We start from the raw sequence: 69,462 nt of genomic DNA on the forward strand, positions 1-69,462 counted from the left end.
ATCGAAATCTAAACATTTATCCATCCATCTATAAAGGGAGATCGATGGCTGCTGCTTCTCCGATGCGAAAGTAATTTTACGCTCGATCAAAGAAAAAGAAAAAGTCATGGAGCTAGCTCGAACAATATAGAGACAGAATCAGCCATATCAGAAGGTACTTAGTAGAGTAGTTTGGTCGGACAATAAACTTAAGCCGGTAGAAAAAGGTGAAAAATTCAAGACTGTTTAGATCTTATTTTCATATTCATAGTGAGAATCTTGATTCTAAATAGTGTAAATGTATAATAAAAAAACAAAGAGGTATTTGGATGTTATCCTTATAGTGATTATTGTTTTTACATAGTAAAAATCTCCATAATACTCCCTCCATACTAAAAAATGAAGTTGTTTTGACAGTGACACGGTCTTCAAAGCATAACTTTGACTACTTATTTTTTATAAAGATATTTATCAAAAAGTGATATATGTAATTTTTTGTGAAAGTGTTTTTCAAGACAAATCTATACATATGGTTTTCATAGTTTCAAACTCAACGACTTAAAAGTTATTCATGGTTTATATTTCCAATGTTTGACTCAAGCCTTATCCAAAACAACTTCATTTTTTTTTTAGTACGGAGGGACTAGTAGGTTTGGCATAGATAGTTGGATTCTAATAGAATCTCATTTTTCGAATCTACGTGTTTAGATCTCATTCTCATTTTTCTATTTTTGATCTTCTTTTGCTATACTCATATCTACTTCAGTCCACTCTAACATACGTGGATTAAAGCGAATATGACTGCAGCTATACAAGCCTTGATTCTTATTTTTCTTAGGAGATCAAACAACGCCTCAGTAATACCTTAGGGCTTACTACTATTAATAGAAGACCTATGGGACAACAGTGCACAAACTTCGCCTAGTGGCTAGTGCATACATGATTTGGAAATAGGTGTACACGTTGCTGTTGTGTTTACCTGTCGCTCGATCAATTCATTCATTCCGTATTTCCATTCCAGTCGAGCATGGCCAATTCCAAGTTCCAACGTTTTCAGTCCATTAACATGTTCGTTGGTTGGTTTCTGGGCTGATAAATCCGACTGGTGCTAGTTTGTTGTGAGAGAAAAATACTGTTAACTGACTGATAAGTTCTGGCTAAAACCAACAAGCGAACAGGTTGCGTATCTTTTTGTGCCACAGGCATGGGTGGCGCTAGGGGTATGCCCCTGTATTCCATGGAATACCCATGATTTTTGTGACAAACACCAATATACGTATACATATGTAATGATACAGTATGTTAGTTTGTTGAATGTTTCAAATATGTAGCCCAAAAGCCCAGTAGAACAATTAGTAGCAGCAGCCCACGAACTCAGAAAGACAGAAACCCATCGACTGTATTCATATCCCTGTCTCTTACTCCGGTCCGTCGCTCGCATCAACCGAAGGGCGGCAGCTGCACAGGAGGGCGGCGGCACAATGACACGGCAGGTCGGCTCTCCCCCTTGGCCCTTCGGCCCTCGCCCGGTCGCCCCTCAGCCCTCCGGCAATCTGGCCTCGACAACCAACACGGCAGTGCCTTGCGCCCGACACTCCTCTGACGGCGGCGGCGGTCAGGGGTCTTTGCAGGCTCCACCTCGGCTCCGGCGTCCGGGCGTCCGGCCCTCTCCCCCGGCACCTTTCTCATCTCTGGCTTGATGCAATAGCATGGCGAACACAAAAGACCCTAGATCCATTCTTGATTCTTCAGAGTAAGAATTGAAGGTTTTGTTTTCTATTTTTTATTGCATTGTGTTTTTTAAAGAAATATTGCATTGGTTCTTGTAACATTGATTATTACCAAGGCGACACTAGGTTCACTTTGCCTAGTGCCTTGCTACCAAGGTAAAAATATATTGGGAAAATTAGTTTCATAGCATTGAAAGATCACGAAATTCAGAAAATACCACTGAAAGAACTCCGTTACGTAAAATACCACCAAAAGATAGAACCGTTATCCGAAACTAGCATTTTGTCCGGTTTGAAGGTAATAGTGTCAGCACCGTTGATTCCCATCCATCTAATAAAGGCAAAATAAATCCAACTCCCAGCTACTCGAGCCGAACATGGAAGATGCAAGGCGGCACTGGCAGCAGCTGGCGTGCGCAGGACGGTGGTGTCTGCATCGAGGAGGGCATCTTGGCAGCTCGAGTAGTGCATTTGCGGCGGCGCTTCATGTGCATGGTCGGCCGGCGGCGTCTCGCTTGTGGGCGTGCAGTGGCTCGAGTAGCGTGGCCCGGCGGAGGTTCGCGCACAGGCGCGCGGCAACTCGAGCAGGGCGGTCGGGCGGCTACTCGTGCTCCGACGCGCGGCGGCTCGAGCAGGGTGGCCCGGCGGACTGCTCGCGCATAGGCACGCGGCAGCTCGAGCAGGTTGGGCACAAGCAGCGGCGGCCGAGTGTGAGCAAAATCTCCAGCGAAGATTAGGCCTCCTGAATCCGCAGTTGAATCTGCGCAACATGGACTCGAAGAAGACGCTATGGAAACGAGACAAAGAAACAGCCTTGGGCAGATGTCCTGCTGGCCTGTTGACCCAGCGGGGTACCCACCCTAGAATTTATGGTGTGGATTGGCTCGGCGGCTGCTCGTGTAAGTGGTTTTTTCAGCGTGACCTACGCCGGAGGTGAGGAAGACGAAAGGGATAGGATTTTCACTAGTGCTCACGTGGGAAGAAGGGAGGAGCAGTGGATTCACGTTGTTAGCTCAAATCGTGACAGAATTGTAGTTTCAGGTAATAGATTGTTTTTTCGGTGGTATTTCACGTGGCCGTGATATTTGAGTGGTATTTTTTGAATCTCGTCATCTTTGATGCTATGAAACTAATTTTCCCAAATATATTTTACCTAACATATATTCTAAAAATTATACTGATTTTGCCCCTTATTACTATTGCATATATGCATTGAAAATTTTTCATACACCCCGCCGTGAAATCCTGACTCCGCCGCTGGCCACAGGGCGGCCACATCTGATGATGGGTGTCGACCGCTGACTGCTGATTCTGACTCTCTTGATTGTCGCGACTCGCGATCGACCCATCTTGGGATCTGCCCATCTGAACAGGCCAGTGAGATGTGGTAGGTGGTGGCGGGGCGGCGGCGGCAAGCTTTGCTTGCGGTTGGTGAGAAAGTGACCCGTTTGAAACTTTCAAGTTTGATTTGAATCACCCGCGCTTGCGTACAGATACAGCCATACGCATAAGTCAACCGCTGCTATAGTCCGTACAAGTCGACATCCGGAATTAATATGTTTGCAAAATATAAAAAAAATAGCAGCAGGGTTGAGGATTTGGGCTGGACAGGGAAGCATGATGGGTCAATTCAACCGTGGGCTGAGTATAGCGCAAAGATAAGTCTGGGCATCAGGTGCTCTCGGCCAGCGCCTCTCCAATAAGCCCACTGCATCTGGGCATCCCACCCCGTCCCACAACCCAACCCAACCGCACGTCTCGGTCCGTACCGACCCAAACGCACTGCACCGTGGCCGTGGCGCCCGCGCCAGCCGGCGGGCGAGCAGAGCCGCGACCGCGAAGGTTCCTGTGATCGATCGATTGATCGATCAGCGATCGACGCCCAGCCTCGCCTCCTCCTCGCCGAACCGAGCCACCAGTCAGTCACTCACGCACCCCCGGCCCCGGCCCCCGCCCCCGCGTACGTCCTCCCTCCCACCGCACACGCGCCGGCCGGCGATCAGGCCGGTGGCAACCAGGCTGTGCTGCGACGATGGCTACGTCGTCGACGCTGGGCCAGACGCAGCGGTACGCGGCGGGGGCGCTCCTGGCGCTCGCGCTCCGCCAGGCGCAGACGCACCAGACCGTCCTCCTTGGCTCCCACGGCCTCGACGACGAGCCCCACCCCGACGCGGCCACCGCCGTCGAACCCGACGCCCGCGACCTCTGGACCCACGAGTCCCGCGGCCTCCTCCGCCCCGTCCTCAGGTGACGACGATCGATCATGCATTGCATGGTCTCTCCATTCCACCGGCCCAAATAATGCAGGCATTCTTCTCCATCAAATGCGCGCATGACGATACGTGACACCGTTTCTTGTAGGTTTCTTGAGATCGACCCCAAGGCCTGGGTCGGGGTGGAGAAGACGGCCGCGTCCTCTGATCCCAAGCACCACATTGGCGCCGTACGCACCATAGATTTCGTCTTCAGTTCACCTCGATCGTCTTAGTGGCATGCAAAACAATTCATCCTGAACCGTGCGTCCTCTTGCCGTGGATCGGATGCAGTTCCTTCGCAAAGTCTTCGAGGACGAGGACGACGACGAGAAGGCCCGGTCCGAGCGATCCGATCAGGAGCTGGCGCTTGCCAAGGCCGTGGAGGCGATGGCGATGGGCCTGGAGAGCGGCGGCGTCGGATCGGTGGCCGAGGCGCTCAGACCGGAGAGCCGCCACGGCTCCGACGACGACGACGACCAGGCATTGGCGGCGTCGACGCGCACCAAGGACTACCGGAAGATGGCGGTGCTGTACATGCTCCTCTCCGCGTGCGTCGCGGACGTGAACATGGCCGAGGAGGGCATGGGGTCCCCGCGCGTCACCAAGGGCTACGACGCCCGCCACCGCGTCGCGCTCCGGCTGCTCGCCACCTGGCTCGACGTCACCTGGAACAAGATGGTTCGTCGTCCATCGCGCCATGCATCCAGCATCGCTAGCTACGAGATTGCATACGCTACATATATTCTTGCATTGCATCCAGTACAGTTTTGTGATTGGGTATCTTGGCATTGTAGGAAGCTGTCGAGATAATGGTTGCTTGCTCTGCTATGGCTGCAGCAAAGGAGGAGGAACAGTCACGTGAGAATTCGTCACCGAATAGCAGATGGGAGAACTGGAAGCGTGGTGGGATCATCGGCGCAGCCGCGCTGACAGGAGGAACATTGATGGCTATATCTGGGGGTATGGATTATAGCAGGGTTCATTTGAAATGTCAGATCAATCTTGATAAGTTTGGACACTATATTTGTGGTCAACTTTGCTGAATTTTTGCACTAATCCGACAGGCTTAGCAGCCCCTGCAATTGCTGCTGGGTTCACTGCTCTAGTTCCAACATTGCATACACTTGTGCCTATTATAGGTGCTAGTGGTTTTGCTGCCATAGCTACTGCTGCTGGACACACTGCTGGCTCTGTAGCAGTTGCAGCATCGTTTGGAGGTGAGCCTAACAAAATGTTGCCTGACTAATTACTACTCTGGTGACACTTTTTTCATTTCACATCATTTTTTTGTTGATTTTTATTCCTATATTTTGTACCACTTACCGATTGTTGGTGAAAATATAGTAGTCGCCGTCATCATCATCGTAGTAGTAATAATAGTAGTGAACCGGTTGAATTTGGGAATGAGTGAAGAAACAGGAAACGTGTTACTGATTTTTATGCATCTATGAACTGGCACTAAATTCAGAAGTCTCTGATCATGAGTCCATAGAGACTAAATCATTATCTTTTGAAATCAGCTGCTGGAGCTGGTTTGACTGGGACGAAAATGGCCACAAGAATCGGAAATGTGAAAGAATTTGAGTTCAAGACCATTGGCCAGAACCATAGCCAGGGTGTGAGTCTTTTGTTCTCCTCCTATGTGCAGTGTGACTTGCTTGATGCCAAATGGTCTAAAAGGGCACAAAGCAAGTTCTTGTCTTTCAGGAATCAGGAAAAACATACGAACGAAATTTATTGATCAGATATTCGTTACTTTTTTCCCCTTTCAGCGCCTAGCAGTTGGCATCTTTGTTTCTGGATTTGCTTTTTCCGAGGACGATTATTCAAAGCCTTGGGAAGGATGGAAAACTAACTTAGAGAGGTACCTGTTCTTTAGCAGTTAAATGGTGAACATTGCATTTCTTATGCAGTTCCATATTACAGAAATAAAAAAAATGTATCTTGAATAAAGAATTCAGATAGCATGGATAGAAGTGAGTTTCTCAAGGTCATTATATGTCTGGAAAACAGTTTGCAGTGCATTATTGTTTTGAAGACTGCCTTGTATAACTAGAGCATTGCTGAAATTTTTACTGATATGATATTGACAGGTACATTCTGCAGTGGGAGTCTAAGCATGTAATTGGCGTCAGCACAGCAATACAGGATTGGCTAGCCTCAAGTAATTTTCACCTGAACTCATAATTTGCATTGCATCATTCCATCATTAATTGAAACAATCTGGTTATGACTGTAGGACTAGCAATTGAGTTGATGAGGGAAGGTGCAATGCAGACTGTGTTAAATGGTATTATTTCAGCATTTGCATGGCCTGCTACCTTGGTGTCTGCTGCAGACTTTATAGACAGCAAATGGTCTGTTGCTATTGACAGGTAGCACTACAAACTCTAGTTTGCTAGCATTTTCTGGTTATTATTTTGTGTTCTTCTTTTGTACACGATGTAAATTGTTTTGAGCTGTGTAAAACTGAATGTCACTATTGAAACTTAGCTCTACTATGAGCAGCTAAGCACTATGAAATTTTGGTTCCTTCTTAAATTTAGCCTCGTCTAATGAAATGGCTGATCTGTTCACTAGATAGATCTAGTGCCTGCTTCGGCTTGATTAACCTGGTAGATGCATCCAGGTCAGATAAAGCTGGGAAAATGCTTGCTGACGTTCTGCTCAAGGGATTGCAAGGAAGCAGGTCCTTCTGCGTACAATGTACAGTACTTTCTTCAGTAAACTTCCTTTCTCTATGGAGCTAATATTTGCCCGGGCACCAAAATGATTCCAGGCCTGTCACTCTGGTCGGGTTTTCGCTAGGAGCTCGTGTTGTTTTCAAGTGCTTGCAGGAGTTAGCGCAATTGGGAAATAACGGTACATGTAAACTGTCTGCACATGGGGAAGATCATTTGTACTAGTTGTTTATTCTGCTGACATGTTTGTGACTGACAGTGGGAATCGTTGAGAGGGCCGTGCTCATAGGTGCGCCGGTTTCAGTTCAAGGTGAGATGTGGGAGCCTGCGAGGAAGGTATGATGAATCTTAGCTTCTTTTCCGAACCAGTTGTGGCAAACTTCCTTCTCATGAAAATTCTGTACACAGTACACTTGTGCGCTCCAAACAAGACACTGATGCATGGTTGCTCCCTGAAGAAACCACAGCTTTTTCTGCTATTCTTAAATCTCTCCAGACGACAGCCTCAGTTGTTAGCATAATCAAATGGCATTGCCTCATTGCAGATGGTCGCTGGAAGGTTTGTGAACGTTTACTCCACGAACGACTGGATTCTCGGCGTCACTTTCCGCGCTAGGTACACCCCCGTCCATTCTTCCAGTATGCAGGCCACTTCGGCAGTTTGTGCTGTCTCTGTGACTGACAAAATGTATACGCTGACTCAGCCTGTTCACACAAGGTTTGGCCGGCATCCAGGACGTACATGTCCCTGGAGTAGAAAACGTAAGTGCTCTTGGCATCCAACCTGTTCACTAACATCAACAAGCTTGTCTCTAACTACACCCGTTTTACTTGAATCACTGCTGGACGAACAGGTTGATGTTACCGAGCTCGTTGTCGGGCACTCTTCCTACTTGTCGCTTCTCGAGAAAATTCTCGACCATCTTGAGCTAAACACCTACTACCCCGTGTTCCATCCCTGCACCAAATAAAGAGCGCCGTGCTGTGTTTCAGAGTTTCCACAGCCGGCAGCTACAGCTAGCCTGAATTTAGCGATAGACTAGTAAATAAAGGGATGTTCTGCTGAAGTGCCTCTGGAATTTGCTGTGGTGTAAATGTGTGTGTGTGTGTGTGTGTGTGTGTGTGTGTGTGTGTGTGTGTGTGTTACGAATTGTAGAAACAAACCTTATTCGCCTGTTACGGTTTAGTCGAGAAAACTTGCCGGTCAGAGTCTGCCTCGGCCTTTCGCAGGAGGCGGATCGACGTTCATCGCCGGGGCGGCAGCTCCTTCCACAGGAATGGTCGAATGGCCAGTGGTCCGTGGCTGCCGTGGAGGTCAAGGTGACCGGGCGGCGCCGCGGCACATCGTGACCGGGCATGACCGTGCCGGCACGCGCGGTGCCGTGACTTGCAGCCGAGCGATGGCGCACGTGGCGACGCGACGCCGCACATGGAGCGTAGCAGGCTGCGGCCCGTAACCAAACAGTCAAGTCTCCCTACGTACCTACCTAGGTGGAGGTCCAGTGGCACACCACGACACGACGAGGTAGCATCCGTATAAAGAGCCGTGCAGGCTCTGCCAGGAGTGCTTGGCTGCCGGTGCCGCGTCAGTACGGGTACAGGTTCACATGTCTGCCGCCGGCCGGTGGCCGCTCTTCCGTAGTCATTCGGACATGCAGCTCTTCCGTAGGCATTCGTACGATTGCACAGCACCCTGACCTAGGGAGAAAATTCATGTTTGTAGATGCCCACAGCTCCGTTTAACTTAACAAAAGTGGTGCATTCCTGCACCAAAAGCGGAGAATCTTCATCCCAGGCCATCAGTACCTGTGATAAACTTGAAATCCTAGTTTAGCCATGCTCCTCCTCTGAAGGATATGTACTACTACCAGCTTAGTGGTGCCGACACGGTTAATAAGCGTTCTCCTATACTCACTAGGACGAAACAATATGCTGCCATACAAAAATGTGAGAGCGACCAGGCAATCGGGCGTTCCGCTTCCACGGCAATGGCAATCACCGGTGCAGGTACTGGCATTTCGAACCCTTCCAGCAGTGGCCATTCTCGTGGTATTTACATACCCCCCTCTGCGACTGCCCTCTTGACGAGGGTCTTGACGAACCACCACTGCCATGGTCATGACGATGGTCAGACCTCCTAGGGTAGTTTGAGCTACCCCGCCGTGAATCACTGCTGTGAAAATGCCTGTCATGTTGGTGATTCCCCTGGCTGCCCCGACTCGGGTTACCAGACAATGGATGCCAGCTCCTGTTGCTTCCGAAAGCCTCTCCCCAGCCTGCATTCTTGCCGCTGTTTCCCTGTTGTCTCTTGGATGCTTCCAAAGAGTTTCCTGGAGCCTCTTCCCAACCAGCAGCACCCTTGTCACTGCTTCCCTGTTTCTTTGCCAAAGAGTGCCTCCCTGTTGGTGTCGTCGCTTGGTGACTAGAAGACAATTTATGGTTTTCGCTGGCACCAGATGTGACCTTTGAGCTCTCACGACCTGATGAATGCCAACCTGAAGCTTTTCTGCTTCCCTCTGGAGACGAACTTGTTGGTTGCCAGCCATCAACTTTTGCACTCCGATCTATGGAAGAACCAGAGGGTTGCCAACCTGCAGATTTTGTACCCCCCTGGGTAAAAGAACCTGATCGTTGCCAGCCATGAGCTTTTCCGCTCCCCTCTGGTGATGTACTTGACCGTTGCCAACCTGAGGCTTTTCTGCTCCCATCCGGGGATGAACTTCGCTGCCAACCTGAAGATTTTGTGCTCCCTTGCGTAGAGGGACACGATGCTTGTGAACCTGCAGCATTACCAATCCCTGCAAGTGATAAGGCTGGTGGTTTCCAACCCAAAGCTTTTGCACTCCCCTCTAGAGATGAGCCTGGCAGTTGCCAACCCAAAGCTTTTGTGCTCCCATCTAGAGATGGGCCTGATGCAGTGCTTGCTTTTGGTTTTACCTAAAAGTTTCAGAAGCAATATATTAGCTAGAACATTGTGTTACTAAGTTTTTTCCTCTAGTCAAGAGACGAATCAAGTTGGAATCTTACACCAGTTAGATATATGATTAACATTACCTGTTCTGGCACTAAAGAACCTGAGGCACTTGAGTTTGCATGTTCCATCTTTTTCTCCCCTTGTGTTGGTAATGTTTCGACAAAAGCACTAACTCCTTGGTCCGCTCTCGCCTCCTCTATGATGCATGAAGCGTCTTTTCCATCAGCTCCAAGACCTGTAGAAGAATTTTGTAAGACTAAAAGTTGTGTAAGGAAGCAAAGACAGAAAAAGATAGGCATCTTAACCTGATGAAGTCTGGATACCAGGTGTTGGTGAAGGCATTGACCACATGTCATTACCAGGGTCATCTTGGACGCCCCATAGAGCAGAATCAACAGCTTCACCCTGATAGTAACTTGGTTCACCCCAAGGGGACAATGCAATAGGACTAGAGCACTGTGGTTGTTCATCCTCAGCTGAAGCTGGCACTAAATTTTGTAAAGCACAATCTTGTTCTGTTAACGATTCCAACACATCTGATACAGCAATGCCTTCAGCATCAGATACAGGATTGACCACTTTGTTATTTCTCTTTATCACGTTCTCTTCAAACAGATGCTCTAATTGATTGATTGAGTCCCTATCTGCTGGACATGATCTTTCCTTAAGTGGTTGCAAGCTATCAATTTTACTAGTAGGTGCGCGGACACATGTCTTTGTAGCTAAATTCTCATGTGCTACTGATGTTGATCCTGACTGGTTCACGGAAGTCTCCTTTCCCTCCAGTTTTGGTATAGGACTAGGGTACTCGGACTCAAGATGTTGAGTTTTCAAGGGAATGAGTGAGCCACTTTTAGGTTCAGGAAGCTGATCAAATGATTCACTTGATGTGTCAGGTTGGCATGTTTTACGCTGATCCATGCTTGCCTCGATCTTCCTTGAATTAGATGTAGATGTTGGATCTGGTTGGGGAATGCAGGCAGGAGCCCCTGACTGACAAGACACAGCAGAAGCAGAACTCGAATCTCTGTCTTCAACAGGATTTGTTGGAGAACAAGTCTCTGGCTTTGCTAAAGCAATAGATAACTGAAGGTCATGAGTTCCAGCATTTGTAGCTGAACTCCATGAAGAACCTTCCTGCTGGCACATGGCTTTGAACTCCGGACGACTTGTAGTACTAAGGGAAGTGGCAGGGTCTCTCTCAGATTGTTGTGGAGTAAGAACTGACACATGTGAACTACATTTAGATTCAGTTAGCACTTGGTGCTTCCCAGTGCAACCATCAGGATGCTGCTGCGCATTACTCTTCCGACTATGATTGGTGGTTGGACTCCAAATACCACCATTGTCCTGACTACTGTTCCATTCCCCAACCCTGTCTCTTGAGACCCTTTCATCATGAGAACCGGGTGGTACATATGGACCAGCTGAAGATAGAATTGTGGATGAATAGTTAACCTGATTCTGGACCTCATGCAAAGCATGAGCATCTTTCGGAGATCTTGATGGCAAAGTTCCACCCAGAGGCTTTAGATCTTTTGTTGGATCATAACACTCAGCAGACGAGCTAGATAATGCAGAAGAACAGACCATGTTATAACCCATAGGGGAGGAAGAGTTATTTGCATTTGAGTTAATTCTATCTTGACCAGAGCCTGCCCATATTGATTTATCACAGGTAGTAACTGCTGAAGGCTGAATAAAATCTTTCTGCTGCTTTGGGAGCACTTCAGTCAACAGTAGTGAGTTCTCCTCACTCTCAAATGTAAGCCATATTCTCAGGTCACGTGGGAAAAAACTTGCCCACCTGGATAACTGCAAAAGAGTAAATGGGCCCTGAACATTTCCATTAGGGTCCTTGTAGTGCCAAACTTTTTCTGGCTCGGTGTCATTTGATAAAACTCCAAGTAATGCAGGCTCAGGTGCCATGTTGTTTAAATTAATGTTACTTCCTGCACCTGATCTATGGTCCATATCCTCTGTAGGTAGACTGCTAATGTGACCGCTTGCATCCAGACTCTTTTGTGTATGATTCTCCACAGAATTCAGTTCTGTCCCTTTTCTTCCTGGAAATAATTGATCTGGTCCATTCCGATGCATGGTCCAATCAACTGCATACAAATCAGAAAGCAAGTTCGCAGAAGTTCAATATAACTGAACACGTCATTATAGAATAATAACAGTTCAGGTAAATTTAGTACCAGCTTTCTTATAATCAGGTTCTTCAGCGGATTCATAACTTGGATCCATCCGGGGATCAACATGTACTTCTGGAACTTCATTAATCATGCGTTCTTTTTCTTCAGGAGTGTTCAGAAGCTGCAACTTTTCTACACACTCTCTCAATGTATGATATAGTTAAGGATCATAAATATTGATTTTCATTATTGACGTAGGCAAAGTGGGACCTTTAAGACACCTGAGGCTATTCAATAAATTTGAAGATAAACAAAGAAAGGAACCCCTGTTGATAATAATTTTCTCTAGAAAGATTCAGACCGCAAAATTATGGTAATAAAAAAGAAGGCCATAGCATAAATCTTTAAGCTTTCACAGATGTGTCACATCAAATGCAACAAAATACGAATCATATTTGTCAAAAGCTGCTTTGATAGAGAATCTTCTCTAACACTAGGTAAAAAAAAAGGTGCAAAAGTTCATTTCTCAACACTCAGAATTCGAGGATGACAAGATTTCTATGCTCTTCAAAAAATTACAAATCAATAAGGCCAATCCAAAGGCACAAAAGTGAACAAAAGAATAAAGACAACTTATATGAAACCTAAGGTACCTTGAAAACCTATAAAGCATTTCTAGCACAGGTTTCGCTGAAACTTTAAAACCTCTAATAGGGACAATTGAAGATTCCTATGTCAACTTTGCTTGAATAGTATCCTTATCGATTAATTCTTTACCAAAATACCAAATAACAGTTTTAATGATGATATTAAAATGTTCTCTCCATCGAGCACACACAACTAGGCATGGTGTAAGAAAAAGCCAAGTGATAATGTATCCAAATAAATGGTCCACATGGGCAGAGGCAGACGCAGCGTGATTCCTGGGTATTCCCAGGAATACCCAACTTATTTTGCAAAAGGCCATGTATATGTAAAATATATGCATGTATATACATAGTTTTGTGTTTGACCAAAATGATTTTTGAGTTCCTGAGCAGCCCATCAAACTCTAGCTACTCTCTTTCTAGTCCCGCACTCCTGCATTAGTATGTTGGCCATCCTCCTGCTTATGAGGTAACCTATGTCAATAGCCTTGTCATAATATAATACATGACTCTAGGCGTGTTTGGAAGCTATTGTCCACTTACCCAACATGTTGGCAGGCCAAGCATTGGCGAAGGACTCGGTCGTCTAAGTTTAGCTGTGTGCCAATGTTTCCTTCTTTTTTTTTTTGTCTTGTGTGGGCGCACTTGGTGCCAATACAAACAACCACGCTGCCACCAGTAAATAGACGCAAATTGGTTGTGCAAGCTGGCGGCAACATCCAAACGTGTCCTCAATCTCTTTCTATCTCTCGAGTCTTGCCACCCATCACCATTTTTAGCCCCTATCTCCTTAACTCTTTGTCTGAATCAAAACCCTAGGTTAGGCCTGCAAACGGCACAGCACCCAAGCGACAGCCAAGAGTATAAGAATAACCGAATCAAAGCCCTAGGTTAGGCCTGCTACCGGCACAGCGCCTAAGCGACAACCAAAAGTATAAGAATAACCGATTCGTGAACAATGGAGTGGTCTACCGGCAAGTAGTGCTAGCACCCAACACGCTGTAAGGCAACACACGGCCTATAATGTTTAGTCAACCATGCAGCACACGAATGTTTAGTTTCATGTAGATCCTACTAGAGTTTTAAAAAAATGAATAACAAACCAATTGGCATGAATTATCTCTATGGTGGCACCTAGAATGTGAATCATTTGCGCTCATATTTATCTTATCACATATAATTTTGTGTTTAAGTCTTTTATGTTGGAAATACCCGACTTTGAAAATCCTAGCTCTGCCACTGATGGTCCAGTGTAAGCAATAGAGATTTGGGGGGCAAGACACCTCCCTGGAGGCAATTATATAACTACCAAATATACTCTAACACACAGGACCAAGGAAACTGTAAGAGCAGCGCATTATTAAGAGAAAAAGGATATTCCTTTCGACGTCCAGTTTCACTAGCACGATCACGAAGATGGCTCAGCCTCTGTTTCTCATTTTCCAACCACTGGAAAAGAATTTAGCAAAGTATGTCAGGTTATAAGTAAAGCTAGAGGAATTCTAAAGTAATCATGGCTCAGCAAGCGGCAAATGTTCCTTTAAAAGATTTTGCTTACATCTTTAAATCGCAGAGATTGGAAGATTTTAGCTTTCTCATAGACATCTCCCTGATTGATTAAAAAGGAAAGAGGAGATATCAGACTATGTAAATTCGATAGACTTGGGAATCAGATCTGTCATCATATATTGAATCATAGCAGTACCACTTTTAACCGGGCAGTTAGACCAAACTTCATACTCTGACGTAAGCGCTTGCATTCCTCCTACACGATGCATGCAAATGAACAGTGTAAATAGCTAGTTATATTAAAATGACGAAAAAACAGTCCAACATGTATATAATAGATTCAATATGGGCAATAATGAGAACTAAGCATTTAAATAGCTAGCTAAACTAAAATGGTGAAAAAACAGTCCAACATGTATACTCCCTCTGTCTCTTTTTATTTGTCGCTATGGTATTCCTGCTGGTCAAACTTTCCTAAGTTTGACTAGGTTTGTAGAAAACATTGGCAACGTTTGTATCTCCAAATAAGTTTATTATGAAAATATATTCAATGATCTATCTAATGATACAGAGAGACGGGGATATTGATGAAGATGTTAGCCATAGAATCAAAGGTGGATAAAGTGGCAGCAAGCATCTGGTGTCCTATGTGACAAAAGGGTACCACAGAAGCTAAAAGGCAAGTTTTATAGGACGGTGATTAGACCTGCTATGTTGTATGGTGCAGAATGTTAGCCTACGAAAAGATAAGTGTCGTGGAAATGCGTATGTTGCGTTGGATTTGCGGTCATACAAGAAGGGATCGAGTTCGGAACGATGATATACGTGAAAGATTAGGGGTAGCACCAATTGAAGAAAAGCTTGTCCAACACCGGTTGAGATGGTTTGGACATGTCCAACGGAGACCTCCAGAGGCACCGGTGCGTAGTGGAATCCTAAGCCAGGATAGTAACGTGAAGAGAGGTAGAGGAAGACCGAAGTTGACTTGGGTAGAGGCAATAAAAGAAGACTTGAAAGGATGGAATATACCCAAAGACTTAGCCTTAGATAGGAGTGCTTGGAAGACAGCTATTCACGTGCCTGAACCTTGATTGTTTCTGCTGGGTTTCAACTCTAGCCTACCCCAACTTGTTTGGGACTTAAAGGCTTTGTTGTTGTTATTGTTGTTGTTGTTGTTGTTGTTGATCTATCTAATGATACTAATTATATACCATAAATGGGAACAATATCGGAGTACCCCCGGAGGGCCAAGCCAAAACCTGTATGTTAGATATCTACCAATATTAATATTTTCTTGTATATATTTGGTCAAAGTTGAATACGTTTGACTTCTCGTGAAGTGAGAACGACAGATAAAAAAGGACGGAGGGAGTACAATATATCTATCATGGGACGATACTATGGGACGATTTATACATTATCAGCAACTTCCAAGAATGTAAACAGTATACCGCATCATAAAGGTATTTAGCCAAAAACAAGAACAAATTAAGAGGCCAAGGAAACAAGCAACATACTGCATTTTATCAGATTGAATGGAATAATTGAGACCAGATTTCGTACAACTGTGTTTGAAAAACATATGAACTGTATACAATGACATTCAACACCAATCTCTCACTGAACTCTTGTGGTTTTAATTGTATTAAGATTTAAGATCCAAATTGACTTTACCGTAATTTTAGCGAAGAAAACAAGGTATATTCTATGTTGGGAGTAATGATTTTCATTGCTGAAGTGAACTTTAAAATAAAGATAAGTGCTAAAAAAACATTACCAACAGAAAACCCAAGTATGGTATTTTTGGTGTTATAAAAAAATCACAAACTGAATTGTAAAACAATCTATAATATTTTTGTAATAATGCTGATTTGTGCTAAAGGTATATAGTGAGTTAATTAAACAACAAAAGGGAACCGATATATAATATATATCACAATCAGGAAGGTTCATTCTACAGTACTAGCCTACTAGGTCTCGAAAATTAAATGTCTGCACTACATATCCTTGGATGCATCATCATAGAATTGTTGTCTTATATTTAATTACCTCTGTGAAATCCTGATTTGAGATCGTATCCATTGTGATAATCTCTTTTTTTTCTAAATTAGATATCTCAAGAGCATAATCTGTTGTCTTCTTACCGACAGTGTATCGCTCTGCAACTTTATGTGTACCTACATATAGAATTAAACCCAGGTAGTATAAGTATTTAGCATCACAGGTCTATACTCTGTAGTATTAGTAATCTTACCAAGAACTTTCACCAGTCGGTACATATCTTGCTTGTTGCCAAGACCAGAAATTCTTATCCTCACAAAAGCGCCAGCAATTTTGTCAGAGAATGCAGCAACCTCATCAATAAGATCCTCCATCACGCTGCGACGCAAGTAAATTAGATTGATATTGTGCATGTCAATGGCTGCATAATCCTCTGGATTAATTGTCAGTTCTCTTTCAATCTTCTTATGAGCCTTCCTCCTCTTATCAGAACCTAATTTATCAGTCAACTCATTATATCCTCCATTGTTTACTTGAGCCGAATCTGAATCAATTGCTCTCTGACTATCTGCATTCAATGTTGGAGCCTGTTTCACAAGATAATGCATTTCCAAAAGCTTTAGCATCTCAATATGACCGACACATGGTTTTCTAAACAAACTGCTAAGCCTTGCATCACAGATAATCTGACTTTTTCTGCGAGGATCACGGAGGTTATTTTGCTTTATATATTCAAGCAAAAGAACCTGGACATCAAACTGGGAAATATAAGAACTATCACCATTTCTCATGTGTCCAATGAATTCCAATAGCTCAGATGATGCCCATTTTGTGTCACCTGGCAAGGACATCCCTTCACCTGTTGATCCATTTGGTAAGCTTCCAGCACTGTTAATTGAGATTCCACACTTCCTTGAAGTAATGCCACCGTCTATTTTACGTTTTCGTCCTCTTTTTCCTGAAGAGTTATTCTGTCTCCGTTTCTTTGAGGAAATGTCAAAAGTAGCATCTTGGTCATTGCTTGCATCATATAGTTCATCTGATGACTCCTCTTTCTCTCTCCTACCAGCAGTAGTAGGAACAGTCCAATGGGTCTTGGCACTTTTTAGCTCTTCAATCGTTAGTGAATGCTTCCCTTTCAGATCCAACCAATATAACTTGAAAAGATACTCCCAGCTATTTTGATCATCAAAATCAACACCAACCTGAAAGGGCAAAACAGGATCACCAACAGACCTAGGATGGAACCATTACTTGCTCAAGGTATTTGTACGTCAACAAAGTAGTACTGCTTGTTTCAGGCAGGTGTTTGCAAAAAGCAAAAGCTTACAAGATTGACCAGTCAATACAGGCATGAGTTACTAAAAATATTATGACATTTTGAGTTTTAAAGGTGATGCCAGTTTTTTACTCCACGTACATTATCCAACATTCCTTCAATCTAAAACTATTCTTTGAACATTAAATTGATGGCGAGGCAACCCGTACCAAAAACTTAGAGCTAATACACTGGATAAAAGGGCGTACCCAGTGCAGAGAGCTCCCGCTCTATGCGGGGTCTGGGGAAGGGTGTCAGTGGCAAGCCTTACCCTCGCTTGTGCAATGCGAGGAGACCGCGACTCGAACCCGGGACCTTCCGGTCACAGGCGGTAAGACTCTACCGCTTGCACCAGGCCCGCCCTTCAGCTAATACACTAGATAAATCAACTAAAAAAAGGTACCAACAGTATACGCACAATATGTCGTAGCAAACTTTGAAACACTAATGTAAAAAACCTCAGGAAAGGCATGGCATTTTATATGACAATTGAAAATAGCGTAAAAGATGCAATAACAAGGGATCTTAACACAAAACCATGGCTCAGTAGCAAGATGAGAATTTCGTTGTGGAAAAATATCAATAAGAAATTAAACCAGTGTATGCCAAATTATCCCTTATCAATTATCAAGACTTGTCTTCCGACATTAGCACAACTTATGGACTGGCTGTCTCATGCCTTGTGGTGCCAATTTATGACTTCTTGATGCCATGTCAGCCTGCTGTCTGAAAGTATTTATTTAATCATATCCTGAAGGTTGAAGGCTCAATCGGAAATTTTAAAAGTATAGGTATCCAAATGAAGCTTAAGTAAAGCTTGGGACCAATAGCGATATTCTATGTTACACGGATACGTCCCTGAAGCCGCGTATCGCGTATCCGATACGTATCGGATACGGATACGTGTCCGATACGCCCAGGATACGTATCCTCCGAGTATCCTTTTTTTTATTATTTTCGTGAAAATCGGATACGCCGTCGGACACGTATCCTGCGTGCTGATACGGCCCAGTCCAGTGGAAGCCCAGGAAGACTGACCTTATCCTCTGCCCTGACGCCCTAGCGTCCGTTGTCCGCTGTCCGCGTCGCGCCGCATCCCCGCGCAGCGCCGCAACCCCGCTCGCCGGCCGTCGGCCACCGGCGACAAGCCTCCGCCTCCGCTCGCCGGCGACGAGCCTCCGTCCCTACTCGCCGACCGCCAGCAACGAGCCTCCGCCTCCGCCCGCCGGCCGCCAGCGACGTGGATCCACCCCCACTCGCCTCCGTCCCTACTCGCCTCCACCCTGCGACGTGGATCCCGTGAGGTAATCCCCTTCCCTCTTCTTCTCCATCTACTTGCTGCTTGATTTCTTTGCTCCCCACGCCGCATCCCCACTGGGCGACGTGGAAACAGATCGCGATGGGCGCCGCACGTGGGCTGCTGTACCTGCACGAGCAGTGCGACCCCAAGATCATCCACCGCGACGTCAAGTCGGCCAACGTGCTGCTGGACGAGCACCACGAGGCCGTGGTGGGGGACTTCGGCCTGGCCAAGCTGCTGGACCACGGCGACTCGCACGTCACCACGGCGGTGCGCGGCACCGTGGGCCACATCGCGCCCGAGTACCTCTCCATGGGGCAGTCGTCGGAGAAGACGGACGTGTTCGGCTTCGGGATCCTGCTGCTGGAGCTCGTCACGGGGCAGCGCGGCTCGAGCTCGGCAAGGCCTCCGGTGCCTTGCACAGCCACAAGGGCGTCGTCATGCTGGATTGGGTACGTACTCCTATCCGAAATAAAGCTTTTGAAATCTATATATGTCGCTTAGGAAAAGATTCATTTTAATATGCACTATTATCTATTTTTATTTAAAAAATAGTAAAACGTATCCGTGTATCGGGTTTTTCAGGAAATTGCCGTATCTGCGTATCCGTATCCTTCCGATACCGATATGTGTATCTGTATCCGTGCTGCATAGGCGATATTTATTCAATTACTTTTACTTCTTCACTGAGAGCAGCACCTAACTTTCTTTCTATACATATCTGTGTGTAAAAGACGCTTCTCTAGCTGAAGAAGTGGAAAGCACAAATAAGAGTTAAAAGTTTGGTACCTTTGCACCATCGTCTTTGGATTCTATCAATAATATAGTACCATAACATGTGTCACAGAAGCCCTTGTTCCCTCTAACGCCAAAGAATTTGCCTTGTTTGACACATCCTTTGCAGACAGAGTACGTACAAGTATAACACATGTACTGTACTGCCTTTTCGCAGCTGCTGCAGATGTGCCAACCTGATATGTGTGGCATCAAGAAATAAGTGCATATGAAACCATCACATTTGAATTGTAACAACGACTCGTACATGCACATATTCAACATTGTACTTCTATAAATCATCACAACAAGATAATTTTGTCCTATCCAGATACCATATAATGCCAAAGGACACATTCTTCTCTCCTATGTCAATCCAAGTACAATAAATACCTTTTGGCTCAGTCTTTAAACATAAATCTCCAACAAAGAATCACATTGCAAGAGCTATACTGCTAATTTTGTCCTCTTCTACCAATTCAACATATATGCAGTAACATTGATTGAATCAGCTCCCATTTGCATGCTGGAGTAAAATGAGATGGCAAGATTACCATAACTGACTAACTCATTTACTATGGGAGTATATGCATTAATTACCATCTGTTTCTGCTTGAATGTATACTTATTTATTTCAAACATTTCCTATTTCTTCAACAGCTCTTGGCTTGCATTCTCAATGTCAAAGTGCTATAATAACATCTACTTAAGCATTAATATTTGTAGTACTACTCAGTATCTATTCAAGAAATGAGTAGACATTAAACACTGAGAAGGCGCAGTCCAGAAGAGAATAGCTCACCACAATCCCACTTGCCCCGACACCGAAAGAAGGATTCGTCTCGCTTGATGCATGCAGGATGGTACACCTTCGGGCAACCCCTAAATGCAAAGTGAAGTTTATCAGCACGCGCAATCAAGTGGAAGCTGCATTACTGTTCCGTACGTAATACAACAGCAAATCTCGCGCGCGCGCGCGCACCTCCGGTCGCAAACCACGAGGTTGCCCCCGTCGAAGCAGATGAAGCAAACCACCTCCTCGTCCTTCTTGTTCACCGGCTTCACCGGCGCAGGCACGGGCGCCGCACCGTCCCTGTTCTTCGGCGGCCTCCCTCTCTTCCTCTTCACCGGTGCCGCGGCGGCGGGCGGCGGCGGCGGCTGCTGCTGCTGCTGCTGCTGGGGCGGGGCCGCAGGCCCCATGATCGATCCGAGGAACTGCTGGTCATCAAAGCCCTCCGCGTGGCGAGGCGGAGACGGGTCCTTCTTCGTCGCCGCCGCGGGAGGAGGCTGCGGCTGCAGGTGCAGATGGGGGGCGGCCCTTCGCGCGGGCGGAGGCGGCGGCTCCGGCACGGGAGGCAGCGGCGGGAGGCGGAGCTCTGGGGGCCACTCGGCCTCGCCCGGGGAGAGCACCTCGGCGCCGGGGCCCGTCCCCCCGTCCATGGATCAGCAGCCCCACCCAAGGCTTAGCCCAAAAACCCTAACCCTAGCTCGTCCTCCACCCTCGGTCGAGGCCTGCCTCGTCGTCGCCGCGCGGCCTCTCCTCACGGCCCCGAAAATGAGGTGGTTGGTGTACGACTGCGAGCGGTGGGCAGGCAGGGAGAGAGATGAGAGCGAGGGCGAGGCGGAAGCTCGAAATGGGAAGGCTGGGGCCAAACGGGCCAGCTGGCGGGCTAGCGTAAACAGGGGAAGCGCCTTTCCAGTAAAAAATCGCGGCGGTCTGGGTGGTTTTTGGGTCCGGCCGGGCCGGGAGCGGGGCGCACCGCACCGGCACGGCAGGGCAGGCGCACGGAACAGGGAACAGGGAAAAAAGCGTGGCGGGGCCGCGTTCTTTTCTTTTCGGCGCCGGGCGCGGCGCTGGCTGGTCCCTCGGCGATTGGACGGGAGGACCCGGGACCCGGAGGAGACTAGCCAGAGACGTGTGTTGCCTTGTTGCCTGTAGACGACGACGGGGTGGTGGCGTGTTTGGTCGCTGCAGTTATTGGGCTCACCTCACCCCGCTCACGCAGTGGATGGTCGAGGAGGCGGTGGCCGTGCGTGGCATCGTGGGTGCGCACGACCTTTTGGCCTGTGCGAGCTGCGGAGTTGGGTAGTTTTTGTTTCGCCTTCATATCACCGCGGTTCCCGGCGACTTCTGGCGCCCGTCCTCCGGTTTCTGCGGAACGCGGGCGCAGTGGGCGTCGGCCGTCGGTTCGTGCTCGTCGCGGTTCGAACGCGGGGACGGCTGTGTTGTGTCGCTTGGGTTCGTGCGCGCGTGATCCGGCCACGACGGCCGAAGATAGCATGGCGAGCAGGTTCTGGAGCCAGTGGCGCGGTACGTAGCCCCAACGTGCGGGCTGCCTGCGAGGCTGTCCATGTTTATCCTGACACGGCGAGGGGCGAGCGTTGTGGATCTTGTTCGGCACGTGATTGACAGAAGCCCGATCCTTTGGTTGCGCGCATTTGCAGCCACGACATGCTTCGCCGTCGTATCTGACCTGACCTAGCCTGCCTTTTGTGGGTGTGCTCGACAGACTCGTCCCACGTTCCAACTGCTGCTATGCTCCGGCAGTCCGACACACCGGCAATTATAATGCACCAAGTACTGTGTTGTGTACATTTGGTCTCCTTGAGAAACCAATGGCTGTTACTGTTTCATGGACCGTTGAGTGCAAAGTTGGCTAAGCAGCCTGCTTAAAATAAACAAGGTGACGTGCACCAGGTTTCTGATCAGAGGGGATTACGCCGTTACGGCCTTTTTAGCTAGTGGATGGAGATAGCGAAGGCTCCTTTGGTTTTTCGTGTGCCGATGTGGACGGATCGGATGAGGAAGAGAAGACCACGTAACCCTCTCTAAAAGCTGCACGGGTAAAACAGGCCACTAAAATATTTAGTACACGTCGGAAAAGCACATGGTGCTTGATCGGAATCCGATGTTAATCCGGTCCGTAAGAGAATACAGTAATTCACTCGGCCAAAGAACCGAAGAAAAGAAACTTGCGAAAGTGTGGCACAGCGGGGCGCACGACGACGACACAAAACCTGGTACGTTTGACGCGCGCGCCGCGCATCCAAACACGTCGTGACACGTCAGTCAGCGGTTGCACACGGACTCGTTCCTCAGGGGACAGCGATCCATCGATAAGGCTAGCATTTGCAGCGCAGACATCGCTTGTTTGTTTAGGATTTATGGGCAGTAGCACGTACCCGTTCGTTCAGCCTGCTGCTGCGTACTACTAGTACGTGCTACTGGGGTCGGGGTAGCTATACAGAGCAGGGCAGGGGTTTGGAGTTTGGACATTACTGTTTGCCCCCAGCTAACTCGGTTTGCTCTCATGAGAAGCACGTCACGGGTCACCTTAGCCATTCTCTAGTCTAGTGTTTGGTTGGGAGTATTTTTAACGCGTTGCCCACCAACACTTAACGCAAGCGGTGTCATGATAGTCACCGATTACGAATTGTTGTTGAAAGCTTGCCTCGGAACTGAAATGCGTTCCTCTAATGCGTGTTTTCCGCGAGCGTTTGCCAGGTTCTCGCCCAGTATCGTGACGCAAGCGGTGTCGTGATAGTCACTGATTACCTCACGCCAAATGAATTGTCGTCGAAACTTGCCTCGAAACCGAAAGGCGTTTCTCTAATGCGTGTTTTCCGCGTAGCGTTTCACGGGATTCTCTTTGGGTATCGCGAGTAGTAACACCAATGCAGAACACAAGCAGAAAAAATTACCGAGATATATGTTATACTATAATCTAGTCCGCTGATTTGAAGTAAGACGTTAGTAATTTTTTTTCTGCCGTGTTTAAAGAAGAATCATTGCCGTGCTAGACTTGGGGTATGGCAAAGAAGGAATCTTGCCATAGCTGTTGAGAAATGAAACAGACGTTTATAGGAATGGGTGTATATATGTGAACCACGGCTCTATAAAACCTCTACCTTGGCTAAGATTGTCTAAAATTAACTTTATTACGGCGTGACAACAACTCATGCATATGCCGCAACACGTGGGCTACGAACCAAAACATGCGAATTGACGCAGCCATAGAAACGGAGGCCACCAAACTCCCTAGCTCACAGAAAAAATGTACTCCCTATGTATCGAAAAGGAAGTTAGTTTTAGCTTTTAAAAATTGTCCCTTAAAGAGGGTCGTTTGATGCTGTCTTTGTGGGTCGTACACCTACCCTGCTATAGTTCAGCTACTTGTCTCATCACTCATCGGTGGAGGTACTATGTGAGCAAGTGAGAGAGCTTGAACGACGTGAAGGTGGAGCAATGATGGTAAAAGCAGGGGTATGTAGGTCATTGTTGTTCTTTCTTGGTACTCCACCAAGATCCCAGAACGACCATTTTTAGGGACGGATCGAGTAGAGACGAGTATAGGTCGAGCACCCACGACACTATAGTAGGATACTGGTGTTTGTTGATTACTATTACACGACGTAAAGACGGAGCACCATGGAAGCAAGTACTCGCTCTGTCCCATAATAGAAGTTATTATAAGATGTGTACAGGTCAAACTTTCTCAACTTTGATTAGGTTTGTAGAAAATGCATGCAACATTTATATCTCCAAATAAATTTATTATGAGAGTACATTCAATAATCTATCTAATGATATTAATTATGTATTATAAATATTAATATTATTTATATATAATTGGTTAAAGTTAAAAAAACTAACTTTTGAGAAGCGAGAAAGAATTTTATTTTGGGAGAGATTACTCGGTGTAGCGGATACGCTGGTCAGGTCTGGTGGCTCTTGAACGGCAGTACAGCTGCCACTCCACTGCGAGTCTCTGCGACGAATCAAACAGAAACAGGCCTGCATCCTGCATTTCCCCGCGATCCCCATGATGATTAAGGGTGCGTTTAGATCCAAAAATTTTTGGATTTTGGCTCACTGTAGCATTTCGTTTGTATTTGGTAATTAGTGTCTAATTATGGACTAATTAGGTTCAAAAGTTTCGTCTCGCAATTTCTTGACGAACTGTGTAATTAGTTTTTTTTTTCGTCTACATTTAGTACTCCATGCATGTGCCGCAAGATTTGATGTGACGGTTACTATGCAAAATTTTTTGGGAACTAAACGGGGCGGGCCAGGTAGCTGATCTCCGAATCCGCGCCGCTTTATTACCCCAGGGCTATGTTTAGGCCCCGTTTAGTTTCACCCAAAAGCCAAAATTTTTTACATAGTAACCGTCACATCGAATCTTGCGGCACATGCATGGAGTACTAAATGTAGACGAAAAAAAAACTAATTACACAGTTAGTCGAGAAATCATGAGACGAATCTTTTAAGCCTAAATAGTTTATAATTGGACAATTTTTGCCAAATACAAACGAAAGTGCTACAGTAGACAAAAGCCAAAAATTTTCGGAACTAAACACGCCCTTAGTTCGCACCAAAATCCAAACTTTGGCACTATGCAAAAAGAAGATTTCTCGTCACATCAAACTTGCGGTACATGTATGGAGTATTAAATATTGACGAAATCAAAAACTAATTGCACAGTTTGGTTGTACTTTGCGAGACGAACGTTTTGAGCCTAATTAGTCAACGATTGGACAATTATTACCAAATATAAACGAAATGCTACATTGTACTACTGTACCTACAGTAATTTTGGGGGCGCCGAATCTACGGGTAAGCCCTTGTTTAGTTCCACTCCAACTTCCAAAAAGTTGCTACAGTACCTGTCACATCGAATGTTTGCGGCCCGTGCATGGAGCATTAAATGTAGACGAAAAGAAAAACTAATTGCACAGTTTGGTGGGAAATTGCGAGACGAACGTTTTGAGCCTAATTAGTCCATGTTTAAACACTATTTACCAAATAAAAACGAACGTGCTACAATAGTCCCAAATCCAAATTCATGGAACTAAACAAGGTCTAACTAAACGAGGCCCAGGATCTGCAGCTGCAGAGATCTCCATTACTCCTTAACTGAGAGCAATTGTTGCAACGAATGTCACGGTGTCAGAAGCTGGAGTATCGGCCGGACTGCATCACATTAAGGCCTTGTTTAGTTTACAGTATTCGGCACTGTAGCACTTTTGTTTGTACGTGACAATTATTGTCCAATCATAACTTAACTAGGCTCAAAAGATTAGTCTCGTAATTTATAATCAAACTGTGTAATTAGTTATTTTTTTATCTACATTTAATACTCCATGCATATGTCCAAAGATTTGACGTGATGGAAAGAGAGTGAAAAAACTTAGAATCTAAACCAGGCCTAAACCTTTAAGCTGGCCACTCGTGCTTGTAGAATGGCTAGAGATCCATGATGGTTCATGGCGATCTAGAAGCATGTTTGGTTGGCTGGTTTGTATCGTTGCTGGTTTGTAAAGAAGTACTGCTGGCTGGTTTGTGTGAGAAAAAAATACTATTTCGGCTAAAAATTTACGATCGTTTACGACAAACCACATCCAAACGAACAGGTTGTAGGCAATTGGCAATGTGAATTGTGATACCAACAGGTCAATGTGCCTGGCGATCTGCTCTCTCACTGTATTCACATTTTCACAGCCGCTTGGATGAGCAATTCTAGTCCCCTGATAAATGTCACACATGTGATAATTCTCATCTGGATTGAGCGCTAAGAGCCTGTTTAGATGAGTTAGGGCTAGTTACTAATTGAGCTAAAAATGAGTTAGGGCTAGTTACTAATTGAGCTAAAAATGAAAAATCAAATTAGCTAAAGTTGGCTAGCTAGTTGGCTAACAACTACTTAAAGGTTTGGCTAAAAAAATAGTCAATATATTAGCTCCCCTATTTAGATACACTAGAGTTAATTATAGTTGATTTTTAGCTTGCTAGTAATTAGCTCTTGTATACAAACAGACCCTGAATCAAGAGGTTAAATATGAAGTTCATATAATTGTTCTGCTAACACTATCTTACTATCTCACATTCTCACTGTTCCCTCTAGTTCAGTTTATAAGGCGTAGTCTCACAATGGCATGGTCTTCTAAATTATACTTTTGGCCATTCACTTTTGTTATATCATTTATAACTATAAACTTATTTATTAGATAGTATATTTGGTTACAAATCTAATAGTATCAAGCTTGTATAACTGTACTATAATAGTTAAAAAAATGTCAGCCAAATTATTGATCAAAGTTTATAAAGTTTGAGTGTCTTTACATACATGAAATGCCTTATAACTAGATAGGAGGGAGTGAATGTACTAATTAGAGGCTCTAATAGAACCTCCACATTAATTTTCACGAAACACGCAAGAAAAAACGATAAATCATAGAAATTCTTACAATAATCAGAAACATTTTGCATTTAATTTGGTAGACTATAATCCTCATCGTCAATAATAACCATTGAATTTATTATGTTTTATAAAAGAACCACATCTGCCATTATAAAGAATACTTAAAGTAACCCCTAATTTTGCATCTAAATTATTCATTTATGCCATTATGAAAGATAATGCAAAATAACTCCCTAAATTTCTATATAAATTACTCACATTTATCATTATGAAAGATAATTTAAAATAACCCTCTCAACTTACATCTAAGTTACCCAACAATGCTGAAAGATAATTTAAGAATACCCCCGAATTTTTTTTGTCTAAATTAACCACATTTACCATTTATGAAAGATAATTAAAAAACCCTAAATGTGTATATAAATTTACTGAAAGGTTCTAATATCGCTAGAGGGGGGTGAATAGCCTATTTAAAAATCTACATGATCACTAGAGCAATTTGATTAGTATGACAAATAGCAAAATGCAAACTTGCTCTAACTCTACAAGGGTTACAAGCCACATATCCAACAATTCTAGTTGCTATGATCACTAAGCACATAATTTGCTAAGTCGCTACTCACTAAGAGCTCTCACACTTGCTACACTAAAGAGCTCCACTAGAAGAACTTAAAATATAAAGCAAGCTCTCAGTTCTAGCTACACTAAAGAGTTTGCTACAACTAGTTTGCGGGAATGTAAATGCGTGAGTGGCATAATTATACCGCCGCGTAGAGGAGTGAACCAATCACAAGATGAATACCAATTCAATTATCGGGAGAATACCAAAGGGCAAGAGACAACCAATTTTCCTCTCAAGGTTCACGTGCTTGCCGGCACGCTAATCCCCGTTGTGTCGATTAACACTTGGTGGTTCGGCGGCTAAGAGGTGTTGCACAAACCTCGTCCACATAATTAGACACTGCAAGAACCTACTCAAAAGTGAGGTAACTCAATGATACAAGTAATTCACTAGAGTTACCTTTTGGCTCTCCGCTGGAGAAGATATAAGACCCCTCACAATCACCGGGAGATGATCACGAACAATCACCAACTCGTGCCAGTCCTCCTCCGCTACTCCAAGCCATCTAGGTGGCGGCAACCACCAAGAGAAACAAGAAACCCGAAGCCACAACGATCCCCAAGTACCACTAGATGCAATCACTCAAGCAAATGCACTTGGAATCACTCCTAATCTCACTATGATGATGAATCAAAAATAGAGAAGAGTGGGAGGTGTTTGCTTAGGATCACAAGGATGTCAAGTATGTCAAAGTACCAAGAGAGTTTCCTTAGAGCTCACCAAACACTATTTATAGACGTCCCTAAAATAATAGAGCCGTTAGAGCTAGAGAGGGGTGCCCTACGTGCTGACCGGACGCGCACATGGAAGTGATCGGATGCAGCAACCTTAGCGTCTGGTCGCTGGATTCCCGCCACGTGTCCTCCGTTTAAACGAGCATCGTTCATCTCCAACGGCTAACTCCCGAGCATGTGATTAGTTAAGTGAAGACCGGACTCGCTGCTCGAACGACCGGACCTAGAACCACACAGCGTCAGATCATTTCCAGAGAGGTTTCTGAGCCACTTTTAGCTGACCAGACGCGTCAGGTCAACGTCGACCTGACGTGCCCTAGCGTCCGGTCCTAGCACTGCTCCTCTACCTGCGCTCTCGATGCTAACATCACCGTACGTCATACCCCACCGAATGCACCAGCGTCGCGTCCGATCACCGCCAACCGCCAGCATCCAACAAATGACCGGATGCACCGATGGCAGTGTCCGATCGCTCCTCGACCCTCTCGGCCAGCTGCGCCTCCTCGTTATAATGACCGAACGCACCGGGGTGAGTCCGGTCACCCCGCGACTAGCATCCTGTCGTGGACTTTCTCCACCTTTTTTTTCTAAGTCCACAACCACTTTGCCCTTGCTTCCAACTTGCTAACCACAAAGTGTAGAACTTATGTGCACGTATGTTAGCATTTTTCAAAGCATTTTACATGGGTCAAGGTTAGCACACTAGGTTCCAAAATGCAATGCATGAATCAGGTCACCTAGTGGCACTCGATAAACCGGTTAGCCAAAGATTTCCCCTTTTTATAGTATGGCTATCAATCCTAAGTCACTCACACCCTCTATGGTGTCTTGAGTGCAAAACAAAAACCTATCTTATACCTTTACCTTGATCTTCTTGGTTTTTGTTTTTCTCTTTCTTCTTTTCCAAGTTGAGCTTGATCATCTTCATTTCATGTCCACCTTCACCACCATGGACCTCATCTTGCTCAATCTCTTGGGTTGGACCATCTTTTTTAATTCACACACTTAGATCAAAGGTTAGTTCTAGGTTTCATCAATTATCCAAAATCAAACTAGGGCTTTCAATCTCCTACTTTTTGGTAATTGATGACAACATATTTACAAAGATATTCAATGAAATCTTTTTGGATTCATGTTGCTTGCTCAAGCATATTACCATGTGTAAAGATTGTGGACAAGTTTCATCGATCCAAATTGGTAGTATTAGATCCCCCTACATATGTGCTAAGAGTTTGGATTTGAAAACTTGCACATATGCATGGATTAGAAGTTTGGTAGAGTAATAGCTAACAAGTGATGCTAAGGTGTAAAGAATGGACCTTTAAAACATGATACCAATCGGAGTTGCCAATATATACCATCCTTATGTGGCAGAACCTCCTAAATTATAGGACCCACATGCACCTGTCACTGTCCAACGACCTCTGACGACTATGCATATGTTCCTAGTAACTTAAGAAGACTGTCGGGTGTCCCCGTGGAACCCCGAATCATCCACGATTTCTGAGCAGGATCACGTTACAGAGTCATTGCAGTATTACAACATTTATTCAAATATCAAAACCAGAGTGAAATCAGCGGAAGTCTTATGATAACATAGTTTACAAACCAGTTGTTTCAAAGCTTACAAACTAAGTTCGATAATTATTATAAACCATAGTAGTAGTGGAGTGGCATAATTAATATAGACATATCACACAAAATAAACATCCTGCCCAAGGATCACACATTTACTTCTCATCGTCAGAACGAACGATAGTCATGCAGCACGATCCAAAACAGATCTGCTCATGAGGCTCACCTGCAACAAGGGGTCAACGAACCCTGAGTATAAAGGTACTCAACAAGACTTATCCAAAATCTTAACTGATAAACTCAGTAATGCAGGCTCAGGGATTCAAGGTATAGCTTTAACAATGATCAAAGTTCTTTTGCGTAAAAGCTCTTTTAACAACATTCTTTATATAGAAAACTTCTCGAGAATTATATACAAAGCTGACACGATCTGCACTGAGATCATGAAACTTCATACCCAACATCTTCACAAGCCTTAGTCAAGTTCTGGTTATTAATTCTACGATGATGAACAGTGAGTTGAGTCTCCATAACTGAGGAGCAACGACGATTCGAACCGATTAAAAACCCAGCTGGGGATTCCAGACCACACGACATATGCAGGTCCCCGACCTACATATACCAACCTACCCTTGGATCCTCTAAAACAAGGACGGGTCCGCGCCACCCGAGAACACAGTACTCCACCATTCCAGCCCATGGCCACGTGGGTACACGCTATTCCCGCCATCTCTCCACTCCCAGTGCGCGAGTAGCCATTCTCGTAATAGAATTGCCAAGTTCAGGCTTACCGGAGTATGTGGTTAGTACTACAAATTCTCATCTCATACAATTCAACAACGGACGTGCCTTAATCGACATAGGCGGAAAGAACCTGCTCACAAGACCTCCATGTCTTGTGGCTCACACTCACCGAGTCCGCCCGGTCTAGATTTATTACTCCACATTCCCATATCACATGTTAACATAGTTAACCAGTGTTCCATTTGTAACTTGCGGGTGGCAGGTAGTCACCCGACTTTCATCGTTCTACGCATAGCTAAGCAAGACTAGGCATATACGAGTTTAAAACTGGTAATATGGTAAATATGGAATAACAAGGGTGGTAATGCACCAATTAGGCTTTTACTTAACTCCTAATTACTTAATGCAGTAACAGAAAGCAAAAGCGAAATTAATTTATAAAACGCAAGGTAGGGTTGTATGCATCCGGGGCTTGCCTTCGTTGACGGAAAAGTCCGGTTTCTGCGACGTTACACAAGTATTCGACCCGACCTCAACAGACGGATTAACCTCTTCAACAGCTTGATTAACTACCACGTTTTCACCTTCGTTCACTACACGTAATAACAATGCCATGTTTAACATGATGCGGAATTCGAAACATGATGCTCGATGATGGATACAAAAATTAGCAATTTGAATACAACTTTCCTTCGCGGTACAGTTACAAGTCAAACAAACTAAATCTTTTTCATAACACATACATCCACTGCCAAGGATCATTATCAATAAATAACCCAAGGTCATCACTCAACCCAAAATTCCAAACAAAACCTAAATTACTAAAGGTTACTATTTGCTTTTACGAATTAATTATTTAATTCAAAATTATGAAATAAATCAACTTATTCTAATTGAGCCCAAAATTTTAGTACATGTTCATTACATGTTAACTAAGTGGCAAAACAAATTTCATAATTTTTGGATAAAGAAATAAGCCTAGAAAAATCCTGGAAATCCATTTATGAATAAATTGAGCAATTTTTATCACATTTAAAACTTACTGAAAAACACTATTTCATATTTTTCTCAAATACTATACATCTCAGAGGAGTCACACAAAAATTTTCATAATTTTTGGAGCTCTAAATAAATCTACACAAAAATAACAAAAACATACACTATTCATTCAAATCTAAAAATAGAAAAATTCATTTTGAACGTTGAGTCACTGACATGGTGACCCCACCTGTCATCTTCTACCTCCCGCGTGTTGACTACGACGACGACGGCGCTGACCGGCGCAAACTCACCGACGGTGAGTCCAAAGGCGACGGTCAAGGTACCAAAATGACCACATCATCACGGCGCATCGACTGAAGGCATTAGCTAGACGAATTACTACGAGTTACGAGCTTGGCGTCGGCCATGGCGGATGCGGTGGCTCGGCGACGTTACGCCGGCGAAATGAAGCCAAAAACGGGGAAATAGAGGGCATGGGAAGGTCCAGTAGCTCACCACGAACACGTTCAAGCAAGAATTAAGGCTGGAGAAGCAACGGTGAAGCGGGGCGGCGTTCACAGCGATCACGGCGGTGCGAGCAATGACGACGGCGGTGTTCCAATAACTGTGGTGGACAAAACGAGTAATCAACAATATATTAAGCACCACGGCATCACGGAGAAGCTGAAACAATGCTTCCCGAGAGCAGAAGCTCACCGTAGAGTACTGGCCACGACGGCGCTCGCTCGACGGGGACTCTGCTGGCCGCGAGGAAGAAGAGTGTGGTCAGCGAGTTCCCGATGAAATCAGTCGACCACAGTTGGCTGGGTGGATGCGCAAGAGAAAGACGGAACTGGAACGGCCTTTACCAAGACGACCACGGCGCTAGGGAGACGGTGCGGGCTCGCCGGAGTGGAGCAGCGGCGACGGGAAAAACAGAGAGCGAAGAAAGAAGAACGGCGGCGGCTCCAGAGCTTTATAGGACAGCCAAAGAAGCGCAAGGAAGCCACGACGAAGCCTTCAGCGCGCCAACGCGACGCCCAGACAGCCACACGCGTGACTGGAAGCAAGCCGAAGCTCACCGGCGGTGTAGCGCAAGCGGTGAACACTGTTCACAGTAATTACAAGTTTGCCATTCGCCAAATTTCACAAATTACTCTCAAATTTTCATAACAACTCAAAAATCTCCAAAAATAAAAGTTGTTCAAAATCAAAAGTTCTACAACTTTGCTTTTATAACCATCTCCTAATTTGGTCTAGATTTTGAAATGAACTTTTGAATTTGAATAGGGAAATTTACCGAATTACGCCTTTTTGATTTACTCAAAAATTTTCTAAACAACTTGAAAAACTCCAAAAACAAACTTTGTATAACTTGCCAAGCTCTACACTTTTGATTTTGGGCCCAACCCCAAAATATGCTTAGATTTTGAAATGGATTTTCAGGGTAGGGTTTACATGTTGAAAAGCGGGGTTTTCTCGAAAAATTCAAAACCCAGTCAAACTTTGAACTTGAGTCAACAAATACAATTCAACACTCATTACACAAATGTAAACTTGTTTTAGTAAATGCACATCAAAGTTTTCACCAAATGTCAAATGCTTTGCAATGCATATGATGACATGTCAGATTTTAATATTTAAACACCCGAGGTGTTACAATCCTTCCCCCTAAAAGAAATCTCGCCCCGAGATTCTAAGCCATAGGGTAAGTAATGGAAAAGGAAATGTGTCAATCCAAAAACATCCAGAACTTTTCCAGAAAACAACTAAGGTTCTTTTACAAAACACAATTTGTAGTAACCGAGCTCAACTAACATTATTCTATTCTATATTGATGCTAGAAACTCTGGAAACTTTTCTAACAAGTAATCTTCTGATTCCCAGGTAGCTTCCTCTTCTGAATGTTGATTCCATTGTATTTTATAGAACTTGATTGTCCTTCTTCGAGTAACACGATCTTTCTGATCTAACACTCGGATAGGATATTCGGAATAAGTTAAATCCGGTTCTAGTTCCACTCCTTCAACTTCAACATTTTGTTCAGGCACTCGAAGACACTTCTTTAATTGAGAAACATGGAACACATCATGCACAGCTGCAAGATGTTCAGGTAATTTCAAACGATATGCTACTTTTCCATACCTCTCTAGAATTTGATATGGTCCAATATATCGGGGTGCCAACTTTCCTTTAACACCAAAACGGTTAACTCCCTTCATTGGTGACACTTTCAGATACACAAAATCTCCTTTGGTAAATACCAATGGTCTCCGTCTTCTATCCGCATAACTCTTCTATCGGGATTGAGCTATCTTCAAATTATTCTGTATTTGCCTAACCTTGTCTTCTGTTTCTTTCACAAGGTCAACTCCAAAGAATCTTCTTTCTCCAGGCTCAGACCAACTCAATGATGTTCTGCATCTACGACCATAGAGTGCTTCAAATGGAGCCATTCTAATGCTTTCCTGATAACTATTGTTGTATGAGAACTCGGCTAAAGGTAAGCATTCATCCCACTTATTGGAATAGTTAAGGACACAACACCTTAACATATCTTCAAGCACTTGATTAACTCTTTCAGTCTGTCCATCAGTCTGCGGATGATAAGCTGTACTATACAGAAGTTTGGTACCTAACGAAGCATGTAAGTGTTTCCAAAAGCTGGAGACAAGTTGTGTACCCCTATCTGACACTATAGTCTTGGGTACTCCATGGAGACTCATGATTCTTGCCAAATACATCTTAGCATATTGGATCATAGGATATATGGTCTTGACTGGAAGAAAATATGCTGACTTAGTGAGTCGATCTACAATAACCCATACTGAGTCAAATCCCTTTGATGTCTTGGGTAGACCAACAATAAAATCCATACTGATGTCCTCCCACTTCCAAGATGGAATAGGTAATGGTTGTAACTCACCAGCAGACCTCAAATGTATAGCTTTCACCTTTTGACAGGTATCACACTTCGCTATATATCTAGCAATCTCTATTTTCATTTTAGTCCACCAGAATCTTTGCTTCAAATCATGGTACATCTTGTTGCTTCCTGGATGAATAGATAACCTAGTAGTATGTGCCTCATCTAGAATTGACTGTCGCAACTCAGGAATTTTTGGTACCACCAGACGATCCTTGAACCATAACACATCTTCATCATCTATACTAAAACATTCTGCTTTTCCATCCCTGACTCTTTCCTTGATATGGGCTATACCCTTGTTTTCCTTCTGAGCAACAATAACTTGATCTCGAATAGTGACTTCAACAATTATGTTGGTCAAACTTCCTTGTTGAATTACTTCTACATTCAACTTTTCCATTTCTTGACATAAATTCAAACCCATTGTTCTCACTGTCAAACAATTGCAATAACTTTTGCGACTGAGAGCATCTGCAACCACATTTGCTTTACCAGGGTGATAATGTACTTCCAAATCATAATCCTTAATCAGTTCTAACCATCTTCTTTGTCGCATGTTTAATTCTGACTAAGTGAAGATATACTTTAAGCTTTTGTGATCGGTGTAAATATGGCACGTATTACCAAGCAGGTAATGCCGCCAAATCTTCAGAGCGTGAACCACAGCTGCTAACTCCAAATCATGAGTAGGATAGTGTTCTTCATGTTGCTTAAGTTGCCTGGATGCATAGGCAATGACTCAACCTTCTTGCATCAACACACATCCAATACCAATACCAGAAGCATCACAATAAACATCAAACGGCTTCTCGATATCAGGTTGAGCTAACACTGGTGCAGTAGTCAATAGTCTTTTCAAAGTCTGGAAAGCCTCTTCACAATCTGATGACCAGACAAACTTGACTTGGTTCTTCAACAATTCAGTTATAGGTTTTGATACTTTAGAGAATTCTGGAATAAACCTACGGTAATACCCCGCCAATCCAAGAAAACTCCGAAGTTGATGAACTGTGGTTGGCGGTTTCCAATCAAGCACATCCCTCACTTTGCCAGGATCAACTGCAACTCCTTCAGCTGACAAGACATGTCCAAGAAATTGCACTTCCTTAAGCCAAAAATCACACTTGCTGAACTTGGCATATAGTTGATGTTCTCTCAAGCGGGTCAGAACAATTCTGAGATGTTCCGCATGTTCTTCCTTATTCTTGGAATACACTAGAATGTCATCAATAAACACCACTACAAACTTGTCTAGCTCAGGCATGAATACTGAGTTCATCAGATACATGAAATGAGCGGGAGCATTTGTCAAACCAAAAGACATTACCAAGTATTCATATAACCCATATCTTGTGGTAAATGCCGTTTTGGGAATATCTTCAGGCTTTATCTTGATTTGGTGATATCCAGATCTCAAATCTATCTTGGAGAAAACTTTGGCTCCGGCCAACTGATCAAAAAGCAAATCTATCCGAGGTAATGGATACTTATTCTTGATGGTCACTTCATTCAACGGACGATAGTCAACACATAACCTTAGGGTTTCATCTTTCTTTTTCACAAAAATTGCCGAACATCCCCAAGGTGAAGAACTAGGTTGGATAAACCCTTTCTCAATCAATTCTTGTAACTGAGTCTTCAACTCGGCCAATTCCTTAGGTGGCATCCTATAAGCTCTCCGAGAAATCGGAGCTGTTACAGGTTGTAACTCTATATTGAACTGTACATCCCTATCAGGTGGTAGACCGGGTAAATCTTCAGGAAACACATCCGGAAATCCACACACTACCGGAATATCTCTAATCTCTTTGACAACAGTTGCACAAATCTTACTCACTGATCTTCTTAGGGTTGGAAGTTGGATAAGAAGTTGAGAATTACTATCAGGCAAACTTACTCTTAAAGTCCTATTCAAAGCATCTATAACAGCCTTATGCTAATGCATCCAATTCATTCCCAAGATTACATCTATATCCTGATCCTTAAGGATAATCATGGTAGTGGGAAAAATATGCCCACCCAGGTTTACGGGTACCTAGTATACCATTTCCTTAGTACACAGACGTCCCCCGGGCGACTGTATAAAGAAACTTTCCTTTGTTGCCCCAATTGAAATTTCATGCTTCACGACAAATGTTCTATTGATGAATGAATGCGATGCGCCAGAATCAAAAAGTATAACTGCAGGATGATTGGCAACAGGAAACATACCCATCATCACTGGCTCCCCTTCTGGAATTTCTCCAGCTTGAATATAGAACACCCGTCCTGTCTTCCTCTCATCTTTGCCCTTCTGAGCATTCTGATTGTGGTTCTTGTTTGGTGCCTGACCCTGTTGTTGATTGGCAGGGGCCTTCTGATAATTTTGATTAGCCTGCCTAGGATATGGACATTCCCTGGAGAAATGACCAGTCCTTCCACAATTGTAACATGGGTAGTTGTGACCCTGAGATGTTGGAGCATTGCCACCTGGAGCATTGGTTGACTGTGAACTCGGATAGGTTATAGCAGGACGGATATTTAACTGTTGCCCAGCTTGAAACTGCGGCGGACGATAAGGAGGACGATAATGGTTTACTGGATGATAAATCACTCTCTGCCTCTTTTGGTTTCCACCAAAAGGTCCAGATGGCACATTCTTTTTCTTCTTGAGCTCCTTATGCTGCCGATACTTTGCCTCTGAAGCAATTGCAATATTTACTGCCTCATGATAAGTGATATTCGTACAGGCTATCATCATTGTTTGCAGTTTGGTATTCAGACCTCTCATGAACCATTTCTTTTTCTTGGCATCCGTATTGACATGTTCAGATGCATACTACGATAGATGATTGAATCTTCCCACATACTGCATCACTGTTTGATCCCCTTACCTCAAAGCAAGGAATTCATCCAGCTTCATAGCCATCACTTCTTCCGGGATATAATGGGCTCTGAAAGCAGTGCGAAATTCTGTCCAAGTTAACGGAACGCCTGCGGGTTGCATGGCCATCAGATTTGCATACCAAGCACCAGCTGCACCTCTAAGTTGCTGGGCAGCAAACACCAATTTCTGAAACTCTGTGCAGTGAATAAGATCAAATTTCTGCTCCATGGTCCTAAGCCAGTCATCAGCCTCTAGTGGTTCATCTGCCTTGGTGAATACCGGGGGTTTTGTATCCGTGAAATCCACATAGGTAGCCTCATGCCTGTTATGATTGCAGCCACGGTTTCCATGCATCTGATTCTGATTACTTTGAGCCATCTCATGAAGCAAACGAGAATTTTCCACAGTCACATTGACTAATGCAGCGATAGCATCAGCCAGATTGGTCGGCATTGGTGGCGGGTTGGGGATATCATCATCATCTTGTGAAGTACCAGGAATATGCGATCCCCGCGTACGACGCATCTGTTCATAACAAACCAAACTTTATTCACAAGTCTTTATTCAAAGATCAAAGAGCTTACTACCCGCATTACATTTATGCCACTTATTTAAACACAAGAACACATCTAAACAAGACTACTAGCTTAACTAGATCTTCTATTACACAACTCTACTCTTTTTCGTGATTACTTCAAACTTTAGGCTCGGTATCCATTCCAGAATTGTTACCGCCTTCATCATCACTTTCATCTATCATTACTAATTCTTCAGGATCTTCTTCTTCTTCCTCTTCTGATTCACTTTCATCAGCAAGGATGACACCGGGGTCCATTGCATCAGCTTGAGGCTCATGATTTGGATTCAGTAGATTACTAAGCCTATGAACTTCCTCATGTAGATATGTATTATGTTCTTCTAAATCTTCTACATAGAATTCTAGCTCATGAGTTCTAGCTCTAGCTACATCTTCCCTATGCCAAGCTTCATTTCTTCCTTCCACCGTACGAACTAACATGCTTTCGCAGTTCCTGTGTGCGGTGGTGAGACGCCTCAATTGATCCTGTAATTCTCCTAACTGTATAGCATCCAAAGCCCTATCTCTAGTAGCTTGTGCTAATTCTACAGAAATCCTCTGTATCTCTGCTTGGGGATCAGGCCTAGAACTGCTACTGCTAGCACCATCGTTTCTAGAGGCAAGTTGGTGACGAGGAACTCCTTTGGGTCCGGTGGACTTACGGGGCGTCATCTTGGCACGAGCCATACTGTAGGAAGCCAATTAATCCAAGTAAGACCATTTGATCAAAATCCAAAGAGTAGCTAAGATGGATTACATTCCTCAAACCAGACTCACTACTTAACTCCAGACTAAGAGGTGAAGGAAGTAACGAGTGAATTATTCATGATGCATGAATCGTTCTTACGAACAAAAACATCAAAGTTTATAATGCATATTAACAACATTTATTTTTATATAGGGCATAGTATAATTACTACTCCACCATACAAAAACCTTTTTACTCAAATAGGGAATGGTGAGAAAGAAATAAGATAAGTCAGAAGCAATTTGGACCAAATTATTAAGTTAAATTTAGTCATCCCAAATCATTTTGAAGTTTTCGTAAAATAATACAACAAAAACCTTGTAACGAAAGCTCCGATACCATTCTGTGGCAGAACCTCCTAAATTATAGGACCCACATGCACCTGTCACTGTCCAACGACCTCTGACGACTATGCATATGTTCCTAGTAACTTAAGAAGACTGTCGGGTGTCCCCGTGGAACCCCGAATCATAAACAATTTCCGAGCAGGATCACGTTACAGAGTCATTGCAGTATTACAACATTTATTCAAATATCAAAACCAGAGTGAAATCAGCGGAAGTCTTACGATAACATAGTTTACAAACCAGTTGTTTCAAAGCTTACAAACTAAGTTCGATAATTATTACAAACCATAGTAGTAGTGGAGTGGCATAATTAATATAGACATATCACACAAAATAAACATCCTGCCCAAGGATCACACATTTACTTCTCATCGTCAGAACGAACGATAGTCATGCAGCACGATCCAAAACAGATCTGCTCATGAGGCTCACCTGCAACAAGGGGTCAACAAACCCTGAGTATAAAGGTACTCAACAAGACTTATCCGAAATCTTAACTGATAAACTCAGTAATGCAGGCTCAGGGATTCAAGGTATAGCTTTAACAATGATCAAAGTTCTTTTGCGTAAAAGCTCTTTTAACAACATTCTTTATATAGAAAACTTCTCGAGAATTATATACAAAGCTGACACGATCCGCACTGAGATCATGAAACTTCATACCCAACATCTTCACAAGCCTTAGTCAAGTTCTGGTTATTAATTCTACAATGATGAACAGTGAGTTGAGTCTCCATAACCGAGGAGCAACGACGATTCGAACCGATTAAAAACCCAGCTGGGGATTCCAGACCACACGACATATGCAGGTCCCCGACCTACATATACCAACCTACCCTTGGATCCTCTAAAACAAGGATGGGTCCGTGCCACCCGAGAACACAGTACTCCACCATTCCAGCCCATGGCCACGTGGGTACACGCTATTCCCGCCATCTCTCCACTCCCAGTGCGCGAGTAGCCATTCTCGTAATAGAATTGCCAAGTTCAGGCTTACCGGAGTATGTGGTTAGTACTACAAATTCTCATATCATACAATTCAACAACGGACGTGCCTTAATCGACATAGGCAGAAAGAACCTGCTCACAAGACCTCCATGTCTTGTGGCTCACACTCACCGAGTCCGCCCGGTCTAGATTTATTACTCCACATTCCCATATCACATGTTAACATAGTTAACCAGTGTTCCATTTGTAACTTGCGGGTGGCAGGTAGTCACCCGACTTTCATCGTTCTACGCATAGCTAAGCAAGACTAGGCATATACGAGTTTAAAACTGGTAATATGGTAAATATGGAATAACAAGGGTGGTAATGCACCAATTAGGCTTTTACTTAACTCCTAATTACTTAATGCAGTAACAGAAAGCAAAAGCGAAATTAATTTATAAAACGCAAGGTAGGGTTGTATGCATCCGGGGCTTGCCTTCGTTGACGGAAAAGTCCGGTTCCTGCGACGTTACACAAGTATTCGACCCGACCTCAACAGACGGATTAACCTCTTCAACAGCTTGATTAACTACCACGTTTTCACCTTTGTTCACTACACGTAATAACAATGCCATGTTTAACATGATGCGGAATTCGAAACATGATGCTCGATGATGGATACAAAAATTAGCAATTTGAATACAACTTTCCTTCGCGGTACAGTTATAAGTCAAACAAACTAAATCTTTTTCATAACACATACATCCACTGCCAAGGATCATTATCAACAAATGACCCAAGGTCATCACTCAACCCAAAATTCCAAACAAAACCTAAATTACTAAAGGTTACTATTTGCTTTTACGAATTAATTATTTAATTCAAAATTATGAAATAAATCAACTTATTCTAATTGAGCCCAAAATTTTAGTACATGTTCATTACATGTTAACTAAGTGGCAAAACAAATTTCATAATTTTTTGATAAATAAATAAGCCTAGAAAAATCCTGGAAATCCATTTATGAATAAATTGAGCAATTTTTATCACATTTAAAACTTACTGAAAAACACTATTTCATATTTTTCTCAAATACTATACATCTCAGAGGAGTCACACAAAAATTTTCATAATTTTTGGAGCTCTAAATAAATCTACACAAAAATAACAAAAACATACACTATTCATTCAAATCTGAAAATAGAAAAATTCATTTTGAACGTTGAGTCACTGACATGGTGACCCCACCTGTCATCTTCTACCTCCCGCGTGTTGACTACGACGACGACGGCGCTGACCGGCGCAAACTCACCGACGGTGAGTCCAAAGGCGACGGTCAAGGTACCAAAATGACCACATCATCACGGCGCATCGACTGAAGGCATTAGCTAGACGAATTACTACGAGTTACGAGCTTGGCGTCGGCCATGGCGGATGCGGTGGCTCGGTGACGTTACGCCGGCGAAATGAAGCCAAAAACGGGGAAACAGAGGGCATGGGAAGGTCCAGTAGCTCACCACGAACACGTTCAAGCAAGAATTAAGGCTGGAGAAGCAACGGTGAAGCGGGGCGGCGTTCACAGCGATCACGGCGGTGCGAGCAATGACGACGGCGGTGTTCCAGTGACTGTGGTGGACAAAACGAGTAATCAACAAGATATTAAGCACCACGGCATCACGGAGAAGCTGAAACAATGCTTCCCGAGAGCAGAAGCTCACCGTAGAGTACTGGCCACGACGGCGCTCGCTCGACGGGGACTCTGCCGGCCGCGAGGAAGAAGAGTGTGGTCAGCGAGTTCCCGACGAAATCAGTCGACCACAGTTGGCTGGGTGGATGCGCAAGAGAAAGACGGAACTAGAACGGCCTTTACCAAGACGACCACGGCGCTAGGGAGACGGTGCGGGCTCGCCGGAGTGGAGCAGCGGCGTCGGGAAAAACAGAGAGCGAAGAAAGAAGAACGGCGGCGGCTCCAGAGCTTTATAGGACAGCCAAAGAAGCGCAAGGAAGCCACGACGAAGCCTTCAGCGCGCCAACGCGACGCCCAGACGGCCACGCGCGCGACTGGAAGCAAGCCGAAGCTCGCCGGCGGTGTAGCGCAAGCGGTGAACACTGTTCACAGTAATTACAAGTTTGCCATTCGCCAAATTTCACAAATTACTCTCAAATTTTCATAACAACTCAAAAATCTCCAAAAATAAAAGTTGTTCAAAATCAAAAGTTCTACAACTTTGCTTTTATAACCATCTCCTAATTTGGTCTAGATTTTGAAATGAACTTTTGAATTTGAATAGGGAAATTTACCGAATTACGCCTTTTTGATTTACTCAAAAATTTTCTAAACAACTTGAAAAACTCCAAAAACAAACTTTGTATAACTTGCCAAGCTCTACACTTTTGATTTTGGGCCCAACCCCAAAATATGCTTAGATTTTGAAATGGATTTTCGGGGTAGGGTTTACATGTTGAAAAGCGGGGTTTTCTCGAAAAATTCAAAACCCAGTCAAACTTTGAACTTGAGTCAACCAATACAATTCAACACTCATTACACAAATGTAAACTTGTTTTAGTAAATGCACATCAAAGTTTTCACCAAATGTTAAATGCTTTGCAATGCATATGATGACATGTCAGATTTTAATATTTAAACACCCGAGGTGTTACACCTTAGCACCATTAGTAACTAGACATTCACAAAAACTAGAAAACCCCGTGAGATCAACATTATATGAAAGGGTCTAATTTTTACATGATAAGCACAAGTCTAGTTACTCTTCCTATGCATGCTAGTGCTTCATTCATCATTCAAATTACTACTAGCATACACCACACAAGCATGGATATGGAATTTAAAACTTGTGCCATGCAAGCAAACATATGTAAATGCACATACAAATGCAACATACAAGTTTATGAGCTTGCTCACCCTAAGTGTGTGCTTCAAATTTTAATTAATCCCCTTACAATGTCATTGTCATTTCATTTGTTTGCTTCCCCTATCTCTTACTATCTTTGTGGATTCTCTCCCCTTTGTCAACAATTAGCACAAAAGGTGAGCTCAAATTTTAGATAGGTTAGGGTGAAACCATGTGAAGTGAGGATTATTTTCCTAATTTGGTTCAATCTAGATCACTTGCAAACGATATTTAACTCAGTTTGATCCAAGGGCAAGCTTCTTTACACCTCCAAATAAGGGTTATCATGCACCATGTTGAGTTAAACACTTATAGCTCATTTTCTAGATTAAACACTAGGTTCACAGGCCCACAAACATGCCATATGCTACCACTAGATCATTTCAAGCATAGAGGCAATAGTGGCACCATACAAGCATCAAATTTATTTGATTTTTAAGAATGAGCCTAAGACATGTGAGGAATGACTATATGCACTAAACAAGTCCTTAACAATGGATGAATGACATGACAATCAACTTTACCTTGCTTTGCTCAAAGGAGAGACATGTCATATAATAGGGTTGCATCAACACATATTTGAGAAGTCAAGTATGTTCAATTCATTCCTTAACTTGCAAATCCTCTTCTCATCAAGTGGCTTGGTAAAGATATCGGCAAGTTGATTATCGGTGCCCACACTCTCAATGCAAATGTCCCCTTTTTATTGGTGATCTCTAATGAAATGGTGACAGATATCTATATGCTTTGTTCTTGAGTGTTGAAGCGGGTTGTTAGTGAGCTTCACGACACTTTCATTGTCACAAAGCAATGTCACTTATTTGAATTTGATTCCAAAGTCACTCAAAGTAGTCTTCATCTAAAGTAATTGAGCACAACAACTACCGGCCGAAATATACTCCGCTTCGGTGGTTAAAAGTGCTACACTATTTTGCTTCTTTGATGACCATGACATAAGTGATCTTCCCAATAATTGACATGTGCTCGATGTGCTCTTTCTCTCAACTTTGCATCCGACATAATCAGAGTCCAAATATCCAATCAACTAAAATCTTGCTTCTTTGGGATACCACAATCCAACATTTTATGTATATTTCAAGTACCTCAAAATTCTCTTAGTTGCCTTCAAATAACTTTCTCTTGGTGAGGCTTGAAATCTAGCACACATGCATACACTAAACATCACATCCGGCCTTGATGCGGTCACATAGAGTAGGCTTCCAATCATAGACCGATACATCTTTTGATCCACCATGTTGCCACTAGCATCACTATCCAAGCTTCCATTTGTCCCCACTGGTGTACTTATAGCTTTAGCATCATCCATTCTAAACTTCTTGAGCATGTCTTTGATGTACTTGCCTTAACTCACAAATGTGTCATTTTTTATTTGCTTGATTTGAAGACCAATCATGGACATCCCAAACTCACTTGCCATCATCTTTCCAAACTCCTCACAAAAATCTTAATTGGTTGATCCAAATATGATATCATCAACATAGATTTGCAACACAAACAAGTCATTCCCAAGCTTCTTGGTGAAGAGAGTGGTGTCAACCTTGCCCATCTTGAATCCCTTAGAGAGTAGGAAATCCCTCAATCTCTCATACCATGCTCTTGGTGCTTGTTTCAATCCATACAAAGCCTTTCTCAACTTGTAGAATCAAATCTAATTAAGGATACATTAGGTTGCTTGTTCTTCTTAGTCTTGCAATATTGCTCTATATGCCTAACTTGCTTGCATCTATTGTAAAACCAAACATTGCCCTTCACAAAGCTAGCTTTGGAGTGACAAAGGTCGCCTTGCCTTTCTTGGGGGTATAGCATAGTCCCTCTTTGTTGAGAGGAAATCTTTAGCTACCCAAGCACTTTAGCAAGCGGGCATCTCCACCATAGGCATTGCCTAAGGCACGAGTGAGCTCATTCACCTCCTTCTTGAGGGTCTCATTTTCCACCATTAGTGAGGCATCACAAGTGAAACCATCACTCAAAGGTGAAGTGGAAGTAGAAGTGCTATAAGAAGGGTTAGTGGGAGCAACAACAATAGACTTATAAAAAGATTCATCAATAATATCACAAGTTAGTCCTACATCATAAGACACAATCACTTGCTCCTTCTTGGCTTCCTCCTTCTTGACTTGCTCGATGAGAGAGGAGTGAGCCTTTTCAAGCTTAGAGTGAGCTTTGCCAAGCTTCTCATGGGCTTCCATTAGTGAAAGCTCTAGTTTGGTTTTGGTGAATTAATGAAATCCTAAGTGCTAACCTAGTTTATCAAAGTGATCATGAGATAAGTAGCACATTCCAAGTGTTGAAGCAAATGAAGATCATGACATGATGACAGTGATGCCATGGTGATGGTCAAGTACTTGGACTTGAAAAGAAGAAAGAGAAAAACAAAAGGCTCAAGGCAAAGGTATAAGTGGTAGGAGCCATTTTGTTTCCGTGATCAAGACACTTAGCGAGTGTGATCATATTTAGGTTCGATAACCATACTATTAAGAGGGGTGAAACTCGTATCGAAATACAGTTATCAAAGTGCCACTAGATGCTCTAACTCATTGCATATGCATTTAGGATCTAGTGGAGTGCTAACACCCTTGAAAATATTTATGAAAATATGCTAACACATGTGCACAAGGTGATACACTTGGTGGTTGGCACATTTGAGCAAGGGTAAGAAACTTCACCGGCACCTTGTACAGTAAAGACAGTGGTTCATAGAGTGTAACAGACATGTCTAGTGGCTAAACCCAGGTGAACGTGGTCATTGTAAGTGACCGGACGCTGGTCTCGGTAGGACCGGCGTGTCTGGTCAGTGGCAGTAGTGAGCGCGCGGTTTTGGTCTCTTGACTAGACGCTGGCGCGAAAAATGACCGGGCGCTCAGGGCCTAAGTTTGGTCAGTATGACGTATGATGACATTGAGTGACTGGATACTGGGTGTGTCCGGTCAGGCATCATGATTTTTTGCTTCTGGTACCTTACTAGAAACAACCGGACACTGGTGTTGGTGCATCCGATCACTTTGAGCAGCGCGTTCGGTCACTACTTAAATGTACTGATGACCATTGAGATAGGGTGATCAGCGTTTGAAGCTAATGACATATGGCAAGCATCGGACGACCAGATGCTGGGGTCCTACGTCCGGTCGATATGACCAGAGCGTTCGGTCACCCCGAGCAGTGCCCAGTGAAGGGGTACAACGGCTCTATTTTATGGGGGCTTCTATTTAAGCCCCATGGCCAGCTCAAGCTCACCCTCTTAGCCATTTGTGTTGACATAGCAACCTTGTGAGCTTAGCCAAAGCCCTCCCACTCATCTCCATCATAGATTCATCATCTTTGTGAGATTGGGAGTGAATCCAAGTGCATTGCTTGAGTGTTTGCATCTAGAGGCACTTGGTGTTCGTGTTTCGCAGTGGGATTTGCTTGTTACTCTTGGTGGTTGCCGCCACCTAGATGGCTTGGAGCAGCGAGGATCGTCGAGCGGAGGTTGGTGATTGTCTCCGGCTCTGATCGTGGTGAATGTGAGGGGTTCTTAACCTTTCCCCAGTGGAGAGCCAAAAGGTACTCTAGTGGATTGCTCATGGCTTGTGTGATCCTCATCTTATGTTGGTTGTGTGGCACCCTATTGAGGGTTTGGCATGTGATACCAATTAGCGTGTGAACCTCCAAGTGAGTAAATCGCCACAACAAGGACTAGCTTGCCGGCAAGCAAGTAAACCTTGGTAAAAAATCATTGTGTCATCATTTGATTCCAATGTGATTGGTCTTCATTGGTATCATTCTTGTTATTGATTGGCTCCTTCCTCGACATGGCAGTATAACCATCTTGCTCACTCTCTTTACATTACCGCAAACTAGTTGTCAAGCTCTTTAGTGTAGCTAGTTGTGAGAGCTTGTTAGTTTGGTTGGTGTGGCTCTTTAGTTAGCATTTGAGAGCGCACTAACTTAGTATAGTGACATAGCCATTGTGTGGATAGAAACTATATAAACTAGAATTGTGGTAGGTGGTTTGCATTTTTAGTAAGCTAGCGCAACACTTGCTTCGCCTCATAATTGTATAACCGGATTGTTAAGTGTTGTTGTAGAAATTTTTAATAGGCTATTCACCCCCTCTAGCCATTAGAACTTTTCAAGTGGTATTAGAGCCGAGGTCACCATGATTTGAGGCTTAACAACCTTCGGTGTAAAAATGGCTCAAATCAACAACACCAAGAAGCCACCCCAATTTGATGACTCAAATTATCCCTATTAGAAAGCTAAGATGACAACTTATATCAAGTCAATCAATAGGAAGGCTTGGAAGGTGGTAGTGACAAAGATTGAAATTGAAGATGAAGAGGCTCCCACCACCGCCAAAGAAATGCTACTCCAAAATAATGGCATTGCTCTTAATGCCATCCATGATGCTTTGGATGAGAGAACTTTTGAGCAAATCAAGAACATTGAAAGAGCTCATGAGGCATGGAAGAAATTAGAGGAATCATTTGAGGGCACTCAAGCCATGAAGGGTGCAAAGGCATACATTCTCAAAGAGAAGTTTGCAAGCTTTAAGATGAAGGAGGATGAGAGTATGCCGGAGATGTTCCATAGGCTTCAGGTGCTTGTCAATGATCTCAAAGCACTTAGAGAAGATGTGAAGGACAAGGACTTCTCCCACAAGTTCTTAAGATGTTTGCCTTCAAGATTTGGCACATTGGTCACAATTCTAGTGAGGAGTGGTTTGGACACTATGACACCAAACCAAGTGTTGGGAGATATAATGACCAATGATACATATAGAGATGATGATGAGAAGGAAGAAAAGAAGGAGAAGAAAGATGAGAAGAAGGATGAGAAGAATAAAAGTGTGGCATTCAAGGCCACGTTATCCAAAGGTAAGGCAAAGCAAGATACATCAAGTGAAGATGATGGCTCATGGGATGATGATGATGATGAGAAGATGGCTCTCTTTGTCAAGAGATTTGGCAAGTTCATGATGAAGAAGGGCTACCGTGCTAGAAGAAAGAAGTCTTCATCCAAGAATAAGGAAGAGTCAAGAAGGTGCTTCAATTATGGAAGCAAAGATCATCTTGTTGCTCAATGCCCACATAATAGCGATAAAGATGATGATAAGAAGAACAAGAAGGAAAAGAAGGAAAAGAAAGAGAAGAAGGACAAGATGACCTTCAAGAAGAAGAAGGTGGTTCATATGTAGTCACTTGGGATAGTGATGCATCCTCAAGTGATGATGATGATAGTGATGATGACAAGACCACCAAGAAGAAGGCACTTGCAAGTATTGCTATCAATGAGAAGCCTTCTCTCTTCGACACTCTATCATGCTTCATGGCTAAGGCCACTAAGGTACAAATTTGTGATGATGGAAGTAATGAAGAACATGATAATGAAAATGAAAATGAAAATGAAAATGATAGTGATAGTGATGATGATGAACCTACTAAGGATGAACTATTTGACATGCTAGAAGATGCTAAAGAACACTTTGGCATTAAGAGAAGGAAATGCAAAAGCTTATGTAAGGAACTAAAAACCCTTAAGCAAGCCTTTGATGAGCTCAATGCATCTCATGAGAGGCTAGAGGAAGCCCATGAGAAGCTTGGCTAGGCTCACAAAAAGCTTGAAAAGGCTCATTCCTCTTTGCTTAATGAACAAAATAAGAAGAAGCATATTGAGACTTATAATGTAGGCTTAACTTGTGATATAATTGATGAATCATTATCTATGCCTACCATTGTTGCTCTCACTAACTCTTCTTGTAGTATTTCTACTTCCACCTCATCTAGTAGTGATGTTTTCACTTGTGATGTCTCACTAATGGTTGAGAATGAGAACCTCAAGAAGGAGGTCAATAAGGTCACTCACACCTTGGCTAAGGCCTATGGTGGTGAGGACCGCTTGCTTATGTGCTTGGGTAGCCAAAGAGCTTCTCTCTACAAAGAGGGATTAGGCTATACCCCCAAGAAAGGCAAGGCGGTATTTGCTCCTCACAAGACTAGTTTTGTGAAGAATAATGGTCGGTTTTGCACTAGTTGCAAGCAAGTTGGTCATGTAGAGCAAAAGTGCATAAACAAGAAGTCACAAGCTAATGTATCCTCCATTAAGCTTGATTCTTTCTATGTGCTTACCAAGGGTGCAAATGGTGTAAAGGCTAAGTTCATTGGTAAACCATGGATGGGCTCAAAGAAGACAGCCATTTGGGTACCAAAGAGCTTAGTGACTAACCTTTAAGGATCCAAGCAAGTTTGGGTACCTAAAAAGAATTGATCTTCTTTTATAGGTCAATTACAAAGCCAGAGGAAGGCATTGTGTTCTTGATAGTGGGTGCACTCAACACATGACCGGTGATGCAAGAATGTTCAACTCAATCAACACCAATGGCAATGATAGTTATGATAGTATCATATTTGGTGACAATGGCAAAGGCAAGGTCAAAGGGCTTGGTAAGATTGCAATATCTAATGACATGAGCATATCCAATGTGTTGCTAGTAGAAAGCTTGAACTTCAATTTGCTATCTGTGGCTCAATTGTGTGATCTTGGATTCAAATGCATATTTAGGGTAGATGATGTAGAGATCATAAGTATAGATGGCTCTAACTTGATCTTTAAAGGCTTTAGATATGAAAATCTATACTTGGTTGATTTCAATGCTAGTGAAGCTAAATTATCTACATATTTGTTCACTAAGTCTAGCATGGGTTGATTATGGCATAGAAGGTTTGGTCATGTTGGAATGAAACAATTGAATAGATTGGTTAAGCATGACTTGGTTAGAGGCTTGAAAGATGTTGTGTTTGAGAAGGATAAACTTTATAGCTCTTGTTAAGCCGGCAAACAAGTTGGAAACACCCATCCTAAGAAAAGCATGATGAGCACTAGTAAAGCATTTGAGTTATTGCATATGGACTTGTTTGGGCCAACACAATACACTGGCATTGGTGGAAACAAATATGGCTTTGTGATAGTGGATGATTATACTAGATACACTTGGGTATTATTTCTAGTGGACAAAAGTGATGTGTTTGCAATATTCAAATCATTTGTCAAGGACCTTCATAATGAGTTTGAAACAACCATCAAGAGAGTTAGAAGTGACAATGGTAGTGAGTTCAAGAACACTAGAATTGATGAGTTGTGTGATGAATTTGGAATTAGACATCAATTCTCGGCCAAGTACACTCCACAATCAAATGGCCTTGTTGAGAGAAAAAATAGAACACTTATTGATATGGCAAGGTCTATGCTTAGTGAGTACAATGTGAGTCAATCTTTTTAGGCCGAAGCTATCAACATGGCTTGCTATTGTAGCAACCACCTCTATTGTCATCCATTGAAAAAGAAGACACCATATGAGCTCTTGAATGGTAGAAAGCCCAACATTACATATTTTTGGGTCTTTGGTTGTAAATGCTATATCTTAAAGAAAGGCACTAGATTGGGCAAGTTTGATAAGAAATGTGATGAAGGATTCCTACTTGGTTATTCCACTGCAAGCAAAGCATATAGGGTTTGGAATTTGGATAGTGGTACTCTTGAGGAAGTTCATGATGTTGAATTTGATGAAACCAAGGGTTCACAAGAAGAGAATGAGAACTTGGAAGATGTTAGAGGCATTCAACTTTCAAATGCCATGAAGAACATGGATGTTGGTGAATTGAGGCCTAGGTAAGTAAATGATGATGAAGATGATCAAGTGCAAGTGCTCTCTAACTCAAATGTGCAAGATGATATAAATCAAGCTAGTACAAGTGGCTCTCATGAAAATGAACAAGATCAAGTGGCTAGTATATCATCTCAACCCAATGATCAAGAAAATACAAGCAATCAAATTCCAATGCTCCAACCAACAAATATTGCAAGGGATCATCCATTGGACACTATAATTGGTGATATTTCTAGAGGTGTACAAACAAGATCAAGATTGGCATCATTTTGTGAGCATTAGGACTTTTCATCATCCCCCCTCTAGCCATTAGGACTTTTCAATTAGCCTCCTATGAGTGGCATTGAGCTCATCAAAGGATTGCTCGAGAAATTTAACTTTCTTTCGCAATTCTTTGCACTCCTTTCTCTTTGTCTCAAAGTAAGTGTGCACTTGCTCACATATGTCCATGAGCTACTCCTTGATGTACTCATCATCATCACTCCTACAAGCATCACTTTCACATTCATCATCATCACTCACATTATATTTTACCTTGGTAGGCTTTGCCATGAGGCATATCGATGGAGTGTCAAAGATGGAAGGCTTGTTGTTGATGACGACGCTTGCTAGTGCTTTCTTGATGGATTTCTTATCATCATCACTAGAGCCATCACTATCCAAAGAGCCATCACTATCCCAAGTGACCACATAGCCTCCACCCTTCTTCTTTCAGAAGATCATTTTCTTCTCCTTCTTCTCCTTCTTGTGCTTCTTCTTCTCATGCTCATCATTGTCACTATTATAGGGACAATTCGCTACAACATAATCGGGGCTCTTGTAATTATAGCATCTTATATATTCTTTGCTCTTGGTGTGATCTCTTCTCTTTCTTGCACCATAGCCCTTCTTCTTCATGAATTTTCCCATCTTGCGCATAAAGAGAGGCATAGCTTCATCATCAATGTCACTAAGATCTTCATCATCACTTGATTCTTTCTTGAACTTGCCCTTATTCTTGGATGATGAGCTAGCATTGAATGCCACACTCTTATTCTTGTCTTCTTCCTTCACAAGATCTTCACCATCACTATTGTATTGGTCCTCGGTCATCACATCACCAAGCACCTCATTTGGAGTGACATCCTTCAATCCACCTCTAAAGATGATAGTTGTCAATGTCTTGAATCTTTTTGGCAAACACATTAAGAACTTGTGAGAGAAGTCCTCATCCTTCACCTTCTCACCCAAACTCTTGAGATCATTGATGATGACTTATAGCCTATAGAACATCTCCAAAATGGACTCATCATCCTTCATCTTGAAGTTTGATAGCCTGTCTTTGATCATGTAGAGCTTGGCACTTTTTACCGTTGAAGTGCCCTCATATGTTTCTTTGAGTCTCACCCAAACTTCACTTGCCTTCTCAGGATCTTTGATTTGCTCAAACACCTTTGAATCAATGCCATTGTATATTGTGTTGAGTGCTATGGTATTGCATTGTTTGTTGATCTTGTCATTGTCGGTGAGATTGGTAGGGTCAAGAAGCACAAACTCATTCTCTACCACATCCCAGACCTTGTCATTGATTGAACCAAGGTACATCTTCATCTTTCTCTTCCAATAATCAAAAGATGTGCCATCAAAGAATGGTGGTTTGCCCCAACATGGTTGAACACTATTTAAGCCATATTTTGCACCGAATGTTGTTAAGCCTTGAATCAAACGGTGACCATAGCTCCGATACCACTTGAAAGGTCCTAATATGGCTACAGGGGGGTAAATAGCCTATTTAAAAATCTATAAGATCACTAGAGCAATTTGATTAGTATGACAAATAGCGAAATACAAACTTGCTCTAGCTCTACAAGGGTTGCAAGCCCCCAATCCAACAATTCTAGTTGCTATGACCACTAATCACACAATTTGCTAAGTCGCTACTCACTAAGAGCTCTCACACTTGCTACACTAAAGAGCTCCACTAGAAGAACTTAAAATATAAAGCAAGCTCTCAATTCTAGCTATACTAAAGAGCTTGCTACTAGTTTGTGGGAATGTAAATGAGTGAGTGGCATAATTATTTCGCCGCGTAGAGGAGTGAACCAATCACAAGATGAATACCAATTTAATTAGTGGGAGAATACCAAAGGGCAAGAGATAACCATTTTTTCTCCTGAGGTTCATGTGCTTGCTGGCACGCTAATCCCCATTGTGTCGACCAACACTTGGTGGTTCGATGGCTAAGAGGTGTTGCACAAACCTCATCCACACAATTAGACACCGTAAGAACCTACTCAAAAGTGAGGTAAATCAATGACACAAGCAATCCACTAGAGTTACCTTTCGGCTCTCTGCTAGGGAAGGTATAGGACCCCTCACAATCACCAGGAGATGGTCATGAACAATCACCAACTCATGTCAATCCTCCTCTACTGCTTCAAGCCATGTAGGTGGCGGCAACCACCAAAAGAAACAAGAAATCCACAGCCACAACGATCCCCAAGTGACACTAGATGCAATCACTCAAGCAAATGCACTTGGAATCACTCTCAATCTCACTATGATGATGAATCAAAGATGGAGATGAGTGGGAGGTGTTTGCTTAGGATCACAAGGATGTCATGTATGTCAAAGTGCCAAGAGAGTTGCCTTGGAGCCGGCCAAACACTATTTAAAGACGTCCCAAAAAAATAGAGCCATTAGAGCCAGAGAGGGGAGCCCTACGTACTGACCGGACACGCAGATGGAGGAGACCGAACGCAGCAACCTCAGCATCCGGTCGCTGGATTACCACCATGTGTCCTTCGTTTAAACGAGCACCATTCATCTCCAACGGCTAACTCCCGAGCACGTGATTAGTTAAGTGAAGACCGAACTCGCTGCCCGAACGACCGGACCTAGAACCACACAGTGTCAGATCATTTCTAGAGAGGTTTCCGAGCCACTTTTAGCTGACTAGACATGTCAAGTCAACATTGACCTAACGCGCCCCAGCGTCCGGTCCTAGCACTGCTCCTATGCTTACGCTCTCGATGCTGATGTCACCATATGTCATACCCCACCTGACGCACCAGCATCGCGTCCGATCGACGCCAACCGCCAGTATCCAACAAATGACCTGAACGCACAGGTGGTAGCATCTGGTCACTGCTCGGCCCTCTTGGCTAGCTGCTCCTCCTCGCTATAATGACCGAATGCGCCGGGGTGAGTCCGATCACCCTCGCGGACAGCGTCCTATCGTGGACTTCCTCTTCCTTTTCTTTTTTCTAAGTCCACAACCACTTCGCCCTTGCTTCCAACTTGCTAACAACAAAGTGTAGAACTTATGTGCAGGTGTGTTAGCATTTTTCAAAGCATTTTACATAGGGTCAAGGTTAGCACACTAGGTTCCAAAATTCAATGCATGAATCTTGTCACCTAGTGGCACTCGATAAACCGTTTAGCCAAAGATTTCCCCTTTTTATAGTATGGCTATCGATCCTAAGTCACTCAAACCCTTTATGTTGTCTTGAGTGCAAAACAAAAACCTATCTTATACCTTTGCCTTGATCTTCTAGGTTTTTGTTTTTCTCTTTCTTCTTTTTCAAGTTGAGCTTGATAATCTTTATTTCATGTCCACCTTCATCACTATGGGGGGTATGACCCTGGATACCCACGGCAGGCCACATGGGCTACGCCCTTAGGGGCGGCCTAGCCCACAAGACAAAGCCTTGCGGGGCACGACTCTAGTCGGTGCCTTCCGCAAGACATCTAAAAGATATCCTGAAGATACTACAAGATCTGTTAGGATATGTATGATCCCAAGATTCCTATAATCAGTTATTACTTTCTGGTTATCTCTTAAATCTAACCGACTTATAACCCTGCTCCCTAGACTATATAAGGTGGGCAGGGACCCTCTTCAAACTTACGCAATATCATACGATAGCTAATACAAACCAACAGACCATAGGAGTAGGGTATTATGTCATACTAACGGCCTAAATCTATCTAACTCATGTGTCTCTATTACCTTCTTGTTCTTGATCTCACGCTCCTCTGCTGATCAATCTACCTTCATGGGATACCCCTCGGCGGACTGTCGACGATGTTTTGTCGACAGTTGGCGTGCTAAGTAGGGGATTGCATGTTGTTTCCTCATCGAACAAGATAGCTTTTTCCACAGGCTCTTCATCCCTCCCGTAGCCCAGCCAGATCTTTATGGTCGGATTGATCTCCTAGATCATCAATGCTGACAGAGTCGAAGAGCTACTCAAGCCGGCGTAGATCGTTTTTGCACCGATCATCCCTACACCTGCGACTGCAGGTCTGATCTTGGAACCACCTCTGAGGTCGCCTTCATCAGCAACTTGCTGCCCGCTTCCTCGCTACTAGAGGAGGTAGGTCAACAATGATGATCTGATCGAGTCCATCGATCAGGTCGGTCTGAAGCTTGCCGATTGCCTCTCCATCGCCGAATCGACCCTAGACACTTTGGTTCAGCACCGACCACCCTCCAATCCAAATCTATCGAAGGCTGCTCGAAAAAACTCCAGGAGTTGCGGCTCTTCCCTTAGGCTTACCAATATCGCCGCTACTTACCAAGATGCCCTGAGGGGAAAGTTCGCCGACCAGGTGGGAGACGCCCATCCACTCAGTCGACCAGCTCACCTTCTAGCCTCCGCTAGCCTGCCAACATGCTACACATAGGCCGGTGCCCCGGAGGCATCCTTCCAAACCATCCAGAGGAAAATCTAGGCCCCGAGTCTTAGGGCTCTACGGAGACCCTCGCCGAAACCTTCACCGAGCCACTCCTTCTCCCACCCTTCCTAGGGTGGCACGATCTTCAATGTTAGCGTCGATAGCCCTCCTCAGAATGGCAAAACCAATGGAGGAATGTGACTGCTTATGAGAACCGAAATGTCAACTGTGCACAACGCCGAGCAAATGAGAATGCCCTCGCGATGGCCGAGCAACAGCTCGACTCATAAGGAAGGCCACTCCAGCGCAACCTTGATGAAGAGTCTCTCTGCGTTGATGGCCACGATGTCTTCAAGCCTCCAAGCACCAATCTGGCAGTAGCCACCAACAAGCTCGCCTGCCTCCCGTAGATGCTCGAGCTTGCCAAGGTCACCACCATGCTTAAAGCGGCGCACTGCTAGGTCAATGAGATTTGATAGAATCAGAGACCTTCATACTCCACTACTTCAATTCGCCTATCAGTCGCCACATGAACCGATCACCACCAAAGTCGCTTCACCGACTAGCACCGCAATGACAGGCAACCCCTCTAGGGCGGAGCTAGGGGCCACCGCGCCGAACATCACCGCCAACACGACTAGGAGGTCGACCAGGACGTTCAGGTGCACCTCAACAATCTTTGAGACGCACGTCGACGTATCGACGAACACCATTTCGGTCGCCATGAGGACGAAGTATGCCGCCGCTAGGAGTACGAGCAAGAGTACGGCAACCCGAACTCAGCCCTCGAGCCAATCGCTGGCGGCAACGCTATAGATGATGGCGCCGATAACCCCAAGGGGCCCCAGCATTCACAAGGGCACTCTGAACACTTTAGTGGCCCTGTGGTTTCAAAATCACTAGGGTCGAGCCCTATGAGGGGAGGATGAATCCAACACAGTAGTTGTAGGCTTATGCCACTACTGTTCGCGCCACTGGGAGAGACACCAGTGTCATGGCGAACTATCTTCCCGTCATGCTCATGCCAACTGTTATGAATTGGTTTACTAGCCTTGCCCCGAAATCCATCAGATCCTAGGATGAGCTTAAAAAAGTCTTCACCGACAACTATATGTCTACGTGTATGTGACTAGGAACTAAGCATGATCTCAACCGCATCAACCAGAAGCCATCCGAGCTCCTCCGAACATCCGACGCTTTTTCCGAGATGAGGAATTCTATTCCAAACATCACGGAAGCCAAGGTCATCACCACCTTCATCCAAGGACTCCATCACCGTGAGCTTCGCTCTAAGTTCAACCGTAAGCCACCCACGGGGATCGGCGAGATGATCACAACCGCCAACCAGTACACCGACACCGAGGAAGCTGAGGTGCACTTCAATGAGGATGCAGGCACTCATTGCCCAACACACCGCTACGACGACTGCTCTGACAACCACCGCCATGATGACCGCAGTTATCATCATGACAACGGTTGTGATCGGCCAGAAGGACCCAAGATTGGTTAGAATTACCGTCGTCGGCCAGACCACATCATCGCTGCTGTCAATGAACCTCACGCCAAGTGCAACTACGACGAATAGTACAAGAAGATCCTCGACAGCATGTGCCCTCTCCATAAGAATGCCAAGCACAAGATGAAGAACTGACTCGGCTTGGCTAAGGAGTTGTAGGACAAAAAGCTAGACAACGACGCCAACGATGGAGCCGGAGGTCGCTGACCACCTAGGGCAATGACAATGCCTTCTACGACCATGACAAGGTGGTCGCAAACATCTTTGGGGACCTCACCTCCACCGAGAGCAGAAGAGAGCGAAAGCTCGCCGCACGACGGGTGCTCAACGTCACTACGGAGGGCGTTGTCGCCAACCCCAGCTATCGCCCATGGTCCGAAGTCTTCATCACCTTCGGTAGGGCCGACCAGTGGGCGGACATTCTGTACACAGGGTGTTTCCCCCTCGTCCTCGATGCAATCGTCTAGAAGGTGCTCTTCAAAAAAGTGCTCGTCGACGGTGGGAGCGCTCTGAACCTCCTCTTCACCGGAGCCCTAAAGGAGCTGGGCCTCGGATGAGCGGATCTCACACCCTCCGACTCCTCCTTTTGGGGTGTGGTACCTAGCAGGGACTCCAAACCGCTTGGAGACATCACCATACCAGTACAGTTCGGCACGGCAAGCAACTACCGCGTCGAGCACATCAACTTCTATGTCACCGATTTCAACACCGCCTACCACGCCATACTTGGTCGACCAGCTCTGGCCAAGTTCATGGCTATACCGCACTATGCGTATCTAGTGCTGAAGATGCCTTCGCCTACAGGAGTTCTAGCCCTACGGGCCAACCTTTCCATCGCCTACGCCTGTGAGACAGAGAGTCTCACCCTCATCGAAGCCACCGACCTCTCCATCCAGATGGCCAGCGTGGTCACTGAAGCCAAGACGTTGTCCGTCGACAACATGGAGATCCTAGAGCTGGAGCCTCCCCATGCCTCTACCAAGTCCAAACAAATAAAGGAGGTCGGCCTCGACGACCACTCCAAGACCATGAAGATTGGGGCTCACCTTGACCCCAAATAGGAAAGCATGCTCGTCTCCTTCCTATGTGCCAACACCGATGTGTTTTCTTGGAAACCTACAGACATGCTAGGGGTACCATGGGAGAAGATCGAGCACTCCTTGAATGTCTCACCGGCCACCAAACCGATCAAGCAGAAACTCCGCCGATTCGCACCAGACAAGGAGGCTATTAGGTAGAAATAAAACTACTCTTAGCCACTGGATTTATAAAAGAAGTGTATCATCCTGAGTGGTTAGCAAACCCTATTCACATTCAAAAAAAGAATAAAGAATGGAGAATGTGCGTTGATTATACTGATCTTAACAAACACTGCCCTAAGGACCCCTTCGGTTTGCCTCCGATAGACAAGGTTGTAGACTCCACCGCCGGCTATGAACTGCTCTCCTTCCTTGACTGTTACTCCGGCTATCACTAGATCTCTCTCAAGGAAGAAGACCAGATCAAGACATCGTTCATCATGCCCTTCGGTGCATACTGCTACACCACCATGTCCTTTGGACTCAAGAATGTCAGGGCGACCTATCAAAGGGCCATCTAGATGTGCCTCGATCAACAGATCAGCCGCAACGTCGAAGCTTACATCGACAATATGGTCGTCAAGTCCAGAACTGCCGACAATCTCATTGCCGACCTCAAAGAAACATTCACCAACCTGAAAAAGTATCGAAGGAAGTTGAACCCTTCAAAGTGCATCTTTGGAGTTCCATCCGATATACTGCTAGGCTACATCGTCAGCGCTCGTGGCATCAAACCCAATCCTGACAAGGTCTCTACCATCACCAACATGAAATGGCCAACATGCGTCAAGGATATACAAAAGCTTACAGGCTGCATGGCTGCCTTAAGCTGCTTCATATCGCGCCTCGACGAAAAAGGGCTACCTTTCTTCAAACTCCTCAAGGCCTCCGAGCGCTTTTCCTAGTCAAAAGAGGTAGACACAGCTTTCGAGCAGCTTAAGTTGTTCCTAATAACACCTCCGACCATGGCGGCGCCACGACCAAACAAAACTCTCCTGATCTATATTGCCGCTACTTCTTGCGTCGTCAGCACAGCAATTGTGGTCGAACGTGAGGAAGCTGGGCACGCTTATAAGGTGCAATGTCTAGTATATTTCATTAGTGAGGTTCTTAATGAGCCCAAGACTCATTATCCTCAGGTCCAGAAGCTGTTGTACGCCATCCTAATCACGTCGCGTAAGCTCCGCCACTACTTCAAGTATTACAAGATCGTCGTGGTCACCGAGTTCCCTCTGGGGGACATCCACTGCAACAAAGAGGCCAACAGCCATATCATCAAGTGGGCTATCGAGCTCGGCACTTACTCCATTGAATTCAGAAGCCGACCTATAATCAAGTCTTAGGCGCTTGCTGATTTCATCGCTGAGTGGACCGAGATCCAAGAGCCCATCGCCGCCACCTGCCCCAAGCACTAGGTGATGTACTTCGACGATGCCCTTAACATCAATGGTGCTAGTGTGGGTATTCTGTTCATTACGCTGACCAAGGATAAGCTCCGATACGTTCTCCGGATACACTTTTCGGCCTCCAACAACGCCGCCGAATATAAAGCATGTCTCCATGGACTCTGTATAGCCGTTGATCTTGGCGTCAAACGCCTCATGGTATATGGGGACTCCGCGCTGGTCATCAACCAGCTTAACAAAGACTGGTCTTGCTCTAGCGAGAAGATGGATGCATATTGTGTCGAAATTAGGAAGCTTGAAGGAAAATTCTACGGCATCGAGTACCACCACGTGGTACGTGACCAGAATTAGCTTGCTGACCATTTATCTAAGTTGGGCTCTTCTCGCGCCATGATTCCACCAGGGGTCTTTGTTCAAGATCTCCTAGCGCCATCCATTAAAGAAGATAAGGAAGTTTAGGAAGTTCCCCCCGCCGAGCAGCTGCTACAGGCGGTACCTTCGTCGGCCGCTGATTGGAGGGAACAATTCATCAAGTACCTTACCAGCGCCAAAGTACCCACCGATAAGACTGAAACTGAACACCTAATCTGTCGAAGTAGACATTATGTGCAGGTAGATGGCAACTTGATGAGAAAAAGTGCCAAGGAAGGGATTCTGTAAAAATGCATCATCCAAGAAGACGGAGTGAAATTACTTCTCGAAATTCACTCTGGTTCCTGCGGCAACCACGCGGCTTCGAGAACACTGGTCGACAAAGCTTTTTGAGCTGGTTTTTACTGGCCCACAGCCATCTCCGATGTAGAAGACCTCGTCCAACGTTGTGAAGGATGCTAATTTTTTGCCAAGCAAATACATGTGCCCGCACAAGAACTGTAGACCATTCTAGCTTCCTGGCCCTTTGCATGCTGGGGACTGGACATGATTGGCCCTTTTAAGCCAGCACTAGGTGGTTTTCGGTATATACATGTCACCATTAATAAGTTCTCCAAGTGGATTGAGTATAAACCGCTCGTCTCGGCTACTGCAAAGAAAGCAGTCTAGCTCTTCGAAGACATCATCCATAGATTCGGTCTCCCAAATAGCATCATCACCGACCTCGGAACTACATTTACTAGCCATCACTTTTGGGACTTCTACGAAGACCGTTGCATCTCCATCAAATACGTCTACGTTGCTCATCGTAGAGCCAATGGCCAGGTCGAATAGGCGAATGGCATGATCCTTGATGCCCTAAAAAGAGACTATATCAGAAAGAAGAAAAGTACCCGGGCAGATGGCTCAAGGAGCTACCAGCTATAGTCTAGGGACTGCGTACTCAAGCTAGTCGCAGCACTAGTGTGTCTCCATACTTCTTGGTCTATGGCTCAGAAGCCATACTACCAGCAGATATTGCCTTCCAAGCATCTAGGGTGAAAAATTATGATGAAGAGCAGGCCGTAGCTATTCGGACAGAGGACGTCAATAGGGCTGAGGAAGAACGCATAATCACTTGCGTCCGCATAGCCCAATATCTGGAAGGCTGAAAGCTCTAGTTTGGTTTTGGTTAATTGATAAAACCCTAAGTGCTAACCTAGTTTATCAAGATGATTATGAGATAGGTAGCACTACTCCAAGTAATAAAGCAATGACGAAGATCATGACAATGGTGATAGCATGGTGATGATCAAATGCTTGAACTTGGAAAAGAAGAAAGAGAAAAACAAAAGGCTCAAGGCAAAGGTATAAAATGTAGGAGCCATTTTGTTTTAGTGATCAAGACACTTAGTGAGTGTGATCACATTTAAGATAGATAGCCGTACTATTAAGAGGAGTGTAACTCGTATCGAAATGCAGTTATCAAAGTGCCACTAGATGCTCTAACTCATTGCATATGCATTTAGGATCTAGTGGAGTGCTAACACCCTTGAAAATATTTGTGAAAATATGCTAACACATGTGCACAAGGTGTTTGCAGGGTTAAGATGGGTTTGGGTGGTTGGCACATTTGAGCAAGGGTGAAGAAGTTAGAGTTGAAATGGAGTTGGTCGAAATGATGCTAGCGTCGGATGCAAAATTCTTGGTGGTTGGCCGGATGCAAAAATGAAATGTCTATTTTCTATTGCACCGGATGCAAAATTCTTGGTGGTTGGCACATTTGAGCAAGGGTGAAGAAGTTAGAGTTGAAATGGAGTTGGTCGAAATGATGCTGGCGTCGGTCTACTGACCGGACGCTGGGTCACTCAGCGACCGGACACTGAAAGGCTACATCCGGTCGAGCTGTCAGACGGCACAGTAGGTAGGGTTGAGCACCGGACGCTGGTCTGCGTCCGGTCAAGGTGGACCGGATGCGTCCGGTTGAAAAAACATGCCTTCGGGAGCTTACTGGAAATGACCTGACGCTGGGGCTTCAGCGTCCGGTCAGTTTTGACCAGAGCATCCGGTCAGCTTCGTAGCCGTTGAAATCTGACAAACAGCGTTTGAAGCTAGTGACGCGTGGCGTCCATCGGGTGACCGGACGCTGAGGGCCAGCGTCCAGTCGATATGACCGGAGCGTCCGGTCAGAGCGTGTTTTGCCCAGTGAAGGGGTACAACGGCTCTATTTGATGGGGGCTCTATTTATAGCCCCATGGCCGGCTCAAGGGACAACTCTTGCATATTTTTCATTGACATAGCATCCTTGTGGGCTTAGCTAAAGCCCTCCCACTCATCTCCATCATTGATCCATCATCATTGTGAGATTGGGAGAGAATCCAAGTGCATTGCTTGAGTGATTGCATCTAGAGGCACTTGGTATTCGTGTTGCGCTGCGGATTTCGCTTGTTTCTCTTGGTGGTTGCCACCACCTAGACGGTTGGAGCAGCGGTGAAGGATCGGCACGAGTTGGTGATTGTTCGTGGCCGCCTTCGGTGATTGTGAGGGGAGTTGTACCTTCCCCGGCGGAGCGCCGAAAGGTAACTCTAGTAAATTGCTCGTGTCATTGAGTTACCTCACTTGTGGGTCAGTTCTTGTGGTGTCCAATCGTGTGGACGAGGTTTGTGAAACACCTCTTAGCCGCCAAACCACCAAGTGTTGGTCAACACAACGGGGACGTAGCGTGTTGGCAAGCACGTGAACCTCGGGAGAAAATCGATTGTCTCTCTTCTTTGTCATTCTCCTGGTGATTGGCTATATATTCATCTTGTGATTGGTTCATCCCCTACACGTCAGTATAATCACTCTACTCACTCATTTACATTCTTGCAAACTAGTTGATACAAGCTCTTTAGTGTAATTAGAATTGAGAGCTTGCTTTATTATTTACATTCATCTAGTTGAGCTCTTTAGAGTAGCAAGGTTGAGAGCTCTTAGTGAGTAATTACATAGCTAGTTTGTGTGCCTAAGTATTCATTGCAACTAGAATTGTTGGATAGGTGGCTTGCAACCTTTGTAGAGCTAGAGCAAGTTTGCATTACGCTATTTGTCATACTAATCAAATTGCTCTAGTTGATTTGTAGATTTTTAAATAGGCTATTCACCCCCCCTCTAGCCATATTAGGACCTTTCAAAGGCTTGCGGAGGTACTACAACCATAGCGTTAAAGGTTGTTCATTTGCTGTCGGTGACCTCGTTCTCCGTAGAAAACAAAAAACTGAAGGGATGCACAAGCTCTCTTCCCCTTGGGAAGGGCCTTACGTCGTCAAAGAGGTCACCCGACTAGGGTCTTATTGCCTATGTGACTTAGATGGAATCGATGTTCCCAATTCATGGCACATCGAGCACCTTATACGTTTCTATCCTTGAATCGCTCCAGATATGTACTCTCCACTTTATATTGAACAAAGTTTTGGTCTCCATAACTTGTCTCCACTTTTTCTCCATTGTGGTTTAACCCCCACTTACGGTCGCCAAGCTCTATGCTACTCCATAGCGAACTCCAATTCAAAATTGTCATAACCACGACAACCACGTTTCTCCAAATCTCCAACGTTATTGCCAAACACGTTTTCGCCAAAAATCGTTGAGCACATCTTCTCCCAAAATTGTTGAATAAGTTTTTTCCAAATCACCAAACGGTTTTCTCCAAATCACCAAACACTTTACTCCAAATGTCTAAGATATTTCATCGATCAGCTAGCAGCATACTTTCTTTTCTGTTCTCTTCGGAGAAGACCCAGTCCCTGATCTCTCCCTACACGTGCCACAGGCTCTGCGCTCTACGTTATGGGTGGTCAGCTGTGGTTCCTTGGTCATGCCTGTTCTTCCTATATGTCCACAAGCTCCGCACTCGATGTTATAGACTATGGGCTAGCCAAGGCTGAGAGCTTAGCATAGAAATAATTGCTTGAACACCGCTTATACTACCTATATCTCCAAGTTATTTCGATAACCGCCAAGCAGCACACGTTCCACTCATTTCTCAATGGAGAATACCACATCTCCGATCCCTCCCTATACGTGCCACGGGCTCTACGCTCTGCGTTGTGGATGGTCGGCCGTGGTTCCTTGGTCACGCCTATTCCTCCTACACGTGCATGGGCTCCGCGCTCGACGTTATGGACTATGGGCTAGCCGAGGCCATGGGGTTCAGTAGCAAACCAACTACTTGGATGCTACTTGTACTATGTATAATTGCGTTATGGTTAAAACTGCAAAGATTTTTTCACCGAACATCGACCTCAAACTGCATACACATGCACCTTATAACATTTATCACATACATAAGTGTTTTTTGTGCTATCGCGCATTCTAACTACATTGTCCAGAAGTTATAGATGATAATCTCCAAGCATATCACCGAGCATATCACCAAGCTTCGACATCACCGCTTGTCTCACCAAACAGGTCAATGTCGCCAGCCAGCTTTCTCGTCGCATCCTCCACCTCATCCTCCAGTTGCTTGGTCTCCGCCTCGCTCAGCCCTTCGGTGAATCTGCCCCCTATCATCTAAAGGTCAATGGATGGATAGTGGGACCAGACCACCGCAAGGGCATGAGTAATGCTAGTAACAACAGCATCATGATTGAAGTTCTTAAATCTCTCCCACGCCATCTTGCACCTTTCGATGACGATGTCCAGGCGTAGCGGCCTACCGTCGGTTTGAGGAGCCACCTCCAGGTCGACACAGTCAAGCACTGGTTTGACTTTGGCAACTATGGCGTCAAACTTGTCCCTCTGTGTTCAGGCATCCTGCTCCAGCACATCAAATTGTGCTTTGACCCTCTGACGGTAGTCTGCAAGCATTACATAGTTCCATTAAGAAAGGAAACTACTTCAGCATTAACTCCGACCAAGGAATACTTACCGTTCAACTCCTCGACCAGTTTATCTGCTCACCCTATCTCCTTTGCCTTTTCCTCTCAGAGTTGTTCAAAGGCTTGGCGCAGCTGGGCGAGCTTCGTGTTTTGCTCTACAAGCACAACAGTCATTACCAAAAATATGGCTGTTCAGCAATACAAAGCACATTCGCCGATATACCGTACCTGCTTTCTGCTCGGATACGCTTCTGAGCTGCTCAAAAGTTTGTTCTAGTTGCATGGAGGCACTCGCCAGCTCCTCAGACTTGCACCATAGCTGCTCGAACGTAGCCGCCAACTGCTCAGCCAGGACCCTGTTCTGGTGTTCCAGATCTCACACGTTGGACTCAGCAAGGTCTCGCTCACACCGGGCTCTCCAGATGTTTTGCTCCATCAGGTTCATCGTCTCTCTGAGTTTTTTGTTCTCTTCGGCGAGGGGTTCCATCCTCTTTATCAGCTGATGCCGCTGCTCAGCAGTCCGAGTTATTCCCCGCAAATACACAATTATAATGATGAACTTCGATCATCAACATCAAAGATGACCACTCCAAATGCAGTACTGACCTTGATTTGTTTCATCACTCTGGCGAGGGTGGTCTTCAATCTCCTCATCTCCCTGGTGGTATCTTCCTCGATAACCACCACTTTGTCGCCGCGCTTGCGGAGGATTCAGACAGCTTGGGGTCGAGGTTCAGTGCGCTCGATCTCCTCCACTTCGTCCTCTTCCGCTGTAGCTTGAGGCACCACTGGGGGGCTCCATGGCCGGATAGCGGCTCTGACCATGCCCTACAACGCCTTAGGAAGCGCCGTTTGTCCCTCAGGCACCATCGGCTTCACCGCCCCAGCATCCGACGCATTGCCCGCAACTCTAGCCTCTGCTATCGAAGACTCATCGGTTCTTGCCGTTGCCTCAGGCACTGCCGCTGATCCGTCTGTCGCCAACGCCGCTTGTTCGTCATTGCCAAGATCGCCAATAGTAGTGGTTGACTCCTCCTCCGGCTGCCGAGCTCTTGGGGACTCTAGGACGGTAGCTGCCGGCGTTGATTCCACTATGGGATCAGCCCTCGGTGGGTTGGCAGTCTGGACTGGTGGGGTCAGACCCTCCGCACATTTCTCTCTACATCAGATCAGTTCGTTAAGCGCCAAAAAGCTAAGAAATGACAACAAAGTAACTCCAAGGAAAGTATACTCACGGTTTGGTCTACCAGAATAATTTCTTGAACCAGTGACGCCTACCCGAGCACCCAAGCGTGGCCATGGGGTCGTCTCCTGTACTCTGGAGTGGAGGTTCAGTTTCCTCCACTGTTGGCCTCTATTCCACCTGCCGTGCAGGGACTCCCGTCACCTGCTGCTCGGGAACTTTTTCACCTCTCCTCACTTGTTCCTCCGCGTGAGTGTTGCGCGGAGGTGCTTCAGTGCTCGGTGGAGGAGCCACCGAAGTTTCGTCGTCGTCCGACCACTCGAGCACCGCGGTCCTCCGCTGTTGAGTGGTCTGGTCGCCACCAAGTGAGATACCGTCTGGTTTGACGGGACCGACGCCGCCGTCTTCCTCTTCTTTCGGGCCAGCTCGTCTGCCACTGCTCTTTTTCCCTAGACTTTCTTCGATACTGGGGGTGAATTTTCTGTCTGACCATCCTTGGACTCTGACGAAGCGCTGGCCGCATCTTCCTTAGGCTGAACCGGTGGCCGGGCATCTACACCCCTCGGCACGCTAGAGAAGTACACTGCTCTTTCCTGCGAATGGATCTTTGCATAAGTGCATCAGTTCACTGCTCGATAATGCGTTAGGAATATAAGTGTCGGGAAATAACAATCGAGACGGTTACCTGAGGAGGCGGATTTGTACAGTTGAAGGCCCTTGTTTGCTTTGGCTAGCGGAACGAGGCGCTGGGAGCGAATAGCTCTATGGGCCGCTCTAGGACAATTTGTTTCGTCAGTCGTTCCATCCTCTCTCGGGTCCCATCATCATCACCTCTGTAGTCAAAGCCCGGGTAGGCCCTCTCCTTGTAGGGCTAGATTCGGCGCATTATGAAGCTCGCCGCCACTAGTTCGCTACTAATCTCTATGCCTTCAAGCAGGTCAAGAAGTTCCCTTACTTGTTCCATGCCATCACTGTTCAGTTTCTCCGACCAGCTTTTCTGGTTCTTCGAGATATGGTGGACATCACAGCGGATTGCAGGGTGACTTTGTTTCATGTAGAACCACTTGGAGTTCCACCCTTTCAGAGAAGTGTTCAGCGGTCCATTAATGTACTCGCTGGCTATTCCATCCTGGAGCTGTAGATATACGCCGCCGACCACCTTGGATCCACCGCCGCCCTTCTTCTTCAACCAGAACAGGTGTCTGAAGAGGTTGAAGTGTGGCAGAACCCCTAGAAACATCTCATAGAAATGGATAAAGATCAAGATGTATAATATGGTGTTGGGGTAGAGATTGCACAGACTAATCGCCCAGAACTCCAGCAGATCCCGCAAGAAAGGATGAACAGGGAACCCTAACCCATGCCAGAAATAATCCTCGAAGACTACAGCTTCATCAGTGTTAGGCATCGGGAAGGGCTCACCATTGGTTGGCCGTCATCCGGCAGTGACGCGGTCAGGAAGCACGCCCGCCTCCACCAATCTCTCGAGCTCCGCTTCCCCCATGCGCGATGGCACCCACTCTTCGTCGCGACTGGCTCCCGCTTCTGCCTTCTTTGGGCTCGCCTTCTTCGGGTTCACAGCTCTCCTCTTTGGTGCTATCTCTCAGATCTGGACGGGGACTGGCGTCAGGAGTGTGCGTGGATGCGAATCTAGATATGTGAAGGTTGAGAATGAAGACGGAATGGTAAAGTGGCAAAGGTATGAACAAGGGATGCGGCGGTGCAGTTATAAAGCACTTTCCCCACCCTTTCGCATTTGAGGGTTTTTGGGAAACCGTTTCCACGATTTGCGTATCTCCGAATTCTTCGACGCGGCTTGTTGGGCCGTAACATGGGCTTTCACGCAACCGCATCCCATGTAGCTAATTTATCGCTACCGTTGGTTATCACTCGCTGAATAAAATCGCTGACTTCTCTGCCATTTATTGAGGCTCGATAACAGTTACTGTACAGCTGTTACTCTGGTTTTTTCTCCACAGTTGGGGTTTTTAGATATCTCCGTAAACGGCTCGGGGACTGACTGCCTGCTCGGCTGATCTTTTTATTATTTTTATATTTCTGACCCTGGCACCACGTGACTGCATCAGCTACTATCAGGCTCGGGGACTAAGTGGGCACACTTCACCTTGCGGTGAATGTGCTCTCTCTCTCTCATTTCAGAGCTTCGCTCGAGGACTGGCTGCCTGCTCGGCTGGTCTTTTACTATTCTTCTACTTTGGACCCTGGCACCACATGACTATATCATCTACTGTCAGGCTTGGGGACTAAGTGGGCACACTTCACCTCGCGGTGAATATGCTTGCTTTATTCCTAAAGACTCCACGTCTCTTGAAGTTGAAGAAGTCTATCTCCTTTTCTCGTGGTCGGACTCTAAGTGGGCACACTCGTTCCACGGTGAAGAAATTTTTGGTTCTGAACTTGAGCTCCTTACACCCTTATGGCAAGCCGTGCTTGGGTTATGCTGCTCGGCTATGGTTCGAGCTGCTCGGTGACAGTACACGCTGTTCGGCAACTGCTCACAACTGCTTGGCAACTCATTATGGTGGTCGGACCATGAGTTCGACTGCTCGGCTTCGTTCGCACCTACCCGAACAAGCTCAAGATGGCGTTGCACTACGGGTACAAGGCGCTCGGGGACTAGCTGTGGGGGGTATGACACTGAATACCCATGGCAGGCCACATGGGCTGCGCCCTTAGGGGCGGCCCAGCCCACAAGACGAAGCCTTGTGGGGCACGACTCTGGTCGATGCCTTCCGCAAGACATCTGAAAGATATCCTGAAGATACTACGAGATCTGTTAGGATATGTATGATCCCAAGATTCCTGTAATCAATTATTACTTTCCAGTTATCTCTCAGATCTAACCGACTTATAACCCTGCTCCCCGGACTATGGCCTTGTTTGGTTGGGCTTTTGGCTTTGGCTTTTGGCCCCAAAAGCCAAAAGCCCAACCAAAGTGGCTGCTTTTGGAGGGTGCTTTTTCAGAAGCAGCTGCTTTTCCGTAGTTTATTTTTAAAAGCTGGTTTGACCCTGCTTTTGACTTTTGGCTTTCTGCTTTTCGAAATTGGTGGAATAAAAAGCTCTTCCATAGTTGTTTCAAGAGAGATAAAGATAAAATGTATATTTTATATTTGTTTAACCAAACAACTTTCAGCTTTTCTACAGCTCACAGCCCACAGCAGCTTTTCCACAGCTCACAGCCCACAGCAGCTTTTTCCCACAGCCACAGCTCAACCAAACAGGGCCTATATAAGACGGGCAGGGACCCCCTCCAAACTTACGCAATATCATACAACAGCTAATACAAACCAACAGACCACAAGAGTAGAGTATTACGTCATACTGACGGTCTGAACCTGTCTAACTCATGTGTCTTTGTTACCTTCTAATTCATACACTTAAATCCAAGGTTAGTCCTAGATTTCATCAATTATCCAAAACCAAACTAGGGCTTTCAATTACCCACCTCTATCATTTTATGAAAGATAATTTATAACCCTAAGAATTTGCATCTAAATTACCCACCTACACCATTATAAAAGACAATTTAAAATAACCCCTTAGTTTTGTACCTAAATTAAGCACATCTTCCTTTATAAAAGAAAATTTAGAATAAACCCCAAAATTTGTATATAAATTAACCAGCTTTGTCATTATGAACAATAATTTAAAATAACCCCTGAATTTGCATCTAAATTACTCATATATGTCATTTTAAAAATAATTTAAAATAACCCATAATTTTGTATCTAAATTAACCGTCTCTACCGGTATGAAAGAGAATTTTAAATAGCCTCATAATATCATTTATACATGTCCATCTCTATCATTATGAAAAATAATGCAAAGCAGCCCCTATGTTTACATTCAAATTGCCCACATATGCCGTTATGAAAGATGATATAATAATATTGTTTTAATTTGTATCTAGATTTTCACCTCGGCAAGTGTAAGAAATAAACAAAAGTATCACTCAAATCTACCTGTAAATTCTAATATGATCTATATTACGATTAATTCAATATCTGTAAAGTATGGTATGCAGTTTTTTTTAAATGTACTAATATTCATAGCACATGAGTTATCATAATTTAAACTAAGGTTTTAACTAAATGTATACTAAGATTCTCGAAGCTGTTATGCAAGGGAAAAGAAAAATATGGATGGATGAAAAAGCATATAAAGAAGTAAGTGATAAGTTTATCACAACTAGATATACAAGTAACTATGTGTCTATTAAGTTAAAAATAAACAAATAAAAATCCATACA

The 69,462-nt window shown here is 44.6% G+C and overlaps 2 protein-coding genes across 2 annotated transcripts; one reads left to right on the top strand and one right to left on the bottom strand.

Moving 5' to 3' along the window:
• The first annotated feature begins 2,983 nt into the window (after window positions 1–2,983).
• On the top strand, window positions 2,984–7,878 carry LOC136486225 (uncharacterized). The gene is made up of 15 exons (XM_066483100.1): window positions 2,984–3,956; window positions 4,071–4,152; window positions 4,256–4,642; window positions 4,759–4,924; window positions 5,029–5,181; window positions 5,485–5,582; window positions 5,737–5,828; window positions 6,058–6,128; window positions 6,204–6,339; window positions 6,594–6,653; window positions 6,744–6,826; window positions 6,905–6,981; window positions 7,191–7,261; window positions 7,350–7,407; window positions 7,500–7,878. Exons 1-15 carry the CDS (start codon window positions 3,742–3,744, stop codon window positions 7,614–7,616), a joined length of 1,866 nt encoding a protein of 621 aa, XP_066339197.1. The 5' UTR covers window positions 2,984–3,741; the 3' UTR covers window positions 7,617–7,878.
• Window positions 7,879–8,488: 610 nt separating this feature from the next.
• On the bottom strand, window positions 8,489–20,961 carry LOC136535523 (zinc finger CCCH domain-containing protein 44-like). Its single transcript, XM_066527795.1, has 12 exons — window positions 20,289–20,961; window positions 20,109–20,188; window positions 19,322–19,503; window positions 16,168–17,119; window positions 15,963–16,090; window positions 14,110–14,169; window positions 13,963–14,013; window positions 13,781–13,853; window positions 11,821–11,964; window positions 9,925–11,730; window positions 9,700–9,854; window positions 8,489–9,582 (listed from the first exon to the last, which is right to left on the bottom strand). The coding sequence occupies exons 1-12, from the start codon at window positions 20,744–20,746 to the stop codon at window positions 8,641–8,643; spliced, it is 5,031 nt and encodes a 1,676-aa protein (XP_066383892.1). The 5' UTR covers window positions 20,747–20,961; the 3' UTR covers window positions 8,489–8,640.
• Between the last annotated feature and the right edge of the window lie 48,501 nt (window positions 20,962–69,462).

The sequence above is a fragment of the Miscanthus floridulus genome, chromosome 1, assembly GCF_019320115.1.
Source record: "Miscanthus floridulus cultivar M001 chromosome 1, ASM1932011v1, whole genome shotgun sequence".
Classification (NCBI taxonomy): Eukaryota; Viridiplantae; Streptophyta; class Magnoliopsida; order Poales; family Poaceae; genus Miscanthus; species Miscanthus floridulus.

What these genes read in the sequence shown, in the direction of transcription:
- LOC136486225 (XM_066483100.1), top strand. Translation starts at nt 3,742, where the DNA reads ATGGCTACGTCGTCGACGCTGGGCCAGACGCAGCGGTACGCGGCGGGG. An exon ending in CTCCTCCGCCCCGTCCTCAG is followed by an intron (nt 3,957 to 4,070) that starts GTGACGACGATC and finishes CGTTTCTTGTAG; the next exon opens with GTTTCTTGAGATCGACCCCA. An exon ending in TGTGGGAGCCTGCGAGGAAG is followed by an intron (nt 6,982 to 7,190) that starts GTATGATGAATC and finishes GCCTCATTGCAG; the next exon opens with ATGGTCGCTGGAAGGTTTGT.
- LOC136535523 (XM_066527795.1), bottom strand. Translation starts at nt 20,746, where the DNA reads ATGGACGGGGGGACGGGCCCCGGCGCCGAGGTGCTCTCCCCGGGCGAG. An exon ending in TAACTGCCCGGTTAAAAGTG is followed by an intron (nt 14,014 to 14,109) that starts GTACTGCTATGA and finishes TTAATCAATCAG; the next exon opens with GGAGATGTCTATGAGAAAGC. An exon ending in GTTCTTTAGTGCCAGAACAG is followed by an intron (nt 9,583 to 9,699) that starts GTAATGTTAATC and finishes TGAAACTTTTAG; the next exon opens with GTAAAACCAAAAGCAAGCAC.